The following is a 72089-nucleotide window of genomic DNA, read 5'->3' on the forward strand; positions in this document are numbered from 1 at the left end:
TCATTATTAACTTTGCATCTTTTGGCTTCATTATTATGAATATGTGTATCACTACGATCGAGATCCAACAAACCATTTTATTGGGCGTATGACCATAGAAGGTTTTATTCATGTAAACAGAACAACAATTATTCTCTAATTTAAATGAATAATCGTATTGCAACAAACATGATCAAATCATATTCATGCTCAACGCAAACACCAAATAACACTTATTTAGTTTCAACACTAATCCCGAAAGTATAGGGAGTGTGCGATGATGATCATATCAATCATGGAACTACTTCCAACACACATCGTCACCTCGCCTTTTACTAGTTTCTGTTTATTCTGCAACTCCCGTTTCGAGTTACTACTCTTAGCAACTGAACCAGTATCAAATGCCGAGGGGTTGCTATAAACACTAGTAAAGTACACATCAATAACATGTATATCCAATATACCTTTGTTCACTTTGCCATCCTTCTTATCCACTAAATACTTGGGGTAGTTCCGCTTCCAGTGACCAGTCCCTTTGCAGTAGAAGCACTTAGTCTCAGGCTTAGGACCAGACTTGGGCTTCTTCACTTGAGCAGCAACTTGCTTGCCGTTCTTCTTGAAGTTCCCCTTCTTCCCTTTGCCCTTTTCTTGAAACCAGTGGTCTCGTCAACCATCAACACTTGATGTTTTTCTTGATTTCTACCTTCGTCGATTTCAGCATCACGAAGAGCTTGGGAATTGTTTCTGTTATCCCTTGCATATTATAGTTCATCACGAAGTTCTACTAACTTGGTGATGGTGACTAGAGAATTCTGTCAATCACTATCTTATCTGGAAGATTAACTCCCACTTTATTCAAGCGATTGTAGTACCCGGACAATCTGAGCACATGCTCACTGCTTGAGCTATTCTCCTCCATCTTTTAGCTGTAGAACTTGTTGGAGACTTCATATCTCTCAACTCGGGTATTTGCTTGAAATATTAACTTCAACTCCTGGAACATCTCATATGCTCCATGACGTTCAAAACGTCATTGAAGTCCCGATTCTAAGCCGTAAAGCATGGCACATTGAACTATCGAGTAGTCATCAGCTTTGCTCTGCCAGACGTTCTTAACGTCGTCAGTTGCATCGGCAGCAGGCCTGGCACCCAGCGGTGCTTCCAGGACGTAATTCTTCTGTGCAGCAATGAGGATAATCCTCAAGTTACGGACCCAGTCCGTGTAATTGCTACCATCATCTTTCAACTTTGCTTTCTCAAGGAACACATTAAAATTCAATGGAACAACAACACGGGCTATCTATCTACAATCAACATAGACAAGCAAGATACTATCAGGTACTAAGTTCATGATAAATTTAAGTTCAATTAATCATATTACTTAAGAACTCCCACTTAGATAGACATCCCTCTAATCCTCTAAGTGATCACGTGATCCATATCAACTAAACCATGTCCGATCATCACGTGAGATGGAGTAGTTTCAATGGTGAACATCACTATGTTGATCATATCTACTATATGATTCACGCTCGACCTTTCGGTCTCCGTGTTCCGAGGCCATATCTGTTATATGCTAGGCTCGTCAAGCTTAACCTGAGTATTCCGCGTGTGCAACTGTTTTGCACCTGTTGTATTTGAACGTAGAGCCTATCACACCCAATCATCACGTGGTGTCTCAGCACGAAGAACTTTCGCAACAGTGCATACTCAGGGAGAACACTTATACTTTGATAATTTAGTGAGGGATCATCTTATAATGCTACCGTCAATCAAAGCAAGATAAGATGCATAAAAGATAAACATCACATGCAATCAATATAAGTGATATGATATGGCCATCATCATCTTGTGCTTGTGATCTCCATCTCCGAAGCACCGTCATGATCACCATCGTCACCGGCGCGACACCTTGATCTTCATCGTAGCATCGTTGTCGTCTCGCCAATCTTATGCTTCTACGACTATCACTACCGCTTAGTGATAAAGTAAAGCATTACAGGGCGATTGCATTGCATACAATAAAGCGACAACCATATGGCTCCTGCCAGTTGCCGATAACTCGGTTACAAAACATGATCATCTCATACAATAGAATTTAGCATCATGTCTTGACCATATCACGTCACAACATGCCCTGCAAAAACAAGTTAGACGTCCTCTACTTTGTTGTTGCAAATTTTACGTGGCTGCTACGGGCTTAGCAAGAACCGTTCTTACCTACGCATCAAAACCACAACGATAGTTTGTCAAGTTGGTGTTGTTTTAACCTTCGCAAGGACCGAGCGTAGCCACACTCGGTTCAACTAAAGTTGGAGAAACTGACACCCGCCAGCCACCTGTGTGCAAAGCACGTCGGTAGAACCAGTCTCGCGTAAGCGTACGCGTAATGTCGGTCCGGGCCGCTTCATCCAACAATACCGTCGAACAAAGTATGACATGCTGGTAAGCGTTATGACTTATATCGCCCACAACTCACTTGTGTTCTACTCGTGCATATAACATCAACGCATAAAACCAGGCTCTGATGCCACTGTTGGGGAACATAGTAATTTCAAAAAATTTCCTACGCACACACAGGATCATGGTGATGCATAGCAACAAGAGGGGAGAGTGTTGTCCACGTACCCTCGTAGACCGAAAGCGGAAGCATTAGCACAACGCGGTTGATGTAGTCGTACGTCTTCACGATCCGACCGGTCAAGTACCGAACGCACGGCACCTCCGAGTTCAGCACACGTTCAGCTTGATGACGTCCCTCGAACTCCGATCCAGCCGAGCTTTGAGGGAGAGTTCCGTCAGCACGACGGCGTGGTGACGATGATGATGTTCTACCGACGCAAGGCTTCGCCTAAGCACCGCTACGATATTATCGAGGTGGATTATGGTGGAGGGGGGCATCGCACACGGCTAAGAGATCAAGAGATCAATTGTTATGTCTAGGGTGCCCCCTGCCCCCGTATATAAAGGAGCAAGGGGGGAGGTGCGGCCGGCCAGGAGGAGGCGCGCCAGGAGGATTCCTACTCCCACCGGGAGTAGGACTCCCTCCCTTCCTTGTTGGACTAGGAGAGGAGAGGGAAGGAAAGAGGGGGAAAGGAAAGGGGGGGGCAACGCCCCCCTCCTTGTCCAATTCAGACTTGGGGGGAGGGGCGCGCGGCTGCCCCTTGGCCGCCTTTCCTCTTCTACCAATTGGGCCCATGAGGCCCAATAGCCTCCGGGGGGGTTCCGGTAACCCCCCGGTACTCCGGTATATATCCGATAACCCCCGGAACCATTCCGGTGTCCGAATATAGTCATCCAATATATCAATCTTCATGTCTCGACCATTTCAAGACTCCTCGTCATGTCCGTGATCACATCCGGGACTCCGAACAACCTTCGGTACATCGAAACATATAAACTCATAATATAACTGTCATCGAAACATTAAGCGTGCGGACCCTACGGGTTCGAGAACTATGTAGACATGACCGAGACACGTCTCCGGTCAATAACCAATAGCGGAACCTGGATGCTCATATTGGCTCCCACATATTCTACGAAGATCTTTATCGGTCAGACCGCATAACAACATACGTTGTTCCCTTTGTCATCGGTATGTTACTTGCCCGAGATTCGATCGTTGGTATCTCAATACCTAGTTCAATCTCGTTACCGGCAAGTCTCTTTACTCGTTCCGTAATACATCATCCCACAACTAACTCATTAGTTGCAATGCTTACATGGCTTAAGTGATGTGCATTACCGAGAGGGCCCAGAGATACCTCTCTGACAATCGGAGTGACAAATCCTAATCTCGAAATACGCCAACCCAACAAGTACCTTTGGAGACACCTGTAGATCACCTTTATAATCACCCAGTTACGTTGTGACGTTTGGTAGCACACAAAGTGTTCCTCCGGTAAACGGGAGTTGCATAATCTCATAGTCATAGGAACATGTATAAGTCATGAAGAAAGCAATAGCAACATACTAAACGATCGAGTGCTAAGCTAACGGAATGGGTCAAGTCAATCACATCATTCTCCTAATGATGTGATCCCGTTAATCAAATGACAACTCATGTCTATGGCTAGGAAACATAATTATCTTTGATCAACGAGCTAGTCAAGTAGAGGCATACTAGTGACACTCTGTTTGTCTATGTATTCACACAAGTATTATGTTTCCGGTTAATACAATTCTAGCATGAATAATAAACATTTATCATGATATAAGGAAATAAATAATAACTTTATTATTGCCTCTAGGGCATATTTCCTTCATGCGGCGCCACTCGTCAGCCTTCTCTTGACGGCGACGTTCTCGGCGACCGCCTGCCGCCACTCGAGGGCTTCGAGCTCCTCGGCGTGGCGCCGACGCTCCTCCTCCTCGCGCACGCTCCGCTCGGCGTTGGCGGCGGCGACGGCGTCGAACTCTGCGACGTAGTCCTCGGGCCCGACGACTCCGCGGCGGCCGAGCGGAGCGGGCTCTTCGGGCTCCTCCTTCACCGGCCGAGCGAACGGCGCCGGCGGCTCCGGCTCCTCCTCCTCGTCCGACCACTCCCTCTTCACGGGGAGGAAGCCTGCGGCGGCGGAGGAGGAGGATCCGGCGTACGAAGAACGCGCGGAGGAGAACGACGCGCGCCGACGGTCGTACTCCACCGTCTCGCGGCGGTCGAAGCTCGCCGGCGGCGAAAGCCCGCAATTGGTCCACTTCCGCGCACCGCGCTTCCTCGCCCCCGTCGGACCGGACGCGCCGCTCGCGCTCCGGGTCTCTCTCACGGCCGGATCTGCTGCCGGAGCCGTGTCCGGAGCTCCACATTCGCCCCCACATGGGGCTGGAGGCGGGGCGGAGGGTCGCCGACGACGAGAAATTGGGAGAGGAGAAAGGGGAATCGGGTGGCTCGCGGCGGCGGGGGATAGGGTTTGGACCCGCAAAAGGGTCGCGGAACCGCATTTATAGTGCTCGGGGCGTGCGGTTTGCGGGCTGCGGCAAAAATTTTTGCGGGCCGGGCGAGTATGCGGGCTCTGTTCTAGCCACAAAATTGGCCCAAGCCCGCATACTCGCCGGAATTTTTGCGGGCCGGACGTTTTGCGGGGTCTGCTAGAGTTGCTCTTACATGCTTCGGTAAAATGTTGAGACCGGCACCCTTGCACCCGCGAACCCGATCTAGATGAATACTAGACAAATGCAGAATGAGAGAACTGCAGAACTTCAGAGTTCCTTCTTTTGGAGGGGGCGTTGACCGGCTTCCTTCTTTCCGAAGCCACGAGCCCGACCGAACCAGCGAGACCGAACCCAAGCCAACCCACCCGAGCCCCAAACGCAAGACCACCCTTCCCTAATTAAAACCATCGCTCTCTCCCTTCGTCCCCATCTCTCTCCCCTCCCTCCCCCCTCCCTCAAACCCTCAGCTTGCCCGCGAGCGCGAGGTCAGCTCTGAAACGGGAGGCGCGACTCGCCCCGTGCCGGAAAGATCGAACGCGCATCCTCCTCCGCCGTTCCCCACCCTCCCCGCCCATCCGTCGGCGGCGGCGTCCCCCTCCGGGCGGCGCAGATCTCCAAAACCCTAAGCCCTGGCGCGGTAGGGTTTGTGGCCCGCGCGTCCTCCGAGCGGGGCTGGGGCCGCCATGGCGCCCATCAATAGCTCCAACATGGAGATGCACTCGCAGAAGCTCTTCGAGCCCGACCTACGTACGCCCCCGCGTTCCCCTCCCCCCATGCCCTGGTTATCTGTTTTTTTTTCCCGTATATGTGCCGGCCGCCGCGTCAATTTTGCAGCCGTGCTTGCGGGACGCGCTCGCTATTTCGCCCGGGTGCGGTGGATCGTCTGTAGTTTACCCGCCCATTGTTTCTTCGCTACCTTTTTTGTTTGTCTGCAGTTAGACTGTCGCTCTTGCAGTCCTGTTTACCTTACTGAATCTCCGCATTCCCCTTCTGTTGTATTAAGTCTGTATCTTCTTTACACGGTGTGGATTAATTAGAGGTATATTGCTCCCCAATGTACAATTTTGTAGTGTCAGGTTTCCGCTGCCTGGAACCGAACCATGTTTTTTTAATTAATCTAGCATGTAGTTCTCCATCGTAGAATTTTGTCAAACGGCCTGCTCTCCAGTTTCCTGTCGAAATTCACCATAAAGGAGTAAAGGACACTTTTTGTTCAATCCCAAGTTGCAAATTTTGAAAGCCATAATACTTTCACTGGAGTTGGTGACTCTTTTGGCTCAATGGTCCGATGCCTAATCATCCGTTTGACTATTTTGCAGCTGTGCAAGTCCGGCTGCAGCTCGTGATGGAAGTTCGGGACAGCCTGGAGATGACACATACTCCGGATTACCTCAACTTCCTTCGTTGCTACTTCAGGGCCTTCTCAGCCATCCTGAGCACCTACACCTCACCACAGGCCACCGAAAATGCTGAGCACAAGCTGCGCAATGTGGTGATCGAGATCCTCAACCGGCTTCCGCACAGTGAGGTGCTGCGACCCTTTGTGCAGGATCTTCTCAAGCTCTCTCTCCGTGTGCTAACACAGGACAATGAGGACAATGCCCTTCTTGCCATTAGAATCGTATTTGACCTTCTCCGCAACTTCCGCCCTACTGTTGAGGCGGAGGTCCAGCCATTTCTTGATTTTGTTGTTGCAATATACCGCAACTTCAAATTTACCGTCAAGCATTTCTTCGATAACCCCAATGCCAGTGCCAATGTCGTTCCTCCCGTGTCCAATCAGCATTTGGACCCCACTGCCGATGGCCCAGGCATGTTGGCAGTGCCAAGTGGTGGACAACTCAATCCAAGCGCACAGTCTTTCAAGATAGTTACCGAGAGCCCTCTTGTGGTGATGTTCCTCTTTCAGTTGTATGCTAAGCTGGTGCAGACAAATATCCCGTTCTTATTGCCACTCATGGTGGAAGCAATTGCTGAGAACGGGCCAGACAAGGTGCCGCCTCACCTGAAGACGCCCTTTGTTGAGTTAAAGGGTGCACAAGTCAAGGTAGGGCTTAGTTCACTATACTTCTGTTGCCTTGCCTGCGGAGTTCTTAACTGATTGATGGTTTGTGCTGCAGACATTGTCGTTCCTGACGTACCTGCTAAAAAGCAACGCAGATTATATAAAGCCATACGAGAACAGTATATGCAGCAGTATTGTGAAATTGCTTGTTACATGCCCCGCAGACTCAGTCTCCATAAGAAAGGTTACTATGCTTTGCAAACTCCCTTAGTTAGGTGCTGCATCATGCATTATTTTAAAACACTTCCATTTATGTAATTCCAGGAGCTGCTAGTTGGGCTGAAGCAAGTTCTCAACACTGAATACAGGCGTGGGCTGTTTCCCTTGATTGACACACTTCTTGATGAAAGGTACATAAACCATTTCACTTCTTGAATGCTCACTACCATATTTTGTTCCATGATTTTTAAATGCGGAGGCAAGATGGTTTACCATGCGGTGTGCTAGCTAGCTATTGATCTGATGTCATAACTCATGACCACCTGTTTCTTTCGCTGTTTCTTTCGAAGTTACATTTAGAGGGCTGAATATTTCTAGATATAGTCCAAATAAACAAGGTCACATAAACTCCTTTTCATTGAAGACAAGGATAATTCAAAGCAGTTGGAAACTAAGGAATTATAAAAAATCATCCCTCTCCTTGATTTGGATTGGTTTGAACTCCTCAATTTTAGTTTGTAGACAATCGCTGTAAAACTGTAAGCAGAGCAATACCATATCCACTGAGCTGTCAATGAGGCACTACGTGTTACGCTGACCTTATCCTTCTTTTCTTACGGTTGCTGTGTTATAACTCAACTGGGTACATGGTGATCTTATGCCATTTATGCCCTGTTATGGATATTGGAGCACTTGATTGCTTGCTTTTTTGCGTGTCATGCTTTATTCTTAGTTTCAGACAAGTTTTAACTCTTGATTGCTTGTCTTCCAGGGTTTTGGTTGGCACAGGGCGAGTTTGTATCGAGACATTAAGGCCGCTTGCTTATACCCTTCTTGCAGAGTTGGTGCATTATGTTCGAGGAGACCTTTCCCTTCCGCTGGTTGATCTTATTCTTTAACTCTAGCATGTCAATCTTGTTATGTTAAAATATTTATTTATTTCACAAGATCACAAATTTGGCACTGCTCAGTCAGAGGGTATGTCCGGCTTATGTCCAAAACATGCGTTACCTACTTTTTGGGTATGGCCTAATTTTTGGTCATTGTTTGGATGCTTACCAATATTTTGACATGCCTTGCTCCTTTGCCTATTTTAGTTTATTTTTCTTGCTGACATTGGCCAAATCATGGGCATGAGAAACCATGGCCAAAATTTTGGCCAGGTAGAATTTGGTTTGGTAGACTTGGGCTTAAAATCAAACACACCCATAATTTCTGCAGTTCCATAGATTTTAGAGGGAGAACACTATCTTATTTGCTCATTGTAAACACCATCAATATAAAGGCTTAGGCAGCTAGTTGTTTGATTGATTAGGTGCTTTGTCAGATGTTTCTTTTGCTAGCTGTAACACTGATACTGTAATTTTCCTTATTCAGCAAAGATTATGCAAGTATCTACGAGAGCAGACTTTTGCTTTGTTCTACTATATTCATGACCGAGTTTTGGGGATGTTTATACTAAAGCAGTAACTTCACTTTTGTGCAGTTGTCACGGATCATCTATTTGTTCTCTCGGAATATGCATGATTCTTCGTTAACTCTCGTAATTCATACGACGTCTGCCCGCCTAATGCTTAATCTGGTATGCTTACTATTCTTCCTTTCTTTAGTACAAAAAATGACATTTACCAAGGATTTCAAATCATATTGGCTGCTGGAGGCAGGCGTCAGTGGGCTTAATCAGGCCAGCTGGACTTAGGTGGGTGTTTGGAAGGAGTGGAAAGGAGGGGATAAGAGGGGGATAGGGGAGGAAGCGAGTGAAGTCACTGCCACCGTCACATCCGTTCCACGATAGCAGATCTTTAAAAAAATCCTTGAACATAGACCTTTAACTTGAGCTCGATCTTGATCTCGATCATGGCTTTGCTGGCCTATGATGATGATGATGTCAGGATACGATGGTTGCCTGCCAACGATCATCTCTATCATCGAGTCTCCTCTCTACCTATGGTTCTGTGTTCTGTGGCGGTGGCCTGCTGGGAGGGAAAATGCATACGTAAAAAATCAAGAGCTATCCCTAACATCGCCAGATGGTCCAAGCAATCACTCCTGCTACATTTTTGTGTTATTGCTTTTCCCATTCCTTTTTCTTTTCTCTTCTCTTCTCCAAATATGCTTATCCTATATTATGTACCTTACATTTTACATTAGGTAACCTTGGATGCTATGTCTCCTAACTTCCTACCAAAATGGTATATTTATTAAATAAAGTACTTGGTATCATTTATTGTTTGTATTTGCACTGTCTAACTCTCGCCGAAGATGACCCTATGCACTTAGTTGTCCTGGTGCCCTGGGGTCGCCGTGATTTTCCAGAGTGCCGAGATAATTCTAGTGATTTGTACATTACTTTTGTTGTTGAGTTTTTCCTTCTGTAATTCAATATTCATTCATAACCATAAAGCTAAACAGTAGTTTTAGTGAAAATAGCGTTTGTAAACCGCTAATTTTTCTGGTACCACTCTAGGTCGAGCCCATATATGAAAAAGGTGTTGACCAGCAAAGCATGGATGAAGCACGAGTATTGTTGGTAAGAATTGTTTGTTCATAATGTACACATGAAAGATTACTTTTTCTTTAACAAATACTCCTGATTGGCCAATTACCAGGGGCGCATATTGGATGCATTTGTTGGGAAATTTAGGACACTGAAGCGCACGATTCCTCAGGTATATGGAAACTTCAGAATCTTTCTTCAATCCATTGGCACATTATACACACATGGCCACATTGGTTAGATATTGCAATAATTCAAACTGCAGAACTACAGTACACAGCTATAAAACATAGGCAATATTTTCTAATGCTTCTATGTTCCAAAACAATGTGGCAGTTCTGCTCAGCTGAATCCCTGCAGGGTCTGTATGGAATGTAGTACGAGCTAGCTGTGTGAATTTCTAATGCAAATGTGTGTAGGATTGCGTTGGTAGTCTTGGTCCCTCTAATTTTTTGGTATGCATTTGTTCCATCCCATATCAACTGTCGCTCAAACGAATGTATCTAGCACTGAAATATGGGACGGCGGTTGCATAAGTATACGACTATATACACAACAGAAGATTCATATTATCAGTGTTTTTCAGTCTTATTCTAGCAGAAATCTACTATCCATTCGGAATTTCCAAGGCCAAAGTGCAGGCCTTGGTGTGTTGCAGTAAAGTAGCTAGCATAAGATCTCCCCCAACTATCCTTATGCCTTCCCCTGCTAGTTACCGGCATGATATATTCTCCCTGCCGTCATTGCCTATCCACACGATACGTTTCTGTTTGGCGGCATGCTTTACTTTGCCTGTTAAATATCCACAAAAGCAGGTGATGAGGTAGGAAAAGCATGGGGAATAATGTTGTTAGTACTCCTAATTGTTAAGGCCCAATCATCAACTGTAGGGTTGACCTAAGGGTCTGCTCACTCTGGCTAAGAAGATAAGGTTTCTTTTAAGTGTCATGTAGCTTTGTGTGATTGGCTGGGTGCCCTGTCTCTTTTGTATATACATGTTTTACATATTTCCATCTTGTCCTGCAACAGAACATATCAGTTCTTAAGATTTCTAGTATGAACAACAATGAAAGGTAGCTATCATTTACTTCAATTTCAGCTTCTTTATACATGAGAACTGAAAATGTAATGGTAGATTCATGTTGTGCTTACTAATATGCGTATCTCATGATCTACTTTTGAGCCATAGTACATAAATTGGCTTTCAAGCACCCATTATTACTGCGTCATTTCCATTTAGTGTTTTATATTATGTTACCTTTCTCTTGTTCTCTGTAGTTGCTTGAAGAAGTTGAGGAAGGGAAGGAACGTCCAAATTTGAGAATGAAGCTCGAAGTCCCATTGCAGGTGTGTTTTATGTGATGCAGCTGAATCTGACCAAGCACCATGAAACATAATTAGGGATCCATGCCTAAATCTGATACAGCTGCTGCTTTTTTGTTGTTGTTTATTAAACCATTTTGACATCTATTGCAGACTGTGTTGAATTTGCAACCACCCTTGGAATATACGAAGGAGGTTAATGATTACAAAAGTCTGATAAGGACACTCGTAATGGGTATGCATTTTGATATACAGTATTCACACCATTCAAAGTTTTTAAGCGATGACATGCATCTTGTGGCTACACGTCTGAACTATGAATTTTCATATTGAACACACCAGGAATGAAGACAATAATTTGGAGTATAACCCATGCTCATTGGCCACGCCCACAGGTATTATGGACTCTCTGAATTGCTAAATACTCCCTCCGTCCCAAAATGTAAGAAGTGTCAAAAATGGTCTTACATTTTGGGACGGAGGGAGTAGTAAATTTGTCCGCTTGTCACTTTCTTTGTGCTCTAGTCCTTGAGTTCTTATATCCTATCATGTGTTGTGCAGCAACAGAATCAGCAATCTGCTAATTTGTCAGTTCAACCCTTCAGGGGACTGCGGGAGGATGAGGTACATCACTCTGTCCGAGCCTTTTCTCCTCTTGGTTTGATTCGAGTTTTTGTAATAAATCTTGACCATCTATTCTAGGTGCGGAAGACTTCAGGTGTTCTAAAATCTGGTGTTCACTGTTTAGCTCTATTTAAGGAGAAAGATGAGGAGAGGGACATACTGCAATGTTTTTCACAAATGCTAGCTATAATGGAAGCTCGTGATATCATGGATATGTTTTCCTTCTGCATGCCGGACCTCTTTGATTGCATGATAACCAACAACCAGCTTTTACACATATTTTCTTCCCTTCTGCAAGCTCCAAAGGTTCTTCGGCCCTTCACAGATGTATTGATTAATTTCCTTGTTAGCTCGAAGCTTGATGCTCTGAAACAACCAGATTCACCTGCAGCAAAGCTTGTCTTGCAACTCTTTCGCTTCTTGTTTATTGCTGCCGCAAAGGCTCCAGAAAGCTGCGAACGCACTCTTCAGCCACATGTGCCAGTAATAATGGAAGTTTGCATGAAGAGTGCCACTGAAGTTGAGAAACCTCTTGGTTACATGCACCTTCTCCGTAGCATGTTCCGTGCATTGAACAGTGCTAAATTTGATTCGTTGATGCGTGATCTTATTCCATCTCTTCAACCTTGCCTCAATTTGTTACTCTCGATGCTTGACGGGCCAACAACTGCAGATATGCGGGACTTGATTCTGGAGCTTTGCCTGATATTACCTGCCCGTTTGAGTTCGTTGCTACCTCACATTCCTCGTTTGATGAAACCTCTTGTTCTTGCTCTGAAAGGGAATGATGATCTTGTGAGCTTAGCTCTTTGTACACTTGAATTTTGGATTGATAGCCTAAATCCTGATTTTCTGGAACCTAGCATGGCCAGTTTAATGTCTGAGGTCATTCTTGCTTTATGGTCTCACTTAAGGCCCCTTCCCTACAAATGGGGTACAAAGTCCTTGGAACTTTTAGGTAAGCTAGGCGGTCGAAACAGGCGATTTCTGAAGGAGCCCCTAGCACTTGAATGCAAAGAAAATCCGGAACATGGACTTCGTTTAGTTCTGACTTTTGAGCCTGCAACACCATTTTTAGTTCCTCTGGACAGATGCATACATTTTGCTGTTGGTGCTGTTATGCAAGGTAATGGTATGGAAGCTTTCTACAGGAAACAGGCTCTTCAGTTTATTCGAGTATGCTTGAACTCTTTGTTAAATTTGAGGGAAAATGTACCTGCGGAGGGTGTGAGCTCTGGCGTTCTTGGGCATCTGCTCATTTCTTCATTAGATCCCTCAAGGCGTCGCAACGATGCTTCAGATATGAAGGTTGGTATACTATTTAAGACTCCCCTCAAGACATCCTGTGTATACTATTGAGCACTAGCATTAAATATTGTTATGTACTCCCCCCTTTCTCCTTTTGATGTCCTTTAGAATGCATGAGTCTACATCTTAAAATTCTGACCCTAAGATGCACACAAGTATTTGGATCTACCATATGCCAATATTGTTGTGACATGTGTCATAAATGATACCCTCAGTTCATTATATTAAGGACTGGATCAGTATCGAGCACAAGTTAAAGAGAATGGGTTGAAGTGTTGTTTAATCAGACCTTTTTTCTCTTACGGAATATGATATCCTTATTTGTACATTCCCCATGGTTACCTGTTACCAAAGTTGCTAAAATGTATAGTCAGGTTTATTTTGACTTGGTGTTCATTTGGAGTTACTTGATATATCTTTGCAGATGATTGTTTGTTTGTGGAACTAACAGTTGGCTTTTATTTACCTGGTAACCTCTTTGTAAATGAAAGCCAATGTGGTACTACTCCCTCTATCCCATATTAATTGTCCCTCAAATGGTTGTATCTAGAAGTATTTCAATGCTAGATACATCCGTTTGAGCGACAATTAATATGGGAAGGAGGGACTACTAAACTAAAAGCCACTATTAATAATTATCATTTTGAATTAGTAATTTCTACTAAACTAACCATCTTCAGTCTTTGGATTATACTGGGCCTTTATCATTGCCAAGTTGGCACACGTGATTTTTGGGTTGCATGCAATATCTGCACTTCTGATTGTAGCTAACTGCAACTAGGTGTTTAATCAGGTGTCGTCACACTTGCAATTCTATGCATATAGATCTTTTAGATTCTTATTTGCAGATCTGTTGATCAGTTAGCCCTTAAGTTTTAGTGATCCATGTCCAAAGCAAAATGATTTCATAGATTAGTGGTAATTGATTCTGGACTTGGAACCATAGTTTTTTTCTTGGCCTCTGTGTTCTAGCAATCTTATTGTTTCGTACTGATGCTTCCCTTTATTTTATCTGTATTTAGGGAGATTTAGGTGTCAAGACAAAGACACAATTATTGGCAGAAAAATCTGTTTTCAAGGTTTTGCTTGTAGCTATCATCGCCGCTAAAGCTGATACCAGTCTTCAAGATGAGAAGGATGACTTTGTTGTTGATATATGCCGGCATTTTGCTATACTTTTCCATGTTGATTCGTCATCCTCCAATCAATCTGGATTTGGGCAGCCTATTGGTTCGTCCCTGTCATCTAGCATCACCATGGGGTCTAGACCAAGAAGCACCACATCATCTAATCTCCGGGAGTTGGACCCTTTAATATTTTTGGATGCATTAGTTGAAGTTCTATCTAGTGAAAACCGTCAACATGCAAAAGCTGCTCTATTTGCTTTGAATACTTTTGCTGAGACACTAATCTTTCTCGCACGGATGAAACACACTGGTGTGCTAAGAGGAGGCCCAAGCACTCCTATGCTCGTTTCTAGTCCATCTTTGAATCCAGTATATTCTCCTCCCCCGAGTGTGCGGGTTGCCGTGTTTGAGGAACTATTGCCCCGTTTATTGCACTGTTGTTATGGTAGCACGTGGCAAGCTCAGATGGGTGGTGTAATAGGCCTTGGAGCATTGGTTGGTAAAGTGTCTGTGGAAACCCTATGTATCTTTCAGGTCAGAGTTGTACGTGGACTTATATATGTTCTTAAGAGGCTTCCAGTGCATGCAAACAAAGAGCAGGAGGAGACAAACCATGTCCTAACACAAGTGTTACGGGTAGTAAACAACGCAGATGAAGCAAACAGTGAACCCCGCAGACAAAGTTTCCAGGGAGTTGTTGAGTTTCTTGCTTTCGAGCTGTTTAACCCCAATGCTTCAATTGTTGTGAGAAAGAATGTGCAGGCATGCTTATCACTGCTTGCAAGTAGGACTGGCAGTGAAGTCTCTGAATTGCTTGAGCCTTTGTATCTACCATTGCTTCAACCTCTGATTTCACGACCTCTGCGTTCAAAGAACGTTGAGCAACAGGTTTCCTTGGATTCCTAACCTTTTACTCACCCAGACTAAACTTTTGACAATATCAGTTGATAGATTTCTTTTCTTTTCTTTTTGTCACAGGTGGGTACTGTTACAGCCCTGAACTTCTGTCTAGCACTAAGACCACCTCTTCTGAAGTTGTCGCCTGAGCTCGTCAATTTTTTGCAAGAAGCACTGCAAATTGCGGAGGCTGATGAAACAGTATGGGTCACCAAGCTGATGAATGCCAAAATAGTCATGACATGGAATAAACTAAGAACTGCATGCATTGAACTGCTCTGTACTGCGATGGCTTGGGGAGATCTGAAAGCTCCAATTCACAGTGAATTGCGGGCAAAGATCATCTCAATGTTTTTCAAGTCTCTGACATGTAGGACAACTGAAATTGTCAATGTTGCCAAGGAGGGACTTCGTCAGGTAATGTTTATCTGCACTTATGTTTTGTTATATTGACACTTTGCGATGGAAATTAGAATATTTGCTAATTGTTACCCTTTTGTTTGTTAATCTCTGCTTTACTAATAACTATTTCAACATAAAAAAAATGTTTTCCATGTGTTATGTTCTCACTTGTAATTGCATTTACAGGTTGTTCAGCAACAGAGGATGCCAAAAGATCTTTTACAGAGTAGCTTAAGGCCCATCTTAGTTAACTTAGCACAGACAAGGAGTCTCACCATGCCGTTACTCCAAGGATTGGCCCGTCTGCTTGAATTACTGTCAAATTGGTTCAATGTAACTTTGGGTGCAAAGTTATTGGATCACTTGAAAAAATGGCTGGAGCCAGAGAAGCTTGCCCAGAGTCAAAAATCTTGGAAAACTGGAGATGAACCAAAAATAGCTGCAGGTGACATATTTTGCTATTCATCATGTATTCTATTTCTCTCAAATAGGATATTGTGTGTGGGAAGGGATTACATGCCACTCTACATTTATAAACCAAGACTTCACTAACTTTGTTAGTTGTGACATATTTTACATGAACCTACTTAGACATAGATGATTATAATCTTCATTGGGAAATATATGATTCATTTAAAAATAGTGATCCAATGTGAAGCCATCCTTGTATTGTCTGGCAAAATCATGTTGTCCTCATTTCTAACTTTCTTTTGCTTGGTAGTTGTATATGGTCTTACGTAATGTTTTTTCTTTGCTTGGGCAGCTATGATTGAGCTTTTTCACCTTCTCCCCGCGGCAGCGAGCAAGTTCTTGGATGACCTTGTCACCTTGGTAATAGATTTGGAGAGCGCACTTCCTGAAGACCAATTTTATAGTGAAATCAACAGCCCTTACCGTGCTCCACTCTCCAAGTTTTTGAACCGCTATGCTGTGGAGGCTGTGGACTATTTTCTTGCTCGGTTAAGTCATCAGAAGTATTTCAGAAGGTAGACACTTTACCAGATCATGCGTTTATCGATGATGTATGAATAGTACTACTTTGTGCAATAATGGGAAGCTTCAAAAGCACAGTTTAGTACTGAATGCAGTTTGTGGTTATATGCTACTCCCTCCGTCCCATAATATAAGATGTTTTTTGACACTACACTAGAGTCAAAAAGCGTCTTACATTATGGGACGGAGGGAGTACTACTCTACCAAACTTGGGTAGATTATAGTTAACTTAAAGGACTTTTAGCTGGCTTAATCCAGAAGCGATTTTTTGGGTTATTATGGATTCATTTTTACACGTGTTTTCAAAACTGTACTTTACCACTGTACCTTCATAATCCAGAGGGAATTACTTTAGGCATTCTGCAAGTGCAATGCACATTTTTTGCAACATATCTCTGAAATTAGACACCGACCAGGTGATTGAAATAATAGGTTGGTAAAAAATAGCATCCCCAGAATCATTCTTCCATTAGATTGTCGTTATCTGCTGACATCTTATTTTCCCCTTCAAAGTTATATTGTGAGATATACATATGTGAACAGCCTTTGGTCCTGTGGCTTTATCCTCTTTGAAATGCACCTCTTGCTCCTATGATTAACATAGGGGTAATTATATTATCACGTCCAAAAATTGATTAATTCTTCCTTTTTGAAAATACAGGTTTATGTACATAATCTGCTCTGATACTGGGGAATTACGGGATGAACTTGCGAAGTCACCTCAAAAGATACTTGCTAGTGCCTTTTCACAGTTTAACTCTCAGACTGAAGCAGGTGCTGCTCAACTACCATCTTCGGGACCTGGTAATCAGTTGTTGTCCTCGGTAAAGGATGAAGGAGCTGGAGCCACAACCAATAGTTTTACTGTCCAATCTTCATCAAACATGGTTATTGGTTCAGATAGTTATTTCAATGGATTAGAACTTATCTCGACCCTTGTGAAATTGATGCCCGAGTGGCTCCGTGACAACAGGGATGTCTTCGACACATTGTTGCTTGCTTGGAAATCACCTGCAAGAATTGCTCGCCTGCAGAATGAGCAGGAATTAAGTTTACCCCAGGTAGGTGTTTTCTCTTTCCACTTACTCCTGATGCTTTTATACACTGGTCATGTACAACATCTTTGATATTTTGACCGCTGCCTTTCCTGTTTTAACCTTTCTTAATTTTCTGTTTTGTGCATTACTTATATTTCATTTCCTGCATTTTGCTTTGCTTGTGTCAGCTTTCTGTGTATCAGACCATATTTGGCTATCAAGTTGGACTCTTTTTTCGATTTTTTTTTTGTTTTCAGATGTTCGTTACTTCAGTTTTGGCCTCTCTTTTTGCAACATCAATTTATGGCACAAGAAAAAAAATCTGTCGGACTCTAAAGGTTTTAATAACGCTTCAAACTTCTGGCAATTTTTGTGCTCCACAGATCCTTCTGAAATTCTACTTTAGTACCCTACCAGTGGCGCAGTTTGACAATCCTAACTTCCTAAGCAATTAGTACTATCACATGGATATTTTTTTCTGGTTTCTGCATTATCTGAATACTCTGCTGCACTGCAGAAATCCATTTTGGCTCTAGGGAGCACATGCTCCTGCGTGCCAAAAATGGATTTTACAAATGTCATTTTTTTTTTGAAAAAAAAGATGTGTTCATTGTCGCGCCCAAATGGTACGTGCAAATTTCCAGGGGAAAAACTTTAGCATTTTGACCTGTGAAAGAAAAAACAAGTTGAACGCCAAATGTTACACGTATTTTTGTTTTTTTCACCGACGAAGCACTGCTATCCCATATGGCATGAAAATTGTCAAGCACACTTGCTACACTAATATGAACATCTACAAAAAAATTCAGAATTTTTGAAATTTATTTACTATTTATTTTGATTTTACTGTTCATTAGGGAGCATATGCTCCCCAGAGCCAAAAAATCGCGCACTGAGCTTATTCACTCCGATGCACATACTTCCTCTTGCACTGAGTGCTTATTCACTCCTATGCACATACTTGCTCATAATTGAAGTTTGGTACTTGAGTTCCTGTTGCAAGACAAAATTTACTCTTTTGCAACTTATTAATGCTGTGGTAAATATTGTGAGTTACTTTGATCCCTTAGCATATTGCAGATTTCCACATTCTATCCAGATCTTGTTTTTTTTTAATATATTTGCTTTCTGACCAGGTGATGGAAAGCAAACGGCTCATAAAATGCTTCCTGAATTACTTAAGGCACGATCGTACTGAAGTTAGTGCACTCTTTGATATGCTATCAATATTCTTGTACCGAAGCCGAATAGATTATAGCTTTCTGAAGGAATTTTATGTCATAGAGGTAACCCCATTTCTTGTTTCTAATTCGTGCAAGTTGTTCGCTTGTATTTTCTGAGTGCTTACCATTTCTTACACATTTACATGTTGCATTTAGGTTGCTGAAGGATATGCTCCAAATTTGAAGAAAACTATTCTGACTCACTTTCTGAACATATTCCAACTAAAACAGTATGGGCAAGATCATTTGGTTGTTGCTATGCAGATACTCATTCTTCCAATGCTAGCTCATTCTTTCCAAAACGGACAAAGTTGGGAAGTTGTTGATCCTTCTATAGTTAAAATTATTGTTGACAAGCTTCTTGATCCTCCGGAAGAGGTGAACTATAGTCCACTCCTTAATACATGCCTGGTCTTTTTCTCTTCATGAGGGTAATGGGATTTTTTTTCATGTGTCTAGGTCAGTGCTGAATATGACGAGCCTTTAAGAATAGAACTCCTTCAGCTTGCCACATTACTTCTGAAGTATCTTCAGAATGACCTTGTTCACCATCGAAAGGAACTCATAAAGTTTGGCTGGAACCATCTTAAACGTGAAGACAATTCCAGCAAACAGTGGGCCTTTGTGAACGTGTGCCATTTCTTAGAGGCATATCAAGCCCCTGAAAAGATAATTCTACAGGTAGGTTAACATAAATTTCTCCTGTAACAACTGTGCATTGTTACCAGCTTATCCAGCAAGCCAGTCTGACCTGTTATATTGCCCAGGTTTTTATTGCTCTATTACGGACATGCCAACCAGAAAATAAGTTGCTAGTGAAGCAAGCTCTTGATATCCTTATGCCTGCTCTGCCTAGAAGACTCCCTCCTGGGGATACTCGCATGCCAATATGGATCAGATACACGAAGAAAATCCTTGTGGAGGAAGGCCATTCTATTCCCAACATGATTCACATATTCCAGCTAATTGTTCGCCATGCAGAACTGTTCTATAGTTGCAGAGCACATTTTGTTCCCCAGATGGTTAACTCTCTTAGCCGTCTTGGATTACCATACAACACAACTGCTGAAAACCGACGTCTTGCAATCGAACTTGCTGGATTGGTAGTGGCGTGGGAGAGACAGAGGCAGAGTGAAATGAAAGTTGTGCAGGAAAGTGAGAGCCAGAATCAGATTGTTGATATGCTTAGCCCTACTGTTATTGGTGGTGATCCAAAACGCTCTTCAGATGTTCCCATGTTTGCTGATGATCTGAGTAAGAGGGTAAAGGTTGAGCCAGGCTTACAACCTCTTCCTGTGATGTCACCTGGTGGGGCATCCATACCTAATATTGAAACACCAGGATCTTCTGGGCAACCGGATGAGGAATATAAACCCAATGCTGCAATGGAAGAGATGATTATTACTTTCCTTATAAGGGTAATTATCTTTTTTAGTTTTACGCCTTTTGTTTTAAATAACACACTGCATCAGTAGATTGTGTGCGTTAAAATAATATTTTTCTTTCAAAATACATGCATGTTTCTAAGGTATACCTCTTGTTTTGTGGTGTTGTATACTTGCGGCGTATATCACAACTTGATAACCTGTGCTTTCTCCCCTTAAGGGGAGCTGTGGATTAGCTGGCTCATTGCTCTTTTGTCATATAGCACTCTCCTAAACAATCAGCATGTCCACGTCGCATTTTATATTTGGTTTGAAGTAGTGGATACTCATATAAATTCATTGATTTGGAGAATAGGTGTCACTGGTAATTGAACCCAAGGAAAAAGAATCTAGTTCAATGTACAAGCAAGCTCTTGATTTGCTGACACAAGCTTTGGAAGTCTGGCCCAATGCCAATGTTAAATTCAATTATCTCGAGAAGCTGCTTGGGAATCTGACACCCTCCCAGTCAAAGGACCCTGCAACGGCGCTTGCACAGGGTCTTGATGTTATGAACAAAGTCCTGGAAAAACAACCCCGCCTCTTCATTCGGAATAACATCAATCATATTTCTCAAGTAAGTTACTCCAGAATTATGTCTCCTCTCTTGACAAGGTCTTCCTTAGATTCCTATTTTTGAGGGGGTCTACACAGATGTTTCTAATCTTTGATATGTTCTGTGAACTCTTGTGCTTAGATACTGGAACCTTGCTTCAATAACAAAATGCTGGATGCTGGAAAGTCCCTTTGTTCCTTGCTAAAGATGGTATTCAGCGCTTTTCCACTTGAAGCGGCTACGACACCGCAGGATATAAAAATGTTGTATCAAAGGGTTCAAGATCTCATTCAGAAGCATCTTGCTGCTGTGACAACTCCACAGATAACACTCGAAGCTAGCAATGCTAACTCTATAATAAGCTTTGCACTGTTCGTCCTCAATGCACTTGCAGAAGTACAAAAGAATTTCATTGATCCATTTATTGTGCTGCTTCTTCGTGTCCTGCAACGTCTTGCACGGGATATGGGATCTTCTGCTGGCAACCATGCCCGACAAGTATGTTGACTTAATTTTGTTATGTTTTTTAACTTACCTTAATGCACTAATACGCTAACATATTTTGGTGCAAGCAATCTGCATTTTTGATCTCTTATCCTTGGATCTCACTTATCTTTTACTTGTATGGCTGTAGCAAACCTTATTATTGATTAATTATATTTGGTGAACTGAATAAACAGTGACATCAAGATAACTTATCCAGGGTGAAACACAGGTCACTTTAAATTAGTTGTCCAGCAAACTTTGTCGCATCGTGTACCCATGTACTACCTCCGTCCGGGTTTATTGCCCCCCTTAGTATTTTGTGCCCAATTTTGACCGTAGATTTGACTAACAGAAACAAAATATACGTTGTATGTCACAAAGCGCACGTTGTATGTCACAAAGCGCACGTTGTATGTCACAAAGTTTGACCCAAAAATACAAGGGGGAGTAAGAAACCCAGGCGGAGCTTAGTACATGATTGACTAGTTGTCACTCTACCCTTAAATGTCAACGCTATAGTCCGTTTCAGTCTCAGCTTCCACTTTGTCCCTTAGTTTTCTTTTGGTTATTTTTTTCCTATGACCTACAACTTTTTACGTCAGAATTAGAATTAGGATTACCCATTTAATGACCAAACCTGCTATTTGTTATTATTGTTTAACTATGTTGTATGGTTCCTATTCCATGCACAATTTTTCTGATAAGACTCAGTGAACACTTGCTTGATTCACCTTGGCAATTGACATTGCAATACTTTTAGGGACAGAGGCCTGAAATGGATTCAGCAGTTAGCTCGCGCCCTACTGTGGATTCTACTGTCATATGCAACATGAAGACTGTCCTAAAGCTCATAAGTGAGAGGGTGATGGGCTCTTCTGAGTACAGACGAAATATGGGACAAATACTTCAAACACTTCTTTCAGAGAGAGGCACTGATTCCAGTGTTCTTCTATGCATACTAGACATGATAAAAGCTTGGATTGAGGATGACTACAGACTTGTTTCATCAGCTGGCTCTGTTAGTTCTCTTAACCCAAAAGATATAGTAACTTATCTTCAGAAGTTATCAGTGGTTGACAGGAAAAGTTTCTCCTCATCCGCACAAGAAGAATGGGATGCAAAGTATCTGCAGCTTCTTTATTCACTTTGTGGTGATTCTACCAAGTAAGAACATCTCTATGCAGCAAGTTTTTATTAGTAGTTTTTGGTTTCTATTTGATATTTATTTGTTTGTGCAGATATCCATTGGCTTCCAGGCAAGAGTATTTTCATAAGGTTGAGAGACAATACATGCTTGGATTTAGGGCTAAAGATCCAGAAATGAGGAAGCGGTTCTTCAGGCTTTACCATGACTACGTGGGAAAGACGTTATTTGCTAGATTGCAATTTATAATACAGACTCAGGACTGGGAAGCAGTGAGTGATGTTTTCTGGTTGAAGCAAGGCTTGGATCTCATTTTAGCTATATTAGTTGAAAATGAACCAATTTCTCTTGCCTCAAATTCTGCTCGACTTACCCCGCTTACGATAGTGGGTCCAGTTCCAGATCGCATTATCATGCCACAGCAGGTTCCTGACGCTCATGAAAGCTTGGATGGCACTTCCCTGTCATTTGATTCTCTTACGACGAGGCATTCTCAGTTCTTAAATGAAGCAAGCAAGCTTGTGGTAAATACCATTCTAAACTTTCATAGAGGCAGGCTAATCTGGATGGGGCTATATTTTTATTTAACCCTTTTGCCAGTTTCGCTTGCAAGAAATCTTTGTCTTGAATGTAATCCATGTTAAGAACTAATTCCTTTGTTATCTGTAATTTATGCAGGTGGCAGATGTCATGGCTCCATTGAAAGAACTTGCTTTTGCTGATCCCAATGTTGCGTATCATTTGTGGGTTCTTGTCTTCCCAATTGTTTGGGTTACTTTACAGAAAGATGAACAAGTTGCGCTAGCCAAGCCAATAATTGCACTTCTCTCAAAAGACTACCATAAGAGGCAGCAGGGATGCAGGCCTAATGTAGCCCAAGCACTTCTTGAAGGTCTTCATTTGAGCCACCCTCAACCACGCATGCCGAGCGAGCTTATCAAATATATTGGAAAAACTTGCAATGCCTGGCACACTTCAATCGCATTACTTGAGAGTCACATGCTGCTTATGAATGAGGCTAAATGCTCCGAGTCACTGGCCGAGTTATACAGGCTTCTGAATGAAGATGACATGAGGTATGGATTATGGAAGAGAAGATCAATCACTGCAGAAACTAGAGCTGGGCTATCACTTGTCCAGCATGGATATTGGCAGCAGGCGCAAACCCTCTTTTACCAGGCAATGATCAAAGCAACTCAGGGCACATACAATAATACTGTCCCAAAAGCTGAAATGTGTCTGTGGGAAGAACAGTGGTTGTCTTGTGCAACTCAGTTAGGCCAGTGGGAAGTATTGGCTGATTTTGGAAAAGGTGTGGAGAATTATGAGATTCTTTTGGATTGCCTCTGGAAGGCACCTGACTGGACATATATGAAGGAGCATGTAATTCCGAAAGCTCAAGTAGAAGAGACACCAAAGTTACGTCTGATTCAAGCATTTTTCACTCTTCATGACAAAGGTACTAATGGTGTTGGAGAAGCTGAGAACCTCGTTAGCAAAGGTGTTGAACTCGCACTAGAACAGTGGTGGCAGTTGCCTGAGATGTCTGTGCAGTCCCGAATGCCTCTGCTGCAGCAGTTTCAGCAGTTGGTTGAAGTGAAAGAATCCTCTAAAATACTTCTTGACATTGCAAATGGGAATAAACCAGCTTCGGGGAACTCCGGTGCCAGTTCAAATCACCAGAATTCATTTGCTGATCTCAAGGATATCCTTGAGACATGGAGACTTAGGACTCCTAATGATTGGGACAATACGACTATTTGGTATGACCTGCTCCAATGGAGGAATGAAATGTACAATTCGGTAATAGATGCGTTCAAGGATTTTGGCCAAACAAATCCTCAACTTCATCATCTTGGTTACCGAGACAAGGCTTGGAATGTGAACAAGCTTGCTCACATCACTCGCAAGCATGGTCTTCCTGATGTTTGTGTTACTATACTTGATAAGATGTATGGGCATGCTACAATGGAAGTCCAGGTGACTGTCTCTACCATTAAAAATTTGTATTACTGCACACTCATCCAATGTCTATTTTACTAGTTTGCGTTCTGATCTGCTTGCAGGAAGCATTTGTGAAGATATGCGAACAAGCTAAGGCATACTTAGATATGAAAGGCGAACTAGTCAGTGGTCTTAACTTGATCAATAATACCAATTTGGAATTTTTCCCTGTGAAAAATAAAGCAGAAATATTTCGTCTGAAAGGCGACTTCATGTTGAAAATGAATGACTGCGAGAATGCAAATGTTGCGTATTCAAATGCAATCACCCTTTTTAAGCATTTGCCAAAAGGGTGGATTAGCTGGGGAAATTATTGTGACATGGTATGGCTATGATCCTCTTTGTTAACAATGCCCGTCCAGATTTATTGAGTAATTATGATTGTTTGCCTTTATGCAGATTTTCAAAGAAACACAAGAAGAGGTTTGGCTTGAGTATGCCGCAAGTTGTTTTTTCCAAGGCGTTAAATATGGAGTTTCGAACTCAAGGAGCCATCTAGCTCGAATTCTCTATCTTCTCAGCTTTGATACGCAAAATGAACCAGTCGGAAGGGCTTTAGATAAATATCTTGAGCAGCTGCCCCATTGGGTTTGGCTTTCTTGGATCCCCCAATTGTTGCTATCATTACAGAGAAATGAAGCTCAACACTGCAAATTGGTTTTGCTGAAGATAGCTCAAGTTTATCCACAGGTAAAATCAATGCTTTAACTTTCTTGTTATTGAACTTCTTGGACTAAAAAAATGCATATTCTTGCCTCTGGATGACATCTGAAAGTTGTTCATGCAGGCCTTGTATTATTGGCTTCGTACATACTTGATGGAGCGGCGTGATGTTGCTACTAAAACTGAAATGGGAAGAAATATGTTGGCTCAGCAGCGTATGCAACAAGCCATGTTGGCAAACAATACTGCAAATAACAGCAGTGCGGGTGGTAATTTGACTTCTGACAACCAGGTTCATCAGGCCGCCCAGTCAGGTGGTGCTACAGGTTCTCATGAGGGGGGCAACCTCCAAGGACAAGAGGTGGACAGATCTACGGTTGAAGGTGGTACAAGTACCAGTCATGATCAAGGTCAACAGAGCTCAACAGGTGCAGAGGGTTCACAAAATGCACTAAGACGTAACAATGGACTTGGTTGGGTCACTTCCGCAGCAAGTGCCTTTGATGCTGCAAAGGATATCATGGAAGCTCTTAGGAGCAAGCATACCAATCTAGCCAACGAACTAGAGGTAAGAACTAATGTACATATCTCAAAAGCGTGGTAGAGGTGATATATTATTTCTAAACCACCAACTGCTCTATAATTGTAGAGTAAATAGTTTTAGGCTGTTTGCACATTTTTAAGGAAATTTGTTAAACAATGGCACCCTTTAAAATCGGCAGAAAGCTGTGATGCTTATGTACAATATAGTTCGTCTATAATGAAGGTTTATAATATAATGTTATTTCATGCTTGTTTCAGCTTTTACTGTCTGAAATTGGATCAAGATTTGTTACTCTTCCTGAGGAAAGACTTCTTGCTGTGGTTAATGCACTGCTTCATCGCTGCTACAAGTATCCAACTGCAACCACAGGCGAGGTTCCGCAATCTCTCAAGAAGGAGCTTTCTGGTGTGTGCAGGGCTTGCTTTTCACAAGATGCTGTTAACAAACATGTTGATTTTGTCAAGGAGTACAAGCAAGATTTTGAGCGTGACCTTGACCCAGATAGTGCTACTACATTTCCATCAACCCTTGCTGAACTTACTGAGAGATTGAAGCACTGGAAGAATATTCTGCAGAGTAATGTTGAGGACAGATTTCCTGCTGTATTAAAGCTAGAGGAAGAAAGTAAAGTACTTAGGGATTTTCATGTTGTTGACGTAGAACTCCCGGGGCAGTATTTTACAGATCAGGTCGGTCCTTATTCTTTTGAACTATTTCACTCATGATCGGTGTCAGATGAAGATAATGCTCCACATTCTTTTGAAAGTTTTATGCTACCCACCAGTTCTTGACTGTGTACTACTCGCCACACTGGTTATTGTTTGTATTATCTCACTTTGCATTTCTTTTGCAGGAGGTTGCACCTGACCACACTGTCAAGTTGGACAGAGTTGGACCTGATATACCAATTGTCCGGAGACATGGTAGTAGCTTTCGGCGCCTGACACTTATTGGTTCTGATGGTTCACAGCGCCATTTTATTGTTCAGACATCATTGACTCCGAATGCTCGGAGTGATGAAAGAATGCTGCAGCTTTTCCGTGTGCTAAACAAAATGTTTGACAAACACAAGGAGTCTAGACGTCGCCATCTTGCTATCCATACCCCGATAATTATTCCTGTTTGGTCTCAGGTGAACTAACCCCCTGGTTCTGCCCTATTCTTTACCTGATAATAGTCTGTTATCCTGAACTTTTAGGTTCAAGGTAGTATGTAATGAACATGTCTTGACATTGCAATTTTTATTATTCAGGTTCGGATGGTAGAGGATGATTTGATGTACAGCACTTTCCTTGAGGTTTATGAAATCAACTGTGCACGGCATAACAGAGAAGCTGATTCACCTATAACAATTTTTAAAGAGCAGCTAAATCAAGCCATCTCAGGGCAGGTTTCTCCTGAACAAGTGGTGGAACTGCGTTTGCAAGCATACAATGAAATTACTAAAAGTATTGTAAATGATAATATCTTCTCCCAGTACATGCACAAGATTCTGCCAACTGGCAACCACCTTTGGACTTTCAAGAAACAGTTTGCAATCCAAGTGGCTCTGTCCTGCTTCATGTCATACATGTTGCAGATTGGTGGCAGGGCTCCTAATAAAATTCTGTTTGCGAAAAATACCGGGAAGATCTTCCAGACTGACTTCCATCCAGGTATTCTTCTTGATGATCATTAATCCTTCTTTTTGAGGGTCAATAATCAATCTATGTAAATATGGCATGTGGAACTTGATGATCACTCACATTTGATTTTTTTTTTTGCAGCTTATGATCCAAATGGATTGATCGAGTTCAGTGAGCTAGTTCCATTTAGGCTGACACGCAACATGCAAGCTTTCTTCTCAAATTTTGGCGTTGAAGGTCTCATCGTTTCTGCCATGTGTTCTGCTGCCCAGTCTGTGGTTTCACCTAAAGTGAGTATTTCCACCCAGCATAGGTGATTCTTGTAGGATATATTCTCTAAGACTAAGATAGGATCTTATCTTGGTACCGATTCTGCTTGAAGATTCATTATAGGGTGCATCTATTTAGTTTTATTGCATGCGCCACATGTTGAAATTGCTGCTATTATGATTTTCAGCAAACCCAACACATATGGCATCATTTGGCTATGTTTTTCCGCGACGAGCTGTTATCTTGGTCATGGAGAAGGCCGCTTGGCATTCCGTCTGTTCCAGTTGCCGCTGGAATGATCAATCCATTGGATTTCCAGCAAAAGGTTATACACAATGTGGATCACGTCATCAACCGTATCAAATCCATATCACCACATTATCTTGCTGATGAGGTATGCAGTTTCTTGAAGATGATGTTTGCGTGGCGCTTGATCTTTTGCAGATAGCATTTAAGTTGTGCGATCTCTGACCATTCTCTTGATTTTTCAGGAGGAGAGCACAACAGAACCGCCCCAGTCTGTCCAAAGAGGCGTTACAGAACTGGTGGAATCGGCGCTATCTTCGAGGAACCTGTGCATGATGGATCCGACGTGGCACCCGTGGTTCTGAGGGATGCGAATCACATTTTGTAGACTAATGAGCAAGTAGTGTCTCCCTAGTTAATATCTCCTGTGAATATAACCTTATGTAGCAGAACGGGTCCGCTAGCTTGTATCGTGTTCGTGTAGATAAAGTAGGAAGCTGGGGTTGCAGCTCTGTTTTCCTGCCGGTATTGACATAGTCTGATTTTGTTGGTTTAGCTGGGCAGCATGAATGAACCAACGGTAACATGTCCAATTTCGAAACCGAGACATGACTCCTAGAGAATGAGATTCAAGAAATAATTGTTGTGACTTTCGTCATAATTGTGGCAGACGAATCCTGTCTCTTGGATGTTGCACCATGTATTTTCTTTCTTGAAGACTGCCTTTAAAAACTTGCGCTGTGCTCCCTTCGCCCGCGTTTGATCCTTTCGTTTTGAGAGAAAGTTTGACCATTCATACATGTAACATATAAAATATAACTATATGTCACAAAGGTGGATGGCTTGCACGCGGTGTCCCGGCTGGGCGGTTCATGATGGGTGGAGGTTGCACCCGGGGTCACCGTCATTGGGCGGGGTCTGTACGCCCAGTAGCGCCCTGTTGCATGCTGCTCCGCGTGTGATCCGCCTATCGGCGTATAATCTGTACTAGATGACCCTGGGCCGCCTTATATTGCCCCCCCCCCCCCCCTTCTTCACGCCTGCCTCTTGCACGTTGCCGTGCTCCACGCCAAGGCGCCTTTGACCAGCCCCGGTCGTCGGTCACGCCACCAGCGTGGCACCGGCCTGACGCGCCACATTGTAAAGCGTCACACCTATTAGAATATCTGAATTGCTTGTAATGGCCAGAACCGTCATCTCAGTACATCCACGTTCCAGCTCAGATGTTCTTATGTAAGGATGAAACGCCTAAGTGGTGGGCGTCTGCTTATGAATATGAATACGTCAACCAATATGGTGTGTCCAGTCCATGACGCCTTCCTTTTTTGCGTCTGGACGTTGTAAGTACGCCCTTGTGTATGGTGTGGCATAACACCACCACCCTCGCCTTTTAACTTGACGTTATAGTGCCATGAACCGCCCATGAACTTGGCATGTTAGGCTGTTTATGATGCCGCCTTAGAGTTAGGCATGTCATGTCAGATAGGCTGGTCATGCCACATGCTGTCGGGTGATGTGTCCTTTTTAGGACTCCTTTGAATTTGTCCATTTGAGCTCCGCTCGGCCCACCCACCTCCCCCCCGAAACCAAGTCATCCCCTCCATAGAGCCACACTCGCGGTTCACCCAACCTCGTCGGCTTCTCCGGGTGTTCCCCACGGAAGCGGCGGCCCATTGGGAGCTTGCTGCCGGCGGCAGGCCCCTCTTCTCTTAAGGCCCAGAGAGACATGAGCACACACGAGTTTAGAGATTTGACAGGCGCTGACCTAGCAGTTGTGACGGAGGAAGATATGTATGATACGGAGGAAGTGGCGGTGCCAAGGCCTCAGACATTGGAAGAAGAGAAGATAAATCCAAGGTCCAAGCCTTTAATATATCCAGGGCTGGTGTTCAGCTCAATGCTGGACATGAAGATATGGCCGCAGGAGTATGCAGTGCGACACTATCAGCCTTACATAGTCCGGAAGTCAGACAAAAAAAGCGATCCGTGGTGTGGTGTGAGAACAGGGAGCAAGGCTGTCCCTGGAAGGTGTGTGCCAGGAAGCGCAACCCGGACGTTCGATGAAAGATCGTTAGCTGCGTAGGATCGCACAAATGCGGGAGAGACCGCATAGAAGGTCATCACCGGCAGCTGACGTCCAGCTTCATCCGCCAGCGTTTGAAACATGCCATCGCCAAGCAGCCGACGCAGTCCGCGTCATAGCTTCAGGATTACATAAGCATGATATTTGAGTACAATGTCAACTATGGAAAGGCCTGGAGGGCTAAGCAGCTGGCTCTAAAGATGGTATACGGTGACTGGGAGGAGTCGTACGGTCTGCTCCCGAAACAACTTCAGGCGATGAAAGCCCGCAATCCAAGAATGGTGTACGAGGTGGAGGGATACCCAGACAAGACCCCGGAGGTGTGGGACATGAGATGTTTAGGAGGTCATTCTGGGCCTTCGGGGCGTCCATAGAGGCGTACCGTCACTGCAAGCCAGTTCTTTCTGTTGACCGAACATTTCTGTCCGGCAAGGTCCGAGGCGTGCTTCTGGTGACACCGACGCTCTGTCAACAGAAACGTTCAGTGCTTTCTGACGCCGACAATCAGCTCGTGCCCCTTGCTTTCGGTCTCGTCAAACGGGAAGACAATTCCAACTGGGAATGGTTTCCGACTCTTCTCCAGGTGCACGTTCTGGGTGCTGACAGGTCACCATGCATCATATCTGACCGACACCCTGGTATCATCAACGCTGTGCGCGTGCAGTTAGAAGGTTATCCAGATGTGATTCACAGATGGTGCATGAGGCATTTCATACAGAACTTCTACTCCAGGATAAAGAACAAAGACTGCACTGATGCATTGAAGCTCGTGTGCAGTGAATTTGAGCCTTTCATGTTCCAGCAAAGGCTGAATCACCTCTTGAAGTTTGTGTTCAATGAGAGTTATTTACCCAAAACCACCACACTTGGGGCTAGGGTAACAGGTCAGTACCACATTTGAGCCATGTCACAAAAAACCACCAACTCTGGGACTAATTGGTAACGCGGAGCACTGACGGGCCGTTTTAGCCGCGGAAACAGCGAATCCGACAGGTCGGGCCCACCTATCAGGTCGACGTGGCGCGGGCTGACGGACGACGTTAGACGGGGGTTGACGGCCGTTTCTGCGCACGTGTATTAGGCGCCGCGCGGGCGTTTCGTCCTCCAATCCCCGATTCAGTTTCCCTCCCGCGCGTTCCTCCCGCTCTGCTCATGGCGACCACCTCTGGTGGCGGCGATGGCGGAGAAGGTCTCGACGGCTCCGGCGGCGGTGGTCGTTCTTCCGGTGGCCGCCGGCCGCAATGCGACCCCGTTGGCAAGTTGGGCCCCAACCCCGATGGCGATTCGCACTCGACGGCGGATTGGGGAAAAGTTGTCCTGCCGCCGCCGTCGCAGTATGCGGAGGAGGCAGAGAAGGCTGCTGCGGACGGAGAGAAGGCGTCGGCGTCGGCTGATTCGTTGGGGGAGGAAGTACCCCCCGGGCATCCATCTCCACCCAGGTAAATCTCAGTGCAAAAAACCTAGGGTTAGGGTTCTAGCAATACTGCTTAGTTAGAGTACTCGCTTAGTTAGGATACCTAGGGTTACTTGTAGCAATACTGCTTCGTTCGGGGAGGAAGCTCCTATGCCTAGATGAAAATGAAGTTTTTTCTTTGTTTTTTTTTCTGAATTACTAAATGTAGCATAGTTTATTCTGCATTTGTTGGCTCTTGTGGCATAGATCTTATTGCTGTTACTTTGTTTTATATGTGAATATGTCATAGTTTTTATCGTGGCACTCAAAATGTCATGGTCCTGAATTTGATTTGTGTTCTATAGGCTTGAAAATGTTACTGCAAATGTCATGGTCATTAATATGTTTTAATATGTTTTGTGTTCTGTAGGCCTGAGGAGCCATGGTCATTATATTTTCAGTTTCCTTCTAAAGATGCTGCCAAAAAATATGCCCTTGTGAAGATGTATGAGAGAGACATCACTTATGGCAGTTTGCTTAATGTGATGGTCAGAAATGGATATGGAAGTGATGACAGTATTTGCTACTTAGGAAGGATGGCACAGGGCTGCAAGGGATTACTTTCATCAGAAACAACACTGAAGTGGATGAGATGATAAAGCATTTTAAAAGCAGTCAGACACTGTGTTTGTATGTTAAAGAGGGGAAATTAGATATAAAGCAAGCACCAGTTTACAAAAGTGCAGAAGAAGAAGAAGTGGACCCAGATGAAACAATTGAAGATTTAACAGTGGACCCACCAGTTGTATTTGCTGTTAATGAGTCAGGTGTTGTGCATAAAACAACACATGATTATGTTGGTACACAAGAAAGTGTGAACTATATGCCAATAAAATCAGTTCCTCCACCATGCCAGTTACTGCTTGGGACACAAGATCACCCAATTGAGCCAGAGATGCTAGATGCAGATGAGGAAAATAATGCATTGCAGCAGGTTAACACTCAAGTTAGTGTAAATTATGCAGATTTCCAGTTTGATACAGATGAGGAGGAGCATGCAGGAAATGAGGACACATCTGATGAAGATGATGACTCGGTATTTGATGAAGACTTTGTAGCTCATGAAGACCTCCCAGATGCAGATTCAGATTCAGATTCCATGGACTATGAAGAAGAAGATATTGTAGCTAGAGAAGAAGAACAGAGGAGGAAAGTGGACAGTGATCTGAAAGACACAATTGCTGACATTAAGAGGAAGAGAGCTCAATACATGAGCAGTACACACTGTGAAGGGGACACAGACCATGAAGATTTGTATGACATAGAAATGGAGGAAGAGGATGATGAGTGTCAAGAGATACCTGTTCCTGAGCCTGTTGAGAAGAAGATAAAGAGGGGGCCTACTAGTAGGTCCCACTCTAGTGCTAACAGAAGCATGACTGAGGACTGGTATCCATCTTCAGAAGAGGATGATACAGGCTTTGAAGCTGATGATGATGGCAATGAACCAATGTCCTTCATAATCCCCTCTGGAAGAATGAGCAGAGCTAAGAAAAGACCACCCAGGGTCTGGTACGATGAGAACAGGCTGCATCCAGAGCAGCAATTCCAGCTCAGGCTCTGTTTCAGAGATGTGTACCAATTTAGAGAGGCTCTTGTAAATTTGCATGTGAAACAACTTAGAAGATACAAATATCACAGAAACTGCAGTGACAGGGTGATAGTGTGCTGTGATGGAGAGGGTTGTCAGTTCCACATGGTTGCAGCAAAGATCAGTAATGAGCCCACTTTCTGCATTAAGAAGATGTTATTGGAGCACACATGTCCCACCCAATCTGAGAAGACAAGGATCAGCTCAAAGTGGCTTGGCAACAAAATGCTTGAAACTATCAGATCAGACCCCAACACTACTGTACCTGCTATAGTTGACAAGGTAAAGAGGCAGTTTGGTGTTGAGGTGCCCAAGATGATGGCATGGAGAGCAAAGAGGAAAGCAAAGGAGATTGTGCTTGGAGATCACAAGAGGCAATACAAGAGGCTGAGAGATTATTTGGAGACTGTGAAAGCTACAAATCCTGGATCAAGATGCATTGTTGCTACTGTGAGTGGAAAAACAAGAGAAAATCCTACTGCAGGACCAAGGTTTCATGGTCTTTTTTTCTGTTTGAATGCATGTGTTGAGGGATTTCTGAATGGATGCAGGCCATTCATAGGCCTAGATGGTTGTTTCATTAAGTTGACTAGTGGGGCACAAATACTAGCTCCTACTGGAAGGGATGCAAACAACAATATGTACCCCATAGCATTTGGAGTGGTCGGAGTTGAAGACACACCAAACTGGTCTTGGTTTTTGACTCAACTGAAGTATGCCCTAGGAGGGACTGAAGAGGGAAAATTTGGGAAGTATACATTCATGTCTGATAGACAGAAGGTGAGTTTATTTTGCACTTAGTTATCTTAGTTCATTATTTTGTTGTGCATTTAGTTAATTTAGTTCATTATTTTGTTGTGCATTAAGTTAATTTAGTTCATTATTTTGTTGTGCATTAAGTTAATTTAGTTCATTATTTTGTGTCAACCTAGGGTCAACCTAGCCAAGAACAACCCCATCCACCCTAGATGGTATTTAATAGTACAACAACTAAATTGAGTAGTAGAACAACTAAATTGAATAGTAGAACAACTAAATTGAATTAAAATCAATTTAATAGTAAAACAATTTAATTTAAAATGTTTTTATAATGTAAAATTAATTGAAATTCCTTTGCAGGGTCTGTTGAATGCAGTCACAGCAGTCTTTCCAAGCTGCCCTCATAGGTACTGCTTGAGGCACATTTATGCCAACTTTCAGAGAGCAGGATTCAGAGGAGAAGACTTGAAGAAATGCATGGATGAAGCTGCATATGCTTACACTGAACATGACTTTCAGTTGGCAATGGAGAGCATGAAGGCTGAGTGCAAGGAAGCTTGGGAGTGGATGTCAAGGATTCCTGCAAAAGCTTGGTCAAGACATGCAATGGATACTAACTGCAAAACTGATCTGGTGGTCAATAACTTAAGTGAAGTTTTTAATAAGTACATACTTGATGTAAGGAACAAGCCAATTGTCACCATGATCAATGGGATCAAGGACAAACTTCTGGTAAGGTATCAGCAAAAGAGAGAGGGTGGACTAGTTGCAAGATGGGAAATTGCACCAACTTATGTTGAGAAGTTAGAGATGAACAAGAGATTTGCAAGGGACTGCAAATCATTGATAGCTGGACCAGGTCTTTTCCAAGTGAGTAGTGGGGACAAGACCTACTCTGTTGACACTAACCTGAAAACATGTGGCTGTAAGAAGTGGGACATCTCTGGAATTCCTTGCAACCATGGTTGTTCTGCCATCTACAGGTCCAAAAAACTACCAGAGGACCATGTAAATGTGTTCTTCAAAAAGGCTATGTACTTGGAGTCATACAAGCCTATAATTTACCCAGTTCCTGGTCCTGATTGTTGGGTGAAAACTGCAACTCCTGACATTGACCCACCTCAGTTCAAAGAAAACAAGAAGGGACCAGCAGAAGGAAAAAGGAAGAAAGGCAGGTTTGAGCCTCCTCAAGCAAAGCAGACATCAAGGATGGCTACAATAACTTGTAGTAACTGCAAGTTGCAGGGCCACAAATACACAAGCTGTGCAAAGCCATTGAGGCCAGATCTGCAAATCAGGAAGAACAAACACATGGTATGTTCTTTTTGACTTCCTTCTCTGTCTCATCATTCATTAAGTATCACTCAAATTTATCCAACAAAAATAATTGCAGGAAAACAGGACAGCCCCTGCATGGCAGCAAGGTGGAAGCTCAACATCTGGTACAACAACTCCTAGGGGTGCAAGCTATGCATCTGCTTCAAGGGGTTCTTCTTCTGCTGCTTCAAGGGGCAAATATGGTAGAGCTGCTGCTACAGGCACTAGAGCTGCTGGTTCATCTGCTAGAGCTGCAAATTCTTCTCCTTCTGGTGCTGGTACTGCTGCTGCAAGGAGAGGTGCAAAAACAGGTGCAAGAAGCTTCAATCCTCCAAGAACTACTGTAGAAGCTTCAACTAGCCAGCCAACAGGAAATAGGTCCAAAAGGACAAGATACATGAGCAAAAGGATGGAGGGGTACTTCTATGCCAGTGGGAACTACTGAGAGTTCTTGTTTTGACTATGTATCCAAGTGCATTTGTGCTCCATCAGGCACTAGAGCACTTTATCTATGCCAAGACTAAATTTGAACTTATGTAATGCTATGTTGAACCTATGTGTGGCACTAAGAACTACTGCTGTGTAATGCTATGTTGAACCTATGTGTGGCACTTTATCTATAATTCTGTGCTTGCACTGCTATATTTACTTTGTCCTGCTATGTTGATTGCACTCCCTGATCATCACATTCTGTGCATATTAATAATGCCATAAGTTCCTGGTATACTCATGCCATAATTTACTAGTATTTTAAATTTTTCTGTGCACAAAAATTTGACTATCACACCAGTTTCACCTGGAGTGAGGTAAATATAATAGAGTACTCAATATAATACAAGAGATAGTACTGCAAATTAAGTTCAAATTCATGCCATAAGTTCAAATTCTAGACTTGCATATAAACTGCATAATTCAGTACAAATTTAACCATTACAATACCAGTACAATACCACATTACAAACTTGTAGTTAGGTCTGAGTATTCAGTGCAACAGAGCACAACTACACCAGTACAATACCACATTACATAATTAAAATTCATCACAGATCTCCTTCAACTTCTTGATCTTGTCCTTGTAGCCATGCTTCTGTTTCAGCAAATCAGAGATGATGTACTCCAGCTTTTTCTTCTCTTCCTTTAGTTGGTCTCTCTCAGTCAGCACTTGGTCTCTCTCTACCACAAGCTTGTCCCTCTCCTTCTCTGCCTTTGCCCTGAGTAACTGATGTAGGTTTGTGCAACCATGGTCTGCCAGCTTCTTCTTCTCCATCTCCTCTTTCAGATCATTGAGAGCCAACCTAGTATTGCCCAGCTCAGTAATAGCATCCTCCTTGTCAGCCACCATTTTTGCAAAATCAAGTTTGAAAAATCTCAGCTCTTCTTCCATCTTCCTCTTTTCTCCAACTACTTTGTAATTGTGTTCAGCAAGCTGAACATTGTCTCTCAGCCTGTCCTTGTTTTCTTTGTCATACATGCTCCACAATTCAGTTAGGCAGAACTGCAAAGCCAGTGACCACTCAGGGTCTACCCACTCCAGATAGTTGCACTTTAGTTCAGCCTATAATTCAGAAAAAATATTGTCAATCATACTACACAAGAAATTGTGTTCATTGAAATCCACAAACAATTAAGAAAGCCTATGAAATTAATATGTGTTGTCAATAAGAATTTTTTTGGAGCAAATTACTACTGTCACTAACAATTTCCACCAAATTATTTAATATACCATAATTTCCTACTGGCACTAACAATGTTGTACACTACTAAATTATTTGGAACAAATTACACTGTCAGAGCATAATTATATCCAACTGTGGGCAGTGACAATTCTTCACACTAATAAGCAGAGCAAAATTTCCTTCTGGCATTTGAATGGAGCAAAAACTAACAAAGATTAACTAAAGACAGTACTAACCAACATACCTTCTCCTCAGCACAAGCAAGAAAGCGTCGGCCAGTGTCCGTAGAGTCAAATGCTACTAGCCTGAGGCAAGGCTCGCGATGCAGACAGCGAGAGGAGAGCTCATGAGCATTGCCACTCCATTCATAGCATGGGATGGTCCTAGGAAGCTTAAAACCAAAGAGATTGAACAAATCAGCGAGTTGGTAAGAAATCCCCAACTCAAGAACCCTAACCCTAACCCTAAATGCTAGAATCCCCAAATGAACGTACCTGGCTAGTCACTGACTCCTCGTCCGAAGAAGAAGAGCTTGACCCCTCGCTCCAGGAAACCATGGCGGACCGGCGGACGGCGGCGGCGGTCGTCGAGGTCGAGACAGAGTGGTCGTATGTGGATGAGTGCTCTGGTGCGGTCTGGTCGGACCAGCGACCCGCGCGACGCCTAATACACGTGCGCGGAAACGGCCGTCGACCCCCGTCTAACGTCGTCCGTCAGCCCGCGCCACGTCGACCCAACAGGTGGGCCCGACCTGTCGGATTCGCTGTTTCCGCGGCTAAAACGGCCCGTCAGTGCTCCGCGTTACCAATTAGTCCCAGAGTTGGTGGTTTTTTGTGACATGGCTCAAATGTGGTACTGACCTGTTACCCTAGCCCCAAGTGTGGTGGTTTTGGGTAAATAACTCGTTCAATGATGGCTCGGAGTTCATACAGACACACCTTCCTTTGAAGGAGAAGTGGGCTCGCGCCTTCGACGTAGGGGGTGTTAGGTACGGCCACATGACGAGCAACATGACTAATCGTGACCGTGCTCGTTCGCTCCTAGCCGTTGGAATTGCGACTAATGCTCATATTAGTCCCGGGTCCAAACCTGACCGGGACTAGTGCTCCGGATGAAAGATCAGTTTTCTACTAGTGCGCTAGCTTCATACCATTTCTTCAGTGCCAAAGCTTCTGTTGCAGCGGCATCTTCTGTTGCAGCGGCATCAAGCACATGTTGTTGACCCAGCAAAAGCCTCACCCAAGTGGTTTCAAAGAAGCGCCGTGGTGGCTCCGCTTCCATCTCTCATGAAGCATGCATCCACGTTCATTTTACAAAGATAATTACAGTACTTGTATACCAGATGGTTTGAAATAGACTCGAATCCTCTTATTTCAACTGGACGGTTTGAAATAGACTCGAACTCTCAAAATATGGGATGGACTTGGTAGGGAGAAAAGGAGGAAGCAACACCGACGCCCTGATGTTGAGCTGTCCGCCTGTCCCGGCGTCGGTCCGGTGGTACCAACTCCATGGAAAACCCGCGATGCGCCGCTTTCTTAATTCGTTTGCTTCGCGTAATCAATCTGCCACTGCCGCGCACGTTGCCGGGCGCCTTTTATTAGTAGCACACCGACAGTGTTAGTTAGGGATCTTTTTTCTTAACAAGAAAGCGACGGCAGGTAAACCATTTTAACACCGGCAGAAGAACACTTTGTTAACAACAGCGCCGCTTTTACCTTTTAGGACAGAGGAGTAAGCAAGTGAAGTGGCAGTGGTTGGCCGCAGACAGCAGCAGCTCGCCTCCTTCCTTCCTTCCTCCTCACTCCCCCCTATATACCTGCTACCCTACCCGTCGGAGGGTGCGCGCAGCGGTGGAGCTCGGTGGATTGTCGGGGCAAATGGATTCCAGGGCCGCCCTCTTCTGCTTCCTGGCCGTCGCCTCCTCCCTCCTGCACCCCGCCAGATCTGACGGTAAGAGCAGGCGCTGCTCTTCTTTTCTTTCGCTCGCTGCTGCATTTGTGATTCGGTTCAGCTCTTCGGCCGGATCTGATCCGCGCGGTGTGGATTTGGAGGTTGGTTCTTGTAATCTAACCGCTTAGGATGATGAGCATAGTGTAGGCGTATGGCCTAGGAACCTGCTCCAGGCGAGGATGTTCGTCTGAATTTCATTTTCAGTGGTACATAGCATCCTAATTCCTGAATTCTACTTAGCTTGCCGTTGCCTACGGATGTGCCGAGTTCTTGGATGTCACTAAGCGGTTTCAGTGGGTTGGTGAGAGATCTGGTCTTCCAAGATCTCTTGCTATTTTTTACCTTCATTTGGGACATGATAATTACTCCAACTGTTCCAGCGCACACAAGATTCAGCATGCATGATCTGATGGTCAGGTCTCGTTGGTCAACAATTGCAGTGTTCTGTTCGCTCCAGCTGGTAGCTGGTACTCTGCTCATGTTCTGTTGCAGGGCACGGTCGTGGCGACAAATGAACGGGTCGCTGTTCAAGTGTACTAGGCACAAGACACACAGCTTAATTAGTACTATGATCAACTTATACTGGAAGATTTAGCAATAAAAACTTGGGAGTGCTTTTGCCTCGTAGAATTCTGTTTCTCACTCACAGCATAGTTGCACTGCATGTTTAGACAGGAAATGAAGAGAACTCTGCATCCGTTGTTTTGATGCTGCAGCCTATTACCTTGTTGCCCGCACGATCCTTTGAGTGTGCGCGTTGGTGTTGGCTGTGTGCATCTTAGTACTGCAGAGGAGGACGGGGGTGTGTGTTAATTGTGTTTGTATCCCCTTGATGCTTCATTATGAGTTAATTAAACCACCCTTGATCGGGAAAAAAATCACCTTTGTAAACTGCTTGCTTGATACTGGTTACTGTTTTCAGGGGACGACAACCAGCTCCTCAAGGGGATCAACAGCTACAGAGCTTCGCTCAAGGTCCCGGCGCTCACCGAGAACAGCAATGCCGACTGCCTGGCCGAGCAGCTAGCAAAGAAGTTCAAGGGCCAGGAGTGCACCAACACCACCGGAGCCAACACCGTGCCCGGCACCGAGCCGCAGTTCCCCGACTACCCCCAGTTTCTCGACCGCTGCCACCTCAACGCGTCGGTGACCGAGGACGGGCAGGTGATGCCGGCATGCGTGCCCGGCCTTGTGGCCGACATTGTGCTGACCAACTACACCAAGTCCCAGCACAACCGGTTCCTCAACGACACCAAGTACTCCGGCATCGGGATCGCCAACGAGGGGGACTGGGTGGTCGTCGTCCTCAGCACCAGCACCGACTCCGGCGACTACTCCCCTGCTCCCCCGGGCTCCAACTGGGCTCCGTCGGTCCAGCCGTTCAGCTGGATGATTGTTTCGCTGGTAGGGTTCGTAGTTTTGCTGATGAAGTGAGAAGATCGGTGTTGTGTTGTTCATCTCGCGTGCTACACCGCTGCAAATGAGTGTGTTGATCTTATGCCCGTGCCAATCATTTCTGTATTATTCAGATTTCATTTCTACTTGATCCAGTTGACACCACAGTACAGTAGCATATGCATGCCACGAGGTTTGGGATCAAAACTTTTTCTCTCGCTATTTGCCTTTGACCACAATTGGCAATGGCTTTATGCATATTGTGGTCAGGTGATGTGCAGTATTGAACCACATCTTTCATCTTTCAACATTTAGCTAAAGCCAGAACTTCAACTTTGTTGGGTGTTGGCACTGTGCACTCAATTTCTTTTAACATCTGTACTGCACATCTTTCAACTTTGATGTATGGCGTTTACTGTGCTGAGCTCACGTTTTTTGAGTCTCCGTATGAGCGAGAGGTTACTGATGAGATCCCGAACATGACTTCGGGGATTGTTAAGGTCGCCAGAGGGGAGGTCTCTGAGACGCAGATCGTGCAGAGGCTTCGGGAGCTTGTCCCTGGGGACTTCCAGTGGGACCTCGTCAGTCTCGATGATAAGATGTTCAGAGTTGAGTTTCCTTCGGTTGAGGACCTGCAGAGGTTGCTGAGTTTTGGGATGTGTAATGTACCGGGAACTGATGGCATCCTTGAGTTCCACGAATGGAAGCTGGTGGAGCCTTAGGGTGCGCCGCTTACTCAGGCGTGGTTGCGTTTTTCCGGGGCCCCATCCAAGCCTTTGCAGGATGCTCGCGCTGTGGCCAGCTTGGGTATTTTGATTGGGAAGCCTGAGCGAGTGGATATGGCGTTCACCAGAGCTCATGGGATTGCTCGGGTTCTGGTTAGTATTCTGAACGTTGAGTATGTGCCGGAAGTGGTTAAGTGGGCTTACCAAGGCAGGATCTATGATTTGGTTATTGAGTTTGAGGATGAGAGCCTTTTGGTTGCGGCGACTCACGGGTCCGATGTGGATATGCACGAGGGTGACGGCAGCGCAGGAGCGAGGGAGCCGCCGGTCGAGGATTCTGGACGACAAATGTCCAAGGGACCGGGGCCCGACACTGCGATGACCGAGAAGGGAGCGGAGCCACCCTCCTCGCTGCCTGTGACATCACTGAGATTTGGGTCTTTTGAGCCCGCTTCTGCACCCCCGAGGCTCTGGAGTGATCGGGTCGAGTCCGACGAGGCTTTTGAGTTTGCGTTGCCTGCTTTGGGGTTTGAGGATACTGTCTGTTCTCTGCCTGTGGTTACTGAGGTGTCGTCGATCTCGGGCAGCGGAGGGGTAGAGGTGAGTCGGCAGGTGGCCACTCTCTCTCCTGCTCAGCACGGTGTCCATTCTCAGGGCGTGACGCCAGTGGTCGTGGATGGGTTGTCGGGAGGGACCCCGGGGCAGGCGGCCTCCGGTCGCTCTTCTCCGGCTGAGGTAGGGGACTCGGGGCAGGTGGCTCCCGTGTCCCTCTCTGCGTTGGGAGGGGATCTGAGGTAGGTGGCCACGGATACCTCCTCTCCCGTCGCCTGCTCCTCTATGCTGATGGCGTCGGTGCCTTTGGGGGGGGGGGGCTCGGGGCAGGTGGCCTCGGGGCCTCCTTCTCCTAAGGCGCCCATGTTGGTGGCTTCTGCGGTCATGGGGGGGGGTTAGGGCAGGCGGCCCTGGCACTCTCGTCCCCCTGTTCGCCACCAGTGCAGTCCCGTGGGGAGAGCCAGTCCGTCCAGACGGACCGGCCTGGCGGTTGGGGTGGGGCAGGAGGCCTTACTCCGACCATGATTTCTCGGGAGGAGGTGATTGCGTTCGGTGGGATACCGGATCCGATATCTGAGGGACGACGGGTGAGTGCCCGTCTCCAGACACAGCCGCAAGTGGACGACATTCAGCAGCGATGTGCCATGAGGGTGGCTAAGCTTCAGGATGCTGCAATCTCTACTGGTATGTCCGTCAACATATCTAACTCTTTATTGCATTTTTCTAATGAGGAGATTATAAATAATGCAAACCAATTGGGAGTTTCTCTCGGGGCTACAGATAGTGAGATTTCCAGTTCGGTGAATGATTTGTTAGATTTGGAGGCGGAGCGTGCCTTAGAAACTATTCGTAATCTTGCAGCGGTTAAACCCATGAATGACAATGAAATTGATGCATTAGGGGTTAGCGTGCTCAACAATATGTGTGTGGATTTAGCACCATCCAATCATGAGTCAGAGGACGATGATATGCCCATAGAGAATGCAGTTGTTTGTTCCGCTGAGCCCGGTTATGAGGATTGGGAGTCAGGAGCTAGCAAACCCAAGCGTAAGTGGAAACGGAAAATTTACCCCGATTCTGCAGTTCGTAGGAGTGCTAGGATTCGGACTACTAAAAAATTTCATGATGAGTGATGAAAGGAATCTTTTGGAATAGCAGAGGTCTGAAAGACTTGGCTAAAAGAAGGTTTCTTGCTGAGGCATCTCTGGAGCATCGTTTAGATTTTGTTGCTCTATCGGAAACTGGTAGAGATAACTTTGCGCCCCAGTTCCTTTCCTCTCTTGCGGGTGGTGTTGATTTTGATTGGCATTGCCTCCCTCCGCGAGGAAGATCGGGTGGTATCTTGCTGGGTGTGAGATGCGATTCGCTTGAAGTCCGGAGTGTAGTCATGGGCGACTTCGCGGTTAAGTTTCGAGTCAGGTCTAAGGTTGATGGTTTCAACTGGGCGTTGGTGGCGGTTTATGGTGCCGCACAGCCCGAGCTTAAACCGGATTTTTTAGCGGATCTTGTTCGGATTTGTGGGTCCGAGCAGCTTCCAATCTTAGTTGGGGGAGATTTCAACATCATTAGGAGGAGAGAGGAGAAGAATAATGATAACTTTGACGGCAGATGGTCGTTCATGTTCAATACTATTATTGAAAGCCTGGATCTGAGGGAGATACAGCTTTCTGGTAGAAAGTTCACCTGGGCTAACTCTTTGCCCAACCCGACGTACGAAAAGCTTGATCGCGTTCTTGCGAGTGTGGAGTGGGAACAGAAGTTCCCGCTTGTGACGGTTCAAGCTCTTTCCCGGGGTTTTTCCGATCACACACCCCTGTTCGTTGACTCAGGGGAGCCGAACCACGTGGGAAATAAAAACACCTTTTCTTTTGAGATGGCCTGGTTCGAACGCGAAGGGTTCCTAGACCTGATCGCTCGGGAATGGGCGAAGGGTGTAGGCGGTAGGACCGCGGTCGAGCGTTGGCAAAATAAGATTAGGAGTTTGAGAAGCTTCTTACGGGGTTGGGCTAAGCACCTTAGTGGGGTATATAAGATTGAGAAGGACATGCTTCTCTCTCTTATACAGAATCTGGACGTCAAGGCCGAATCCACGATTTTGATGCCTGCTGAGCTCCAGGTTAAAACTGAAGCAGAGAAGAGGTTGAAAGAACTTCTCCGTGAAGAAGAATTGAAGTGGGCTTTGCAAATACTCAATTCTTTCATCTGATTGCTAATGGTAAGCACATAAAGAAGAGAATATTCCAACTTGAACAAGATGAGGGCACTATTTTAGGACAGGATAACCTAAAAACATATATAACCGAATATTATAGGCAGTTATTTGGACCTCCGGAGGATAGTTGTGTATCTCTCGATGAGTCCAGAACTGAGGATGTGCCTCAACTTTCGGCTGCTGAAAATGATATTCTGGTTGCCCCATTTTCGGAGAAGGAGGTGTTTGATGCTATAGCACAGTTGAAAAATAATAAGGCTCCCGGACCGGATGGATTTCCGGTGGAGTTCTACAAGAAGTGCTGGCATATTATTAAGGGGGATTTGCTACCTATGTTTCAGGATCTGTTCTCTGGACAGCTTCAATTATTTCACTTGAATTTTGGAACTATCACACTGCTTCCTAAGAAGACGGATGCTGTGAGAATTGAGCAGTTCAGGCCGATCTGCCTACTCAATGTTAGTTTTAAAATATTCACCAAGGTCGGGACTAATAGGCTCACACAGATTGCGCATTCTGTGGTGCAGCACTCCCAAACTGCCTTCATGCCGGACAGAAACATCCTTGAAGGGGTGGTCGTCCTTCATGAAACACTCCATGAAATCCACTCCAAGAAGTTAGATGGTGTCATTTTTAAGGTGGATTTCGAGAAAGCGTATGATAAGGTTAAATGGCCATTTCTCCAGCAGGCATTGCGTATGAAAGGTTTGACGCCAGGTTGAATCATTTACGCAAAAAGGGAGTGTGGGAATTAAAGTGAATGACGATATTGGTCATTACTTCCAGACACATAAAGGCCTTAGACAAGGAGATCCGATGTCCCCTATCTTGTTTAACATTGTGGTTGATATGTTAGCCATCTTGATAGGAAGGGCTAAGGAGAATGGTCAAGTGGGTGGCTTGGTACCTCATCTGGTTGATGGAGGTGTATCCATCCTTCAGTACGCTGATGATACAATCATCTTTATCGAGCATGACCTGGCCAAGGCGAGAAATATGAAGCTGGTGTTATGCCTCTTCGAACAATTGACCGGGTTAAAAATTAACTTTCATAAGAGCGAGCTGTTCTGCTTTGGTAGAGCCAAAGACGAACAGGAGGCTTATAGGCAATTGTTTGGGTGCGACTTGGGGGAATTACCTTTCTCTTACCTAGGTATTCCAATCCACCATAGAAAGCTGACCAATAGAGAATGGAAGTGCATCGAAGACCGGTTTGAGAAGAAACTGAGTTGCTGGAAGGGCAAGCTCATGTCATATGGAGGCCGATTAATTCTGATTAATTCGGTGCTCACGAGTATGCCTATGTTTCTCTTATCGTTCTTTCAAGTCCCAGTAGGTGTTAGGAAAAGACTGGACTTTTATCGATCGCGTTTCTTCTGGCAGGGTGATGATCTAAAAAGAAAATACAGACTTGCAAAATGGGATATCATCTGTAGACCGAAAGACCAAGGGGGTCTTGGTATTGAGAATCTTGAAGTTAAGAACAGATGTCTTCTTAGCAAGTGGCTGTGGAAGCTTTCTTTTGAGACTGATGCCATGTGGGCACAAATCCTTCGCAGCAAGTACCTACAGACAAAGTCCTTGTCCCAGGTCACAGTCAGGCCAACTGACTCGCCTTTCTGGAAAGGCCTGATGAAAGTCAAACAATCTTTGTTTAATAGGACAAAGGTTGTCATTGGCAACGGCGCTAGTACACGCTTCTGGGAGGATACTTGGCTCGGCGAGACACCCTTGGCCATTCAATATCCGTCTTTATATCGCATTGTTCAACGACGTGAGGTGTTCGTTGTTACGGTGTTTCAATCCATCCCCCTTAATATTCAGTTCAGACGGTCGTTAGTGGGCAATCGTTGGGAAGATTGGCTCCGTCTAGTTCGGAGACTAATGGATGTCCATCTTTCTCAACAACCCGATGAATTACGCTGGAAACTGACTAGGTCTGGAGTATTCACGGTTAAATCAATGTATGTTGATGTAATTAATTCGAGCTCCATTCCTACCTCCAAACATGTTTGGGCTGTCAAAGTTCCCTTGAAGATAAAAGTGTTTATGTGGTTTGTCCATAAACAGGTTATTTTAACCAAGGATAACTTGATTAAGCGTAATTGGACAGGACCTACGAGGTGTAGCTTCTATGATCGGGACGAGATGATCAAGCATCTCTTTTTTGATTGCCCGTTTGCCAGAGTACTTTGGCGGACGGTTCACATTGCTTTTAATATTACTCCACCGAATTCTGTCACTACGTTATTTGGGACATGGCTCACTGGGATTGAGCCTGAATTAGCGAGACATATTCGTGTTGGAGTTTGCGCTTTGTTGTGGACTATCTGGACTTGCAGAAATGATTTGGTTTTTAACAGAACATCACGTATTCACTTTTTGCAGGTTATTTTCCGAGCCACTGCCGTGATCCGTTCATGGTCGCTACTCACTCCGATGGAGGCCAGGGAGCATTTGGTTACTGGATCTATCCGCTGGGAGATGGTAGCTCGGGATATCTTCAACCGGTTTGGATGGCGGTCATGTAATAGGATATGCAATTAGTTTACCTATCTATCTTTAGCCAGCCGGTTGTGGCGTCTTATCTTGGCTAGTCTGTGTGTCCAGCCTCTTTAGCTCTGTGTGAGCTGTCTTTTTATTACTTTTCAGTCGGAGACTTTGGAACCTTGTTGGAACCTTTTATTTCATTAATAAGATGGCCGTATGCATCACTCTGATGCAGAGGCCGGGGAGATCCCCCTTTTCGAAAAAGAAAAAAAAACTGCGCATTTAGTTTGTTACTGTTAGAGTATATTTGTGAAGCTGAGATGACTTGCGTTTTTTCTTCTTTGCTAGGAGATAACTTGTCTGTTTGTAGCTCAGATTTTTTTCTTTCAAAAAGGAGGAATACCCCCGGCCGGCCTCTGCATCTCTTGATGCACATAGTTATATGATTAAACGTCCAAGTTCAAAACAAGGTCTCAAAGAGTCTTACGGACCTCAAAGAAAGGAAAAAATGATATGCCACAACCGGCGAGGCGAGGCGAAAATAGGTAAAGATGACTAAACAACTATCCTATTGTTGGACCGTCATCCAAACCGGTTGTATGTATCTCGTGCAACCATCTTTCATCAATTGCAACCCAATATTCATAAGCTCCATGTGATCCACATGGCTGAATAAGGACCATGTAGGTATCCAAGCTGACGCCCTGAAGATAACTTGCAAATTTTTGTGATGGTTTGCCTGTTAAAGGCAACATCATTCCGACAATTTCAAATGGCTCAAAGTAATGCACACACTCATACTCAAATATGTGCCACAGTTTTAGGCTCAATCCCGGTTAACCAAGTCCCAAATAAATGTGTATCCGAGACGGGCGGAGCAACGTTAAAGGATACATGAATGGTACGCCATAGTAACTTTGCAAGTGGGCAAAGGAGAAACATATGTTCTATTGTTTCGTCGTGATCACAAAAGCAACAACGTCTACTACCTTCCCAACTACGCTTTGCAGTTTATCCTTCGTCAAAATGACTCTTATTCACAAACCACATAGATAACCAGTAGATTTTCAATTAGAGGGGAGAGGCCGCACACCTCCTCAAAGGGACCTTGTAATGTAAGAGCATCTACAACCAGGCTCCTCAAATGCCCCCCGATACGTCCAGACGAATGGTCTGGTCAATGACCGGTCATAAAATTACAAATCAGCCGATATCCTCAAACCATCCCTATATGTCCAAACTGACCAACACTCCCATATCCAGCCCATATCTAGACCAAATATGGGAGGTCCAGGCTGACCAGCACTCCCATATCCAGCCATATCTAGGGCAAATATGGGAAGGCCTGGACACATCCACCACGTCAGATCTGACAGACAGGGCCCACCAAAAATTTCATCAAATTCTTCTCCTCCCCCAACCTAGTCGGACGGTCCTTTTCCTCCCCTCTCTTCTTCCTCGTCCGTGCTGGCCCTCTCCTAGCTCCACTGCCATCCCGACCACTCAGTGCCGCCCCCACAACCATAAAACTCCTTCCCATCAGTGTCGCCGCCACGCTACATCCGACTCTTCTCATAGTACGCCTTGCCCCCTATGTGTGTAGAAAATTGTTCGAGAAGTTTTTTTGATTGTTTTGTAGGCGAACCGATGGATTTGGAGGGTTTGTCAGATGAAGAGTATCAACACAAGGAGCTTGATGAATTAATTCAAAAGGAGTTCTTTGATTCTTTAGATTCGGACGACGAAGATGATAAGATGATGATGAGCATCCAGGGGGAAATGGAGCAGATTTTGAACTTCAAGGGTTCGATCAAAGGGATGAGAGTTTACAACCGGGATAGGATCACTAGCGCAAAGCTACTTTACAAGGACTATTTTCACCCCGTACCAACATTCGCTGAAACATTTTTTCGTCGATGCTACCCTATGCGCGAACCATTATTCTTGCGCGTGACAGAGAGAGTGGAGGCACATGATCCCTACTTCAGTATCAAGAAGGATTGTTGCGGAAAACTCTCATTCCCTCCTTTGCAGAAATGCATGGCTACACTGAGGATGCTTGTTGTAGGTACCACCATTGATACTGTCGTGAAGATAGTCCGGATGGGGGAGAGCACATGACTTGATACCACTGTGAGATTTGACCGCATCGTGGTGCAAGTGTTTGGAGCAGAGTATCTGAGAGAACCAACTATGCAATATAGAGGAAGGTTGATGGCTATTTGAGCAGCAAGATGTTTTCCATGTATATTTGGTTCAATTGATTGCATGCAGTGGAGCTGTTGCTTCACAGTAAATAGTCAAAAAAATTGTTGGCATGCATTGGCAATGGAAGATCTGCCCCAAAGATTTACACATGATGTACCAATGTCACACCAAAGAGGCGACCACCATACTAGAAGCAATGGTATCAAGGGACTTGTGGATTTTGAAGGAAATATGCCCTAGAGGCAATAATAAAGTTGTTATTTTATATTTCCTTATATCATGATAAATGTTTATTATTCATGCTAGAATTGTATTAACCGGAAACTTGATACATGTGTGGATACATAGACAAAACACCGTGTCCCTAGTAAGCCTCTACTAGACTAGCTCGTTAATCAAAGATGGTTAAGTTTCCTAACCATAGACATGTGTTGTCATTTGATGAAAGGGATCACATCATTAGGAGAATGATGTGATGGACAAGACCCATCCGTTAGCTTAGCATATTGATCGTTCAGTTTTATTGCTATTGATTTCTTCATGTCAAATACATATTCCTTCGACTACGAGATTATGCAACTCCCGGATACCGGAGGAATGACTTGTGTGCTATAAAACGTCACAACGTAACTAGGTGATTATAAAGATGCTCTACAGGTATCTCCGAAGGTGTTTGTTGGGTTGGCATAGATCGAGATTAGGATTTGTCACTCCGAGTATCGGAGATGTATCTCTGGGCCCTCTCGATAATACACATCATAAGAAGCCTTGCAAGCAAAGTGACTAATGAGTTAGTTACAAGATGATGTATTACGGAACGAGTAAAGAGACTTGCCGGTAATGAGATTGAACTAGGTATGTGGATACCGACGATCGAATCTCGGGTAAGTAACATACCGATGACAAAGGGAATAACGTATGTTGTCATAACGGTTCGACCGATAAAGATCTTCGTAGAATATGTAGGAGCCAATATGAGCATCCAGGTTCCGCTATTGGTTATTGACCGGAGAGGTGTCTCGGTCATGCCTACATAGTTCTCGAACCCGTAGGGTCCGCACGCTTAACGTTTGATGACAATATAATATTATATGAGTTATGTGATTTGGTGACCGAATGTTGTTCGGAGTCCCGGATGAGATCACGTACACGACGAGGAGTCTCGAAATGGTCGAGAGGTAAATATTGATATATAGGACGATGGTATTCAGACACCGGAAGTGTTCTGGAGGGTATCGGGTACTTATCGGGTCACTGGAAGGTGTTTCGGGTACCCCCGACAATCCTATGGGCCATATGGGCCTTGTGAAGGAACACACCAGCCCACAAGGGGTTGGTGCGCCCTATAAGGCTATAGGAGGAGGAGAAGGAAAGGGGGGAAGGGAAAGGAAAGTGAGGATTAGGATTCCACTTCCTTCCCTCACCCCCCTCTTTCCTTCCCCTTCATGCATACATGGAAAGGGGGGGGGGGGCGCAGGGCAAGACAGGGCCCCTAGGGGGCGGCGGCCAACCCTAGGGCGTCCCTTGGCTGCCTCCCCTCTCCCCCACCTATATATATGTGGGGGGCGCCTCTAGCACACCCCAGACTATTGCATAGCCGTGTGCGGCGCCCCCTTCCACCGTTTACTCCCACGGTCATATCTTCGTAGTGCTTAGGCGAAGCCCTGCATGGATCACTTCACCATCATCGTCACCACGTCGTCGTGCTGATGGAACTCATCTACTACCTCGACACTTTGCTGGATCAAGAGTTCGAGGGACGTCATCGAGCTGAACGTGTGCAGAACTCGGAGGTGGCGTACGTTTGGTACTTGATCGGTCGGAACGAGAAGAAGTTCGACTACATCAACCGCGTTGTCAAATGCTTCCGCTTTCTACGAGGGTAGACACACTCTCCCCCTCTCGTTGCTATGCATCTCCTAGATAGATCTTGCTGTTGGGGAACGTAGTAGAAATTTAAAATTTTCTACGTATCACCAAGATCAATCTATGGAGTCATCTAGCAACGAGAGAGAGGGGAGTGCATCTACATACCCTTGTAGATCGCGCGCGGAAGCGTTCAAGAGAACGGGGTTGATGGAGTCGTACTCGTCGTGATCCAAATCACCGATGATCCTAGCGCCGAACGGACGGCACCTCCGCGTTCAACACACGTATGGAGCGGGGACGTCTCCTCCTTCTTGATCCAGCAAGGGGGGAGGAGAAGTTGATGGAGATCCAGCAGCACGACGGCGTGGTGGTGGAAGTAGCGGGATCCCGGCAGGGCTTCGCCAAGCGCAAGCAGGGAGGAAGAGGTGTCACGGGAGGGAGGGAGGCGCCAGGGCTTGGGGTGCTGCTCCCATGCGCCTCCCCACTATATATAGGGGTGGAGGGGGCTGGTTTCTTGCCCTCCAAGTCCATTGGGGCGTTGGCAAAGGTGGGGGAAAGAAATCCCATCATTTCCCTTCCCCACCGATTGTTATCCCCCTTTTTTAGGGATCTTGATCTTATCCCTTCGGGATATGATCTTATTCCTTCTAAGGTGGGATCTTGGTGCGCCTTGACCAGGGGTGTGGGGCCTTGCCCCCACTACCCACGTTCATGTGGGTCCCCCCATGCAGGTGGGCCCCACTTCGGAACCTTCTAGAACCTTCCCGGTACAATACCGAAAAATCCCGAACATTTTCCGGTGGCCAAAATAGGACTTCCCATATATAAATCTTTACCTCCGGACCATTCCGGAACTCCTCGTGACGTCCGGGATCTCATCCGGGACTCCGAACAACTTTCGGTTAACCGCATACTAATATCTCTACAACTCTAGCGTCACCGAACCTTAAGTGTGTAGACCCTACGGGTTCGGGAGACATGCAGACATGACCGAGACGACTCTCCGGTCAATAACCAACAGCGGGATCTGGATACCCATGTTGGCTCCCACATGTTCCACGATGATCTCATCGGATGAACCACGATGTCGAGGATTCAATCAATCCCGTATACAATTCCCTTTGTCAATCGGTACGTTACTTGCCCGAGATTCGATCGTCGGTATCCCAATACCTTGTTCAATCTCGTTACCGGCAAGTCACTTTACTCGTACCGTAACGCATGATCCCGTGGCTAACTCCTTAGTCACATTGAGCTCATTATGATGATGCATTACCGAGTGGGCCCAGAGATACCTCTCCGTCATACGGAGTGACAAATCCCAGTCTCGATTCGTGCCAACCCAACAGACACTTTCGGAGATACCTGTAGTGCACCTTTATAGCCACCCAGTTACGTTGTGACGTTTGGTACACCCAAAGCATTCCTACGGTATCCGGGAGTTGCACAATCTCATGGTCTAAGGAAATGATACTTGACATTAGAAAAGCTCTAGCAAACGAACTACACGATCTTGTGCTATGCTTAGGATTGGGTCTTGTCCATCACATCATTCTCCTAATGATGTGATCCCGTTATCAATGACATCCAATGTCCATGGTCAGGAAACCATAACCATCTATTGATCAACGAGCTAGTCAACTAGAGGCTTACTAGGGACATGTTGTGGTCTATGTATTCACACATGTATTACGGTTTCCAGTTAATACAATTATAGCATGAACAACAGACAATTATCATGAACAAGGAAATACAATAATAACCATTTTATTATTGCCTCTAGGGCATATTTCCAACAGTCTCCCACTTGCACTAGAGTCAATAATCTAGTTCACATCACCATGTGATTAACACTCAAAGTTCACATCGCCATGTGACTAATACCCAAGAGTTTACTAGAGTCAATAATCTAGTTCACATCACCATGTGATTAACACTCAATGAGTTCTAGGGTTTGATCATGTTATGCTTACGAGAGAGGTTTTAGTCAACGGGTCTGCAACATTCAGATCCGTGTGTGCTTTACAAATCTCTATGTCATCTTGTAGATGCAGCTACCACGCGCTACTTGGAGCTATTCCAAATAACTGCTCTACTATACGAATCCGGTTCACTACTCAGAGTCATCCGGATTAGTGTCAAAGTTTGCATCGACGTAACCCTTTACGACGAACCCCCTTTCCACCTCCATAATCGAGAAAATTCCTTAGTCCACTAGATACTAAGGATAAGTTCGACCGCTGTCATGTGATCCCTTCCTGGATCACTATTGTACCCCTTGACTAACTCATGGCAAGGCACACTTCAGGTGCGGTACACAGCATAGCATATTGTAGAGCCTACGTCTAAAGCATAGGGGACGACCTTCGTCCTTTCTCTTTCTTCTGCCGTGGTCAGGTCTTGAGTCTTACTCAATACTCACACCTTGTAACACAGCCAAGAACTCCTTCTTTGCTGATCTATTTTGAACTCCTTCAAAATCTTGTCACGGTATGTATTCATTTGAAAGTACTATTAAGCGTTTTTGATCTATCCTTATAGATCTTGATGCTCAATGTTCAAGTAGCTTAATCCAGGTTTTCCATTAAAAACACTTTTCAAATAACCCTGGATGCTTTCCAGAAATTCTACATCATTTCTGATCAACAATATGTTAACAACATATACTCATCAAAAATTCTATAGTGCTCCCACTCACTTCTTTGGAAATACAAGTTTCTCATGAACTTTGTATAAACCCAAAATCTTTGATCATCTCATCAAAGCGTTCATTCCAACTCCGAGATGCTTACTCCAATCCTTAGAAGGATTGCTGGAGCTTTGCATACTTGTTAGCATCTTTCAGGATTGACAAAACCTTCTGGTTGTATCACATACAACCTTTCCTCAAGAAAATCGTCGAGGAAACAATGTTTTGACATCCTATCTGCAAGATTTCATAAATAATGCAGTAACTGCTAATATAATTCTAACAGACTCTTAGCATCGCTACGAGTGAGAAAGTCTCATCGCAGTCAACTCCTTGAACTTGCCGGAAAACATCTTAACGACAAGTCGAGCTTTCTTAATGGTGACACTTACCATCATTGTCTGTCTTCCCTTTAAAATCCATCTGTACCCAACAGCCTTACGACCATCAAGTAGTTCTTTCAAAGTCTATACTTTGTTTTCATACATGGATCCTCTCGGATTTTATGGCCTCGAGCCATTCGTCGGAATCCGGGCCCACCATCGCTTCTCCATAGCTCGTAGGTTCATTGTTGTCTAGCAACATGACTTCCAAGACAGGATTACGTACCACTCTGAAGTAGTACGCATCCTTGTCGTCCTATGAGGTTTGGTAGTGACTTGATCTGAAGTTTCATGATCACTATCATAAGCTTCCACTTCAATTGGTGTAGGTGCCACAGGAACAACTTCCTGTGCCCTGCTACACATTAGTTGAAGTGACGGTTCAATGACCTCATCAAGTCTCCACCATCCTCCCACTCAATTCTTTCGAGAGAAACTTTTCCTCGAGAAAGGACCCGTTTCTAGAAACAATCACTTTTGCTTCCAGATCTGAAATAGGAGGTATACCCAACTGTTTTGGGTATTCTATGAAGATGCATTTATCCGCTTTGGGTTCGAGCTTATCAGCCTGAAACTTTTTCACATAAGCGTCGCAGCCCCAAACTTTTAAGAAACGACAGCTTAGGTTTCTCTAAACCATAGTTCATACGGTGTCGTCTCAACGGAATTGCGTGGTGCCCTATTTAAAGTGAATGCGGTTGTCTCTAATGCCTAACCCATAAACGATAGTTGTAATTCGATAAGAGACATCATGGTATGCACCATATCCAATAGGGTGCAGTTATGATGTTCGGACACACCATCACAATATGGTGTTCCAGGCGGTATTAGTCGTGAAACAATTTCCACAATTTCTTAATTGTGTGCCAAACTCGTAACTCAGATATTCATCTCTATGATCATATCACAGACATTTTATCCTCTTGTCACGACGATCTTCAACTTCACTCTGAAATTACTTGAACCTTTCAATAATTCAGACTTGTGTTTCATCAAGTAAATATTCTCAGCATCTACTCAAATCATCTGTGAAGTAAGAACATAACGATATCCACTGCGTGCCTCAGCACTCATTGGACTGCACACATCAAATGTATTACTTCCAACAAGTTGCTCTCTTGTTCCATCTTACTGAAAACGAGGCCTTTCAGTCATCTTGCCCATGTGGTATGATTTGCATGTCTCAAGTGATTCAAAATCAAGTGAGTCCAAATGATCCATCTGTATGGACTTTCTTCATGCATATATACTAATAGACATGGTTCGCATGTCTCAATCTTTTCAAAAACGAGTGAGTCCAAAGATCCATCAACATGGAGCTTCTTCATGCGTTTTATACCAATATGACTCAAGTGGCAGTGCCACAAGTATGTGGTACTATCATTACTATCTTATATCTTTTGGCATGAACATGTGTATCACTACGATCGAGATTCAATAAACCATTCATTTTAGGTGCAAGACCATTGAAGGTATTATTCAAATAGACAGAGTAACCATTATTCTCCTTTAATGAATAACCGTATTGCGATAAACATAATCCAATCATGTCTATGCTCAACGCAAACACCAAATAATAATTATTCAGGTTTAACCCCAATCTCGATGGTAGAGGGAGCATGCGATGCTTGATCACATCAACCTTGGAAACACTTCCAACACATATCGTCATCTCACCTTTAGCTAGTCTCCGTTTATTCCGCAGCTTTTATTTCGAGTTACTAACACTTAGCAACCGAACCGGTATCTAATACCCTGGTGCTACTAGGAGTACTAGTAAAGTACACATTAATATAATGTATATCCAATATACTTCTGTCGACCTTGCCAGCCTTCTCATCTACGAAGTATCTAGGGTAGTTCTGCTTCAGTGACCGTTCCCCTCATTTCAGAAGCACTTAGTCTCGGGTTTGGGTTCAACCTTGGGTTTCTTCACTAGAGCAGCAACTGATTTGCCGTTTCATGAAGTATCCCTTCTTGCCCTTGCCCTTCTAGAAACTAGTGGTTTTACTAACCATCAACAATTGATGCTCCTTCTTGATTTCTACTTTCGCGGTGTCAAACATCGCGAGTTGCTCAAGGATCATCATGTCTATCCCTGATATGTTATAGTTCATCACGAAGCTCTAATAGCTTGGTGGCAGTGACTATGGAGAACCATCACTATCTCATCTGGAAGATTAACTCCCACTCGATTCAAGTGATTGTAGTACTCAGACAATCTGAGCACATGCTCAACGATTGAGCTTTTCTCCCTTAGTTTGCAGGCTTAAGAAACTTGTCAGAGGTCTCATACCTCTTGACGTGGGCATTAGTCTGAAATCCCAATTTCAGTCTTTGGAACATCTCATATGTTCTGCGACGTTTCAAAACCGTCTTTGGTGCCACAATTTTAAACCGTTAGCATCACACACTGAACTATCACGTAGTCATCAAAACGTGTATGTCAGATGTTTCGTAACATCTACAGACGACGCTCGAGGTTCAGCACACCGAGCGGTGCATTAAGGACATAAGCCTTCTGTGCAGCAATGAGGACAATCCTCAGTTTACGGACCCAGTCCGCATAATTGCTACTATCAACTTTCAACTAAATTTTCTCTAGGAACATATCTTAGTAGAACTAAAGCGTAAGCTACGACATTATTTGCAAAGACCTTTTGACTATGTTCATGATAATTAAGTTCATCTGATTATTTAATGAACTCCCACTTAGATAGACATCCCTCTAGTCATCTAAGTGATACATGATCCGAATCGACTAGGCCGTGTCCGATCATCACGTGAGACGGACTAGTCATCATCGGTGAACATCTCCATGTTGATCGTATCTACTATACGACTCATGTTCGACCTTTCGGTCTCTTGTGTTCCGAGGCCATGTCTGTACATGCTAGGCTCGTCAAGTCAACCTAAGTGTTTTGCTTGTGTTCCGAGGCCATGTCTGTACATGCTAGGCTCGTCAACACCCGTTGTATGCGAACGTTAGAATCTATCACACCCGATCATCACGTGGTGCTTCGAAACAACGAACCTTCGCAACGGTGCACAGTTAGGGGGAACACATCTCTTGAAATTTTAGTGAGGGATCATCTTATTTATGCTACCGTCGTTCTAAGCAAATAAGATGTAAACATGACAAACATCACATGCAAATCATAAAGTGACATGATATGGCCAATATCATCTTGCGCCTTTTGATCTCCATCTTCGAGGCGCGGCATGATCACCTTCGTCACCGGCATGACACCATGATCTCCATCATCATGATCTCCATCATCGTGTCTTCATGAAGTTGTCTCGCCAACTATTACTTCTACTACTATGGCTAACGGTTAGCAATAAAGTAAAGTAATTACATGGCGTTTTTCATTGACACGCAGGTCATACAATAAATTAAGACAACTCCTATGGCTCCTGCCGGTTGTCATACTCATCGACATGCAAGTCGTGATTCCTATTACAAGAACATGATCAATCTCATACATCACATATATCATTCATCACATCCTTTTGGCCATATCACATCACATAGCATACCCTGCAAAAACAAGTTAGACGTCCTCTAATTGTTGTTGCATGTTTTACGTGGCTGCTATGGGTTTCTAGCAAGAACGTTTCTTACCTACGCAAAAGCCACAACGGTGATATGCCAATTGCTATTTACCCTTCATAAGGACCCTTTTCATCGAATCCGATCCGACTAAAGTGGGAGAGACAGACACCCGCTAGCCACCTTATGCATCAAGTGCATGTCAGTCGGTGGAACCTGTCTCACGTAAGAGTACGTGTAAGGTCGGTCCGGGCCGCTTCATCCCACAATGCCGCCGAATCAAGATAAGACTAGTAACGGTAAGCAAATTGAACAAATCGTCGCCCACAACTACTTTGTGTTCTACTCGTGCATAGAATCTACGCATAAACCTGGCTCATGATGCCACTGTTGGGGAACGTAGCAGAAATTTAAAATTTTCTACGTATCACCAAGATCAATCTATGGAGTCATCTAGCAACGAGAGAGAGGGGAGTGCATCTACATACCCTTGTAGATCGCGCGCGGAAGCGTTCAAGAGAACGGGGTTGATGGAGTCGTACTCGTCGTGATCCAAATCACCGATGATCCTAGCGCCGAACGGACGGCACCTCCGCGTTCAACACACGTACGGAGCGGGGACGTCTCCTCCTTCTTGATCCAGCAAGGGGGGAGGAGAAGTTGATGGAGATCCAGCAGCACGACGGCGTGGTGGTGGAAGTAGCGGGATCCCGGCAGGGCTTCGCCAAGCGCAAGCGGGGAGGAAGAGGTGTCACGGGAGGGAGGGAGGCGCCAGGGCTTGGGGTGCTGCTCCCATGCGCCTCCCCACTATATATAGGGGTGGAGGGGGCTGGTTTCTTGCCCTCCAAGTCCATTGGGGCGTTGGCAAAGGTGGGGGAAAGAAATCCCATCATTTCCCTTCCCCACCGATTGTTATCCCCCTTTTTTAGGGATCTTGATCTTATCCCTTCGGGATATGATCTTATTCCTTCTAAGGTGGGATCTTGGTGCGCCTTGACCAGGGGTGTGGGGCCTTGCCCCCACTACCCACGTTCATGTGGGTCCCCCCATGCAGGTGGGCCCCACTTCGGAACCTTCTAGAACCTTCCCGGTACAATACCGAAAAATCCCGAACATTTTCCGGTGGCCAAAATAGGACTTCCCATATATAAATCTTTACCTCCGGACCATTCCGGAACTCCTCGTGACGTCCGGGATCTCATCCGGGACTCCGAACAACTTTCGGTTAACCGCATACTAATATCTCTACAACTCTAGCGTCACCGAACCTTAAGTGTGTAGACCCTACGGGTTCGGGAGACATGCAGACATGACCGAGACGACTCTCCGGTCAATAACCAACAGCGGGATCTGGATACCCATGTTGGCTCCCACATGTTCCACGATGATCTCATCGGATGAACCACGATGTCGAGGATTCAATCAATCCCGTATACAATTCCCTTTGTCAATCGGTACGTTACTTGCCCGAGATTCGATCGTCGGTATCCCAATACCTTGTTCAATCTCGTTACCGGCAAGTCACTTTACTCGTACCGTAACGCATGATCCCGTGGCTAACTCCTTAGTCACATTGAGCTCATTATGATGATGCATTACCGAGTGGGCCCAGAGATACCTCTCCGTCATACGGAGTGACAAATCCCAGTCTCGATTCGTGCCAACCCAACAGACACTTTCGGAGATACCTGTAGTGCACCTTTATAGCCACCCAGTTACGTTGTGACGTTTGGTACACCCAAAGCATTCCTACGGTATCCGGGAGTTGCACAATCTCATGGTCTAAGGAAATGATACTTGACATTAGAAAAGCTCTAGCAAACGAACTACACGATCTTGTGCTATGCTTAGGATTGGGTCTTGTCCATCACATCATTCTCCTAATGATGTGATCCCGTTATCAATGACATCCAATGTCCATGGTCAGGAAACCATAACCATCTATTGATCAACGAGCTAGTCAACTAGAGGCTTACTAGGGACATGTTGTGGTCTATGTATTCACACATGTATTACGGTTTCCAGTTAATACAATTATAGCATGAACAACAGACAATTATCATGAACAAGGAAATACAATAATAACCATTTTATTATTGCCTCTAGGGCATATTTCCAACACTTGCGTGAGCGTAGGAAATTTTTGAAATTGCATGGTACGTTTCCCAACAGTGGAATCCGAGCCAGGTCTATGCGTAGATGATATGCACGAGTAGAACACAAAGAGTTGTTGTCACGCCCAATATGCGATACTATCCTAAAGAGACTCGAAGGTCCCACCAAGGATAGAACCGCATATTGACACGCTTTTGCAAGGTGGATATCATTACATCAACATTACATAATAGATGGGGATACATACAAGGCATATAGATGCCGCAAGAATACATCAATACATCATACATAAGATCAACATCCGACTACGGATGAAACACAAACAGAAGCTTGAACGACATCCACCCTGCTAGCCCAGGCTGCCGACCTGGAACCTATCCCCTGATCGAAGAAGAAGCAGAAGAAGAAGTCCAAAACAAGCAACATCGCTCTCGCGTCATGATCATCGCATAACCTGTACCTGCAACTGTTGTTGTAGTAATCTGTGAGCCACGAGGACTCAGCAATCCCATTACCATGGGTATCAAGACTAGCAAAGCTTAAAGGGTATGGAAAAGGATAAGTGGTGAGGTTGCAGCAGCGACTAAGCAATGTATGGTGGCTAACTTACGCAAATAAGAGCAAGAAGAGAAGCAATGGAACGGTCGTGAAACTAGCAATGATCAAGAAGTGATCCTGAACTCCTACTTACGTCAAACATAACCCAGAAACCGTGTTCACTTCCCGGACTCCGCCGAGAAGAGACCATCACGGCTACACACGCGGTTGATGCGTTTTAATTAAGTCAAGTGTCAAGTTCTCTACAACCGGACATTAACAAATTCCCATCTGCCACATAACCGCGGGCACGACTCTCAAAAGTTTATACCCTGGAGGGGTGTCCCAACTTAGCCCATTATAAGCTCTCACGGTCAACGAAGGATATTCCTTCTCCCGGGAAGACCCGATCAGTCTCGGAATCCCGGTTACAAGACATTTTGACAATGGTAAAACAAGACCAGCAAAGCCGCCCGATGTGCTGACAATCCCGATAGGAGTTGCACATATCTCGTTCTCAGGGCAACACCGGATGAGATATCCTACGAGTAAAACCATACCTCGAGTTTCCACGAGGGGGCCCCGCAGTCTACTCAGTTCGGACCAACACTTAGAGAAGCATTGGCCCGGGGGGGTTAAAATAAAGATGATCCTCGGGATGCGCGACTCCCAAGGGAAAAGGCTAGGTGAGGCAAATGTAAAACCAAGGTTGGGCCTTGCTAGAAGAGTTTTATTCAAAGCGAACCGTCAAGGGGTCCCATAAATCACCCAATCGCGTAAGGGACGCAAAATCAAGGAACATAACACCGGTATGACGGAAACTAGGGCGGCAAGAGTGGAACAGAACGCCAGGCATAAGGCCGAGCCTTCCACCCTTTACCAAGTATATAGATGCATTAATTAAATAAGAGATATTGTGATATCCCAACATAACATAATCCAACAAGGAGCAATCTTCATCTTCACCTGCAACTAGCAACGCTATAAGAGGGGCTGAGCAAAGTGGTAACATAGCCAAACAATGGTTTGCTAGGAAGGGTGACAAAGGTTAGAGGTTCATGGCAATTTGGGAGGCTTGAAGAGCAAGTGAATAGGTAGCACAGCAAAGCGATAGAACGAAGCAACTAGCTTAGCAATGATAGTAATGAGATCCAAGGTGACGGTCATCTTGCCTGAAATCCCGCTAGGAAGAAGAACGAGTCCATGAAGAAGATTAAGCCACGAAGACGAACCAAGCGTAGACGAACGAATCCTCATGATCGCAACGAAACGGGAACTATCGAGAAGAAGCACACAACATGGTAAACACACCACACATGAACAAGGCATGATGCTCAACCAAGTATGATGCATGACAAGGCTACATGAGGCTACTCATGGCATGAGATGATGCATACAAGAACAACACATCAAAGCAAGTTTAAATGAGGCCGGAAACAACATATGACAATTCCGGTAAGTCCCCATATGCAAATTTCGAAATTGGTCCAGATCTGAATAAACTTTATGTTCAAGTTGTTAAACAGCAAGTTAAGGTGCACCAAAACAATCTACACAAAATTCTAGTCAAGTTACATATAAAGTTCATTAGATTCGGAGCTACGGCCTAGAAGATATGAGCAAAACAAGTTAAACATGGCATTGATGCAAAATGCATTCAAACATCAAGCAAACACACTCAAAACATGGATGCAACAAGGTAACATGAAACTACATGTAAAACTAAGCAAATTTCATATAGAGCATGCTCAAAACGGAGCAACGGTGCAACACATACACTCCAAACGAGATATAACAACAATCTGTCCAAAACAGCAACTAGGCATCTTGCAAGCATCAAAATAATATGCTACAGCACCCCAAAATGAAAACAAAAGGCATGGACGTGATGTAAAGGTAAAGCATTACAAAACATGAACAATAAGCTATCTCCAGAAATCACTAGAACATGCTCAAAAGGGCATGGAAAGATTGCAAATAATAACAGTTCACAGACTTAACAGAAAATCACTGGACATGGCAGAAATAACATCAGGTTGCAAAGTTTAGAGCTATCAAACAACATGCTACAGGAACTTATCATGGCAACCAAAGGCATGGCATGAGTCTACTAATTGCATAGAACAAAAGTCCCTTACTGAACATGAGCCAAAAAGGCACATAAGATACGATGGCACCCATGTAAACATAGCAAGTTACATAAACAGATTCAGACTTAGTGAAAATAACAGTACATGGCAGAAACAACGATAAGTAGACCATAGAGCATTTCATGGCATGTGAAGTCAACCAACAGTAAGATGGCATAATTATGAAGCTAAACATGGCAAGAGCAAATTCATAGGGTGCATGGATCACTAGCAACAACCATGGCAAAGTTGATTAACATGTAAACAATCTGCCAGGAACTTTTATAGCAAAAGTAGAGCAAGATTAAGACATGTTAGAGCACTCCATAAATGCAAACATGGGCATGGATGTATAGACCATAACATGATCAACAAAACATCCTTAGTGAACATCTCCAGGTCATGCATAGAATGACTTGTAGCAGCAGGTTTATATGGCATCACAACATAACACACTCAGACTTAGCAGAAATGACCAAGTCACAGAAATCAGCAACATCATGGAGACTACTTTGCATGCTTGTGCTAGTCACCACATAGATCACAAAAATACAATATAAGCACCCCTGTAAATATGGCATTATGTAGTTCAAAACTCATGTAGACATCAAGCTCATAGGATGCACACACAAAATGCAATGAAAAAGACAAATCACCAAGTTCTGATAACAGACAGCAGTTAACATCATATAGCACTCTTGCAACGATGATTAGGGCATCAAGATGAACTCTAATGAACATGATCCAGTGTAACGAAATTAAAAGCATCTCACAATGAACATTCTGACATATCATGCACGCAAAACGGAGCAGTACACACAAAGTTATGGCAGGTCAAAGTATGCAACATGCTGATAAAAAACCTGGGACTTGGAGAAAATTATACCCCGCGGAGAACGTGGACGGGACGGTGCGGGACGGAGGGATCCGGGCGCGGGACGACGCGTTTGGTTCCGGGACGGGTGGATCTCATCCCACCGTCCGGATCCGGCGACGGGGCAGCCGGCGACGGCGGCGGAGGCGCGGCGAGGGGCGGCGCCGGCGGCGGAGCGCGGAGGCGGACGGCGCGGGGTCCGGCGGCGGTCGGCCAAGCGGCGCGCGGACGGCCGGCGAGGTCCGGCGTGCGCGGGGCGGCGGAGGCCGGACCGGGCGGCGGCGCGGGAGACCGGGCGGCGGGGCGAGGTGCGCCGGCGGCTCGGGCGCCAGGGCGCGGCGGGGGGTTGCGGGCGCGGTCGGGCCCGGCGCGGCCCGGCCGTGGGCTCCGCGGGCCGTGGAGCGGTGGGGAGGCGGAGGGGCGATGTGGCGGACAGGGAGTGGCTGAGGAAGCGGCGGCGGACATGTCCGGTGGTGGGGAGAGGTGTCCGGCGGCGTGGAGGGAAGAAGGTTAGGGTTTATCTGCGAGAATTTCGGGGAAGGGGACCTATTTATAGGTAGAGGGAGCTAGGAGAGTCCAAATGAGGTGCGCTTTTCGCCCACACGATCGTGATCGAACGACCGAGAGCATGGAGAGGGGTTAGATGGGCTAGGTGGGTTGTGTGAGGAGGTGCTGGGCTGCAAAGAGAAGGGGGGTTTCGGGCTACGCGGTTAACCGTTGGGGCATCAAACGACCTTCAAATGGAACGAAATTTGACGGGCGGTCTACCGGTGCTATACCAAGGCCACTCGGCAAATCTCGGCCCATTCCGAGAACGTTTTTCTCCCGCTCACGAAACAAGGTCTGAGAGGGGCGACGGGCACGTGTGGGAGTGTCGGATCGCGAAACGGACAACGGGGAAAAAGACCGGATGCATGTTTCGGAAAACATGATGATGCAATGCAGATGATGACATGGCAAAATGCAACACACAAGCAAATGACATGGCAACGACGGCGAATAACTGGGAGACACCTGGCACATCGAATCCGGGGCGTTACAGTTGTGGGCGGTGATAGTCATACTGCTTACCACCAATGTCTTATTTTGATTCGGCGGTATTGCTGGATGAAGCGGCCCGGACCAACCTTACATGACCACGTTCATGAGACCAGTTCCACCGATAGACATGCAAATAGTTTTGCATAAAGGTGGCTGGCGAGTGTCTGTTTCTCCAACTTCAGTTGAATCGAATTTGACTGTGGCCGGTTCTTGTTGAAGGTTAAAACAACAAACTTGATAAATCACCGTTGTGGTTTTAATGCGTAGGTAAGAACGGGTCTTACTAGAAGCCCGTAGCAGCCACGTAAAACTTGCAACAACAAAGTAGAGGATGTCTAACTTGTTTTTTTGCAGGGCATGTTGTGATGTGATATGGTCAAGACATGATGTGATATACGTTATTGTATGAGATGATCATGTTTTGTAAAAGTTATCGGCAACTGGCAGGAGCCTTATGGTTGTCACTTTATTGTATGAAATACAAACGCCATGTAATTGCTTTACTTTATCACTATGCGTTAGCGACAGTTATAGAAGCAATAGTTGGCAAGACGACCACACCGCTACGATGGAGATCAAGGTGTCAAGCCGGTGACGATGGAGATCATGACGGTGCTTTAGAGATGGAGATCAAAAGCACAAGATGATGATGGCCATATCATGTCACATATTTTGATTGCATGTGATGTTTATCTTTTATGCATCTTATTTTGCTTAGTACGGCAGTAGCATTATAAGATGATCCCTCAACTAAAAATTTCAAGTTATAAGTGTTCTCCCTAAGTATGCACCGTTGCGACAGTTCGTCGTGCTGAGACACCACATGATGATCGGGTGTGATAGGATCTACGTTCACATAGAATGGGTGCAAGACAGTTTTGCACATGCGGAATACTCGGGTTAAACTTGACGAGCCTGGCATGTATAGACATGGCCTCGGAACACTGGAGACCGAAAGGTCGAACGTGAACCATATAGTAGATATGATCAACATCGAGATGTTCACCATTGATGACTACTCCATCTCACGTGATGATCGGACATGGTTTGGTTGATTTGGATCACGTATCATTTGGATGACTTGAGGCATGTCTATCTAAGTGGGAGTTCTTGAGTAGTTTGATTAATTGAACTTAATTTATCATGAACTTAGTCCTGATAGTTTTTGCAAATTATGTTGTAGATCAATAGCTCGTGATGTAGCTCCCCCGTTTATTCTTTATATGTTCCTAGAGAAAAATAAGTTGAAAGATGATAGTAGCAATGATGCGGACTGGGTCCATGATCTGATGATTATCCTCATTGCTGCACAGAAGAATTATGTCCTTGATGCATCGCTAGGTAACAGAACTATTGCAGGAGCAGATGCAGACGTTATGAACGTTTTGGCAAGCTCGATATGATGACTACTTGATAGTTTAGTGCGCCATGCTTTATGGCTTAGAACCGGGACTTCAAAAACGTTTTGAACACCACGAAGCATATGAGTGTTCCAAGAGCTGAAATTGGTATTTCAGACTCATGCCCGTGTCGAGAGGTATATAAGAGCTTTGACAAATACTTTGCCTACAAGATGGAGGAGAATAGCTCAGCCAGTGAGCATGTACTCAGAATGTCTGAGCACCACAATCACTTGAATCAAGTGGGAGTTAATGTTCCAGATAAGATAGTGATTGATAGAGTTCTCTAGTCACTATCACCAAGCTACTAGAACTTCGTGATGAACTATAATATGCAAGGGATGACGAAAACAATTCCCGAGCTCTTTGCGATGCTGAAGTCGACGAAGGTAGAAATCAAGAAAGAGCATCAAGTGTTGACGGTTAACAATAGCACTAGTTTCAAGAAAAGGGCAAAGGGAAAGAAAGGGAACTTCAAGAAGAATGGCAAGCAAGTTGCCACTCCCATAAAAAAAGCCCAAAGCTAGACCGAAGCCTGAAACTGAGTGCTTCTACTACAAAGGAAATGGCCACCGGAAGCGGAAGTTCCCCGAATACTTGGCGGATAAGAAGGATGGCAAAGTGAACAAAGGTATATTTGATATACAGATTATTTATGTGTACTTTACTAGTGTTTGTAGCAACCACTGGGTATTTGATACCGGTTCAGTTGCTAAGATTAGTAACCCGAAACAGGAGTTGCAGAATGAACAGAGACTAGTTAAAGATGGGGTGACGATGTGTGTTGGAGATAATTCCAAGGTTGATAAGATTGCCATCGCACACTCCCTCTACCTTCGGGATTAGTGTTGAAACTAAATAAATATTATTTGGTGTTTACATTGAGCATGAATATGATTAGATCATGTTTGATGCAATATGGTTATTCATTTAAAATCAAAGAATAATTGTTGTTCTGTTTACATGAATAAAACCTTCTATGATCATACACCCAATGTAAAGGGTTTATTGAATGTCGATCGTAGTAATACACATATTCATAATATTGATGCCAAAAGATGCAAAGTTGATAATGATAGTGCAACATACTTGTGGCACTGTTGTTTAGTTCATATTGGTGTAAAGCACATGAAGAAACTCCATGCAGATGGACTTTTTGAATCACTTGATTATGAATCATTTGATACTTGCGAACCATGCCTCATGGGCAAGATGACTAAAACTCCGTTCTCCAAAACAATGGAGCGAGCTAATGACTTATTGGATATAATACATACCGATGTATGCGGTCCGATGAGTGTTGAAGCTCGCGGCGGGTATCGTTGTTTTCTGACCTTCACAGATGATTTGAGCAAATATGGGTATATCTACTTGATGAAACACAAGTATGGAACATTTGAAAAGTTCATAGAATTTCAGAGTGAATTGGAGAATCATCGTAACAAGAAAATAAAGTCTCTACGATCTGATCGTGGAGGCGAATATTTGAGTTACGAGTTTGGCCTTCATTTAAAACAATGTGGAATAGTTTCACAACTCACGCCACCTGGAACACCACAGCGTAATGGTGTGTACAAACGTCGTAACCGTACTTTATTAGATAGGGTGCGATCTATGATGTCTCTTACCGATTTACCACTATCATTTTGGGGTTATGCATTAGAGACAACTGCATTCACGTTAAATAGGGCACCGTCTAAATCTGTTGAGATGACACCGTATGAACTGTGGTTTGGCAAGAAACCTAAGCCGTCGTTTCTTAAAAGTTTGGGGTTGTGACACTTATGTCAAAAGGCTTCAGCCTGATAAGCTCGAACCCAAATCGGAGAAGTGCATCTTCATAGGATACCCTAAGGAAACTATTGGGTACACCTTCTACCACATACCCGAAAGGCAATATCTTTGTTGCTAAGGGCCTGTTCTGGAACTCTCCCACTCTGAGCTTCCCAAACTCCACGTGAAAAACGAAGCAGAATGCATTAGCTCCGAGAAGCTGAAATAGCGAAGCTGGGATGGGCCGTAGTGCATTTTTGCGGAGCGAGGAAAACCCAGCTTCACGAATCAACAAAATCTGGAGTTCCTTGTATTTACAGCGCTTTGCCACCGCCCAGGAAAACGATTGGCGCGCACACCCTCCTTGCACGGCTCGCGTGCAGAACAAAGAAGCCCAGACTCGAACCGTTCTCGCTCCTCTGCTCCCTCCTCGAACCCTCGCCGCTGCCAGTCGCGCCGCCAGACCCGCTGCCCCCGTCGCCGGCCGAATCCCCTCCTGCGCGTACAGATCCGGCCACCCCGGCCTCTTTCCCGCCGGATCCCCTGCTCAGCGGCGCTCGTCCCGGCACCAGGTTGGAGCAGCGAGCCCTTGACAATGGCGAACTCAGCAGGTCGCCATTGACGCCGGAGCCAGGAGCAGCAGCCCGGAGGCCGAGCCCCCTCGCCCAAACCACAAGGTGAGCTCCTATGTTAGACTTGGTGCCCCTGAACTATTAACGGAAACTGAAATTTTGAGCTCCTATGTCAGACTTGGTGCCCCTGTACTGTTAATGGAAACTGAATTTTTGTGCAGTGTTGTATGTGTACTGCTAAGATATATACAGTATGAACTAGTGCCTGCCTAATTGGTTGAATGTAATTTGTGAAGTGTACTACTGGTAGCATATTAACAGTTTGAATTGTGTAGTGCTAAGATATTAGCTGTACTGCTAAGATATTAGTTGCTTTGTGAAGTGTTGTTCAGATATGACATGATTTTGGCTTTGCAAAAAACTTCTGTTTACATATTATGCTAGTACATGTGAGGACCAATGTGACATGCATTTTCGTAGATAAGTGTCAAGCATGAATGCTGAATGGAGTGTTGAAAACACTCGGATTGTGTGCGAGTTGTTCGCCGAGCAAGTGGACGCTGGAAATAGGCCAGGCAATTATTTGACCCCAAATGCATTTGATGAGGTGACAAGACAATTTAAGATGAGAACCGGGCTTGACTACACACATACCCAATTGAAAAACAAATGGGACAAGCTTAAAGTTGATTTCACCTTGTTTAAGAAACTCAAGTTTTGGGAGACCGGAGCCGGATGGGACTATGTGAACAACACCGTGTCACAAGATGATGAGTGGTGGAAGAAGGCTAAAATTGTGAGTTCTTTTGCTGTTATATCATGTATCTTAATTTAGCCATATCTCTTTATTTACTAATAATGTGTTTCACTTGTTGCATTACAGGATATTAAAGGTTGTGGTAAGTTCAAGAAGAAAGGACTTGCTAATGAAGAAAAGTTGCGGGTTATTTTTGGAGATATCACAACTGATGGTACAGACCATTGGAATCCCTCTTCTGGCATACCTCCCCCTCTAGTGCGGCAGTGAAAGAATCCATCAATGTTGACGAGATCGAGGACCTTGATCTGGATGATATGGAAGAACAAGCATCTCAGGCAACACCTACTTCATCTAAAGTGAGGCTTGGAATCATCATTCCAGAAAAGAACAAGAAACCCTATAAGAAATCATGTTCATGACTTTCTATGCGTGACCATATTGATTTGCAAACTTATTGGCAAATGAAGCTTTTGTGGCATCAACAAGTTTTTCTGCTAAATTATGACCTATGTTAGCTCTGAAAATTTGGGATCTTTCGAATATTACATGATTGCTGTATATTTGTTGCTCCATGTACCAAACGGCGATCTCTCTGTACATGTTCCTGTACAGCAAAAGTAGCTGCAGTAGCTACTGTATTAACAAGAACTTTGCATGCTATAAGCCCAAGACACCACGTACAGCCCCGCCCAGCCATATGTGTATCCTTTTTTAACACGCCAAATGTGTGTATCACCACGTACAGCCTAGCTAGCCCAAGGCATGACAACTGTGAAAAAAACTCTACTGCACATCTGGGCGGCCTCCAGCCAGCCCAATGGGGAGCCTAACAGGCTTTTTGCCTCCCAGCTGGGCTGCAGCGAAGGGAGAAGCCAGCATCCCTCCAGAACGTTTTTTGATCGCTGGGTGAAGTGAGGAGCTCGCTCCAGAAGCTGAAATCGTGGATTCGGTGGAGCTGGGAGAGTTCCAGAACAGGCCCTAAGAATGGATCCTTTCTAGAGAAGGAGTTTCTCTCAAAAGAAGTGAGTGGGAGGAAAGTAGAACTTGATGAGGTATTTATACCTTCTCTCAATTTGGAAAGTAGCACATCAGAGAAATCCGTTCTCGTGATGCCTACACCAACTAGAGAGGAAACTAATGATGATGATCATGAAACTTCAAGATCAAGTTACTACTAAAACTCGTAGGTCAACCAGAGCACGATCCACACCAGAGTGGTACGGTGTAGCGACCCGACCTCAGACGGTCAAGTCTCTGTGCTTAAGTGTCATCCCTGGATCGGTATGCTGACACACACAGTACTCGAGGATTTATAACAGAGGTAAATCACATGTAAAAAGTAACGTAAATACCATTACCTCAATCCATATAGCGGAAGTAACAAAGGTTGTGGATTCCCATCAACACCAACGGCAAAGTTGAGTGTAGAAATCGCAACCCTAACGTATCACTTACTCGTCGTAAGATTCCTGCAACATGAGACATTGCAGCCACAAAGGGTCAGTACATTGAATGTACTGGCAAATTTACACCATAGGATAATGATGAATAATAACTATCACTATATGCATATTTGGCTGGTGGAAAAGCTCTATGGTTAACATGTTTTTGCGAAAAGCCAATTTTCCCTACAACAAAGGAATAAATTTTATTTAACTATCATGGTGGTTGTTAAACATTGAGAAGGTACCTCCAACTCAACCCCAATTAAGAACGTGATTAACCCAATCAAAATTAAATTAAGTAACATGATGATGAGATTCACATGATAATCCAAGAACTAGATACTCAAGATGTCCATAACTGGGGACACGGCTAATCATGATTAGTTTGTACACTCTGCAGAGGTTTGCACACTTTTCCCCACAAGACTCGATCTCCTCCGTTTGATTTCTCGCACTACATGGTGTTTGAGAAATGGATGACCGAGACACAGTCTTTCAGAAACAATAACTCTTTACTCTGGGTGGACAGTTACACCTACTTTCCCCTACATCTGCTAGCCCACCTCTTCAAGAGGTCATGTAACCTACTCAACTATGCTAGAGCCCATAATAGCTTGTGGCTGCACACAAAAGTTTCTAGCATGAATAATCTCATGATCCCTTTGAGCCTGGGTGGCGGTCCATAGGATAATATCACGGGTACTCCGGGATATCCAAAAATACAGACAACACTGGGTTCCCCAGGTGCCTCAATCCACCCAGATGTGAATTAAAGTAACCACCTTAAGTTGAACCTTTAATTAACATCCTCACATCTGTCATGGAAATTCACTCAAACCCAATCCACATCTACGAGCATAGCATAGCAATAAGCAAACATAGAAGTAACTCCCAACGGTTTGATAATAAACAGGGCAATAGGTACTACCTCATCTACTTCCCAAAACCCACAATTTAATTCAGATCCTAACCATGCAATTGTTTGATGATTGATCTAATGCAATAAAACTGGGTAGTAAGAGGTATGATCAAAGTGTTACTTGCCTGTACTGTTGATGAAGATGATTCGCACTCAAAAATCTTGATAGTTCTACTTGTCACACTCCGGTCAATCTATCGTAAGCAAACAATAGTAACCACACATAAGCAATCACTCAAAAGATCAGAAAGATCGAACAAAACAATTCAGAAAGCTTCAAAACCAAGCAAATACCTCTTGCAACATAAAACAATTTCTAACAGTACCAAAATTATATGAATTTGGCCTTATTAGAAAGTTTAGGTCAAGAGCTTCGAAAAGCAAAAAGAATCAACTAAAACGGAGTTATAAAACTCAAGTTATGATCAAACGAAGTTTGAATACAAATCTGTTTGAATTCAAATTTTAATACTTACAAAAACATGTTTAAGTTGTTTTACTGGATAAAGGAGTTTATAACGAAGAAATGGGCGTTGGTTTTGTTGAATTTGGATAAACGGGTAAAAAGATGTGGTCGTTTGAAACAGAAGGACTAATCTGTAAAAGAAATACTACAAATAGGTCCGTGGACAGAAAGTAAAAATAAAAAGAAAAACCTATAGAACGAACGTTCACTACGGGAAGCTAAAGAACGAAAACCGTTCGCTCCAGAACCTAAAATAGCAAACGTTCACTAATTAAATTAACCTAGAAAATAAACCGATCTAATAAGTAAAAACCAACCTAATAATTAAAACCGGTCGGGTTAACGGTTTTGCACCGGTTCAAGGAAATAAACCGGCGGCAGCGGTTTTGGATCGGCGGCTCGCGAGGGCGGCGTGCTCCGGCGCGGCGGGCAACGGCGAGCGGCGGCTATGGCGGCGCGGGCGGCGGGGTGGTGCGGCAGCAGCAACGGGGAGTGGCGGCTTGCGGCGGCGGCAACGACAGCTAGCGGGGCGGCGGCGGCAATCTGCAGCGCGGGGGCGCAAAGCATGAGGCGGCAGCGGCGCGAGAAGAGGAGGGGCGCAGCTATTTATGGAGGGAGGGTGGCGCGGTGGCGTGCTGGAGGGGGCAGAGAGAGGCGGCAACGGCGCGGTGTCCGCGAAGGTCATGGCGGCGGCAGCGCTGTCGTGAGGGCGCTGGAGTCGCGGACGAAAGCGGTGGCGGCTGGGCTGGGCCGGCCCAGTCGGGGATTTTTTTGAAAAACAATAATTTTGCAGACAGAAGAAATAAAATAAATGCAAATAAAATAAAATATAACATAGGCATATTATATATCAAAATTTTCAGAAAAAGATTTCCTACAACGTGAACATTTTTCTAGCGTCAAATAAAATCCACAAAAAATCAAATAATTCAAAGAGTGCTATTGCCCTACTAAAATCCAATAAAAATCATTTTAAAAATACCAAAATGATTTCAGATTTATTTATCTCCAATTTTTTGATGTAGGGAATCATGTTACCCTATTTTCCATGTATTTTATTTTTGAAGAAAAATAATTGGAATAAAACCCAAATAACTCCAAATTAAAAATAATTTGCAAAAGGACTTTAAATTTGATCCTTTTAAACTCCCAACTCATATTTCATATGTTTTGAAGAAGTCATTTTATCTTCTCTCATGAAAATCATTGAGTTGCATAAAGTTTCAGAATTGGAAATATTCTCCAATGAAATTCAAATATTTTCGACACCCCTTGTCATTTAAATAAATGGAAGAAGTCATGTCATCTTCTCTCCAGGGTTTTTGTGGTGAAAAGAATTTGAATTCACGGAGATCATAAAAGCAAAAATGAAAGTTTGGGAAAGTCCTTTTATTCCCTCTCATTTAACTTTCAAAAATTTCGAATTTACTCACTTTCAGTCAATCAATCAAACAATCAATCAAAACCATCTATTTATTATAACATTCCAAAATTTAGAATTTTGGGATGTTACATACGGTAATCCTGTTCTGAAAGTCATGTTACTAGACCATGACGAACCTACGAACTATGAAGAAGCTACGATGAGCCCAGGTTCCAATAAATGGCTTGAGGCCATGAAATCC

The 72089-nt window shown here is 44.5% G+C and overlaps 2 protein-coding genes across 2 annotated transcripts; both read left to right on the forward strand.

Annotated features, from left to right (window-relative positions):
- The first annotated feature begins 5346 nt into the window (after nucleotides 1–5346).
- On the forward strand, nucleotides 5347–28178 carry LOC123051855 (transcription-associated protein 1). The gene is made up of 36 exons (XM_044474843.1): nucleotides 5347–5655; nucleotides 6228–6955; nucleotides 7029–7157; nucleotides 7238–7323; nucleotides 7905–8013; nucleotides 8619–8714; nucleotides 9600–9662; nucleotides 9742–9801; nucleotides 10908–10976; nucleotides 11106–11187; nucleotides 11295–11347; nucleotides 11514–11576; nucleotides 11655–12884; nucleotides 13907–14899; nucleotides 14990–15325; nucleotides 15497–15755; nucleotides 16074–16296; nucleotides 16965–17364; nucleotides 18477–18626; nucleotides 18720–18941; nucleotides 19023–19244; nucleotides 19331–19981; nucleotides 20304–20564; nucleotides 20685–21041; nucleotides 21790–22193; nucleotides 22268–22697; nucleotides 22852–24153; nucleotides 24240–24500; nucleotides 24577–24867; nucleotides 24965–25408; nucleotides 25642–26073; nucleotides 26238–26516; nucleotides 26637–27039; nucleotides 27151–27299; nucleotides 27467–27673; nucleotides 27771–28178. The coding sequence occupies exons 1-36, from the start codon at nucleotides 5592–5594 to the stop codon at nucleotides 27888–27890; spliced, it is 11628 nt and encodes a 3875-aa protein (XP_044330778.1). The 5' UTR covers nucleotides 5347–5591; the 3' UTR covers nucleotides 27891–28178.
- A 9842-nt stretch (nucleotides 28179–38020) lies between these two features.
- On the forward strand, nucleotides 38021–40148 carry LOC123051856 (uncharacterized GPI-anchored protein At3g06035). The gene is made up of 2 exons (XM_044474844.1): nucleotides 38021–38357; nucleotides 39280–40148. The coding sequence occupies exons 1-2, from the start codon at nucleotides 38285–38287 to the stop codon at nucleotides 39789–39791; spliced, it is 585 nt and encodes a 194-aa protein (XP_044330779.1). The 5' UTR covers nucleotides 38021–38284; the 3' UTR covers nucleotides 39792–40148.
- Nucleotides 40149–72089: the final 31941 nt, after the last annotated feature.

This window comes from Triticum aestivum, chromosome 2D (genome assembly GCF_018294505.1).
Source record: "Triticum aestivum cultivar Chinese Spring chromosome 2D, IWGSC CS RefSeq v2.1, whole genome shotgun sequence".
Lineage (NCBI taxonomy): Eukaryota > Viridiplantae > Streptophyta > Magnoliopsida > Poales > Poaceae > Triticum > Triticum aestivum.

Coding starts and splice junctions, on each gene's coding strand:
- LOC123051855 (XM_044474843.1), top strand. CDS start 5,592: ATGGCGCCCATCAATAGCTCCAACATGGAGATGCACTCGCAGAAGCTC. Junction 7,158..7,237: donor ACTCAGTCTCCATAAGAAAG/GTTACTATGCTT, acceptor ATGTAATTCCAG/GAGCTGCTAGTTGGGCTGAA. Junction 15,326..15,496: donor CCAAGGAGGGACTTCGTCAG/GTAATGTTTATC, acceptor TTGCATTTACAG/GTTGTTCAGCAACAGAGGAT.
- LOC123051856 (XM_044474844.1), top strand. CDS start 38,285: ATGGATTCCAGGGCCGCCCTCTTCTGCTTCCTGGCCGTCGCCTCCTCC. Junction 38,358..39,279: donor GCACCCCGCCAGATCTGACG/GTAAGAGCAGGC, acceptor TACTGTTTTCAG/GGGACGACAACCAGCTCCTC.